At 34.8% G+C, this 72089-nt stretch overlaps 5 protein-coding genes and 1 pseudogene across 6 annotated transcripts in view; 1 reads left to right on the top strand and 5 right to left on the bottom strand.

Annotated features, from left to right (window-relative positions):
- Positions 1-35932: 35932 nt before the first annotated feature.
- Positions 35933-37011, bottom strand: LOC143584274 (thioredoxin H2-like). The gene is made up of 3 exons (XM_077066361.1): positions 36855-37011; positions 36288-36410; positions 35933-36193 (listed from the first exon to the last, which is right to left on the bottom strand). Exons 1-3 carry the CDS (start codon positions 36966-36968, stop codon positions 36062-36064), a joined length of 369 nt encoding a protein of 122 aa, XP_076922476.1. The 5' UTR covers positions 36969-37011; the 3' UTR covers positions 35933-36061.
- Positions 37012-38891: 1880 nt separating this feature from the next.
- On the bottom strand, positions 38892-42102 carry LOC143584273 (protein PTST homolog 2, chloroplastic-like). Its single transcript, XM_077066360.1, has 8 exons — positions 41562-42102; positions 41054-41146; positions 40167-40330; positions 39784-39958; positions 39592-39723; positions 39356-39500; positions 39197-39265; positions 38892-39061 (listed from the first exon to the last, which is right to left on the bottom strand). Exons 1-8 carry the CDS (start codon positions 41912-41914, stop codon positions 38957-38959), a joined length of 1236 nt encoding a protein of 411 aa, XP_076922475.1. The 5' UTR covers positions 41915-42102; the 3' UTR covers positions 38892-38956.
- A 4721-nt stretch (positions 42103-46823) lies between these two features.
- LOC143584272 (protein NRT1/ PTR FAMILY 4.6-like) lies at positions 46824-50742 on the top strand (annotated as a pseudogene). Its single transcript, XR_013144337.1, has 5 exons — positions 46824-46941; positions 47061-47278; positions 47705-48208; positions 49193-49661; positions 50189-50742. The product of XR_013144337.1 is annotated as a protein NRT1/ PTR FAMILY 4.6-like (transcript).
- A 9101-nt stretch (positions 50743-59843) lies between these two features.
- LOC143584280 (putative disease resistance protein RGA3) lies at positions 59844-60548 on the bottom strand. The gene has a single exon (XM_077066366.1). The coding sequence runs from the start codon at positions 60546-60548 to the stop codon at positions 59844-59846; it is 705 nt and encodes a 234-aa protein (XP_076922481.1).
- A 200-nt stretch (positions 60549-60748) lies between these two features.
- On the bottom strand, positions 60749-61975 carry LOC143584279 (putative disease resistance RPP13-like protein 1). The gene has a single exon (XM_077066365.1). The coding sequence runs from the start codon at positions 61973-61975 to the stop codon at positions 60749-60751; it is 1227 nt and encodes a 408-aa protein (XP_076922480.1).
- Positions 61976-71876: 9901 nt separating this feature from the next.
- The window catches only part of LOC143584278 (zinc finger protein ZAT9-like), a 1107-nt gene continuing 894 nt past the window's right edge, over positions 71877-72089 (bottom strand). Inside the window, exon 1 of the mRNA XM_077066364.1 lies at positions 71877-72089. This exon is cut by the window's right edge and continues 894 nt beyond it. Coding sequence (XP_076922479.1) covers positions 71877-72089 — 213 coding nt within the window.

Below are 72089 nucleotides of genomic sequence, written 5' to 3'. Positions count from 1 at the left end.
GTCTAATCAAAATAATCTAATCAGCATTATTCCTTATATATGTTATAACTTATAACAACTCTAGCAAGTAAGCACTTGTCTTATTAAATTGTGATGTTCTTGACTCTTGTGACAGTGAGCTAAGCCGTCACGAGCTACTCAAGAATGGTTTATGAAAAAACTCGATCTTAAAAGTAAACTCGCTTAATATACGAGGCCTAGCTTCACTTATCAAGTTCGAGCTGGCTGTCATTTACATATTTTTTTTAATAATTGTTAGTTAATACTGTAATAATTATCAATTAATTACTAATATACGAGGCAAGCTGGCTGTCATTTACTCATTTACATATTTTTTTAATAATTATATTAGTTAATACTGTAATAATTATTAATTAATTACTACTATATTATATATGAGCTGAGCTCGATCTAGCCAAAGCTAAATCGAGCCCGAGTATAAAAGTAAGCTCGTTTAATAAACGAGCCTTTCATTTATATAATCTTTTAATATATATTAATAATTATTAATTAATATATATATATATATTGTTATAAAAAAATAACTAAACAATATATATTAATTTTATATATCAAAATTGAAAAATAATTATAAAATCTATAAAAATTATTTAACAAATAGTAAACAAGTCTAGCCCGAACTTGAAAATTTACTCATGAACTGAGCTTCAGTTTTGAAAGTGAAGCTCCAAACAAGCCAAGTTGAGCTCGAGTTTGAAAATGTAAGAAGTTAAACGAGCCGAGATCAAGCCTAGTCAAGCTCGGCTCGTTTGCACGAGTTGTCACTCACATAATTCTTCTAGCTAGTGTTTTTAAAGCCTAATAAGTTACAAGTGTTAGAAGTCACCTATTTGGATACGTGTCAGTTTATTGTTGACTTGATGTCTTAACGAATATATCTGACTTTGACTCTCTGTCTTTGTATGCAAAGTAGATCTGCATTTCATGAACAAACAAAGTGTTGAGATAATTATGATCATTTTATGAACAAGTAAAGTAAAAAGATAACAAACAAACAAACATACAAACCAGATCTAGATCGTAGAATATAGTGACCATGGATGATTATAGAGATAACAAACCACTATCTATTTAATTTAGAGAATGAGTTTGGTGATTTAGATTTATGGTCCTGTTGTAGTGGTTAGTGATGTTATTTAAAGGGTGTTATGGCAAGAGTGTGAAAATAATAATGTTGGTGAGAGAATGTATTATTGATGTTCAAAGTGGTACCGTGGTTTTGGTAGTAGTGTAGTGGTTTCAAAATTCATTACATGAAGTGTACATGTGTGGTTTCAGTAAAGTCATATGCAAAGATTATCCTATGTTTTTGTTTATTTTTTACATATGTTTAAAGATTATTATCCTATGTTTTTCGTTTTTTTCTTTTCACATATGTTTCATGGCATGTTATAGTAAACAACTTAAAATTTTTGGTATGTTAAGTATTAATTATAGGTTACCTACTCAAGACCATTGTAAATTAGGCCATCTGCAGTAGGCGATAAATTTAAGGGTTTGGGGACGACAAGGAGGCTACAACACCGCACCCGGGATACAAATGGACGAATTTTTTTTTTGGGTGGGGGGGGACTGCTTCTCGCCCTTTCTTCCTTTTCCTTCCTTTTCCATTATACCGCCCGTGTAATACACGAGTTCCTAACCTAGTAAATTATATATAAATAAAAGGCCAATGGACAAGTTATTCAAGAACTACACATGCACTTAGTTTAATTATTGACTCATAGTATGCAGAGAAGTTTCCTAAAGTAGAAAGCCAGTCAAAAGCATCTTATAGTGAATAGTAACTATTAAACAATATGACATTGGTCCCCAATTCCTTGGCAGGATTGATTATGTAAATTAACACTTTAACCCCCTTAAACCTTAATAATTTACATTTGGTCTCTAAATTGATTAGTTTATACATAAAAGGCATGAAATAAACTATATATGTATATAGATTTGTAAAACTATATAATCTTGGCGGTATCCTACTGTCCAACCAGCACTAAGCGACTTTTGCAACATTGACTTTTTAAACATGTTACTTTACGTAAACTATAAGGACTATATATGTAATTAACTCTTATTTAAATAAAAGAGTTACATAATTAAAAAAAACAACAAAATAAAGAGAAGATAAACAAATGAAAAAATAGATGGATTATTTAAAAAAATATATTTAATTTAATCCATAAATATACATTACACTTGTGAGTGGTTTTCAAAGAAAATGATTGGTCTTACAAAAAGATTTATGGTGGTCCATTTCCACTTTTAAAACAATTTAGTTTCACCTGACCAAAAGATATGTCAAAATCAAACCAATTCTTTAAAGAGACCAAGTGATGTCAAAGTAATCAATTAATGCATGTGGTCCGTTTGCAACGTGTCGTCATATCAAGCATGGTTATATTGAAGTAATAAAAAACCTTTCAAAATATTAATAATAGACCATTTCGTTGTTTCTATGATCATCGGTTACACTTTCAAATTGAAACTCAAAGGTTAAGTGGTTAAGTAAATTTTTCGGTGATGTTTTTGTCACAAAATCGATAATGTATGCTTTGAAAATTAGAATAATTTTCTCGCTTGACCCGAATTTCGTCTTTAACATCAAAGTATAATTCAAGCTTAGAACTTAACCAGTCGACATATTAATCCTACATTGACCCGGTGTTGGCCTCGGTTTGAACCCATGCATGAATTCTCCTGTTTGGTTTAACCACTCGATAACCATTTCACGTGGTGACCAAAGCAATTCGATGTCTATACCGAGCAATGAATCTAGCAACAATTAGAGCTACAAAGTTCTCATTCTTCATAACATGACTAAGAATCTACTCATAAAGTTTATAGGAATTTTTATTTCTGATTTAACCTGACAAATAACAAGGTAGACACTCTCAAATTCTTAAACTAGTACAAATATTTGTGCTCATTTAAATAACCCGGCTTTCCCTTTTTTATCAAGATATAGTCTTTCTATGATCGATTTACTTTCTAGTGAGCGAGGCTTATTTACAGCAATGGCATGTTACACATGTGGGTAATCCCAACAGATTATCGACGGTTTCTTTATTTACCTTTTTTCCCTATCATATTTTCTTTCCACTAGTTACCGCCGGCAACTATCGACAAATTACATCTACCAAAATTATCTATTTATCTGTCGGTAATACTCATCTGTGTAGTCTTGAATACAAATGATGTTCAATCAAACTACCAAAAAAAAGAATATAACTTATAATACTGCTAATTAAAGACTCTATAAATAGATCTTATTGTGTGTATATGTTGTTTGGTCTAACGGTATTGCATTATTAAATGTTACCAAACTACTCATGAGTCATGGCCATCTTTCAAATATGAGACTCTCTCTTTTCTTTTCTTTTTTCTCACATTTACTTTTTTCATTTTGTACTTTTCAATCAATTTTGTATAAATTTACTTTATACATTTGATGGATCTGTGAATAAGCATGTGGTCTTTTACAACCATAACATCTTACTCATGACCATCTTAATGACCTGCTTTCATCATTAAGTTTTGCTTTCCATTAACTTTGTTATGTTATGGTTGTGCTAAATATCTTTGTCAATTGTCACATAGGTCTCACATGTTATTCTTGTTTGATTATTTTAGGGAACTATAAATGTATAAATACGGTGGAGTGGGAATTAAATTTTGTATCTACATATTCCACCTCTACGACCTTCTCCAAGAATTGCTATTGTTCGTTTCAACCATCGACTAGTTGTAATTGTAGTTGCAGCTCTTGGATCACAACTTTGGATTTTGGTCTTGTTTGTGTGTTTTAAGACTTGTTTTCAAGTGTTAAGACTAGAATGGTTTGGCTTATTTCATAAATTTGGTGACATGGCAGCTGGAGTTACTATCTATCTATTCTAATAAAAGACTACAACTTTTTCCACTTGTCAAGCTCATAGCCCTCCTCATATTTTTTCAATAAATTTCTATATATGGTCCTTATCTTTTATGTTATTTCAATATATGAATTCAAGTTTATGCTTATTAAATGTAAATACTGACTAATTCATTCATTAATTACATTATTGATGAAATAAGAAAAATATCAAAATTAAAGTTGCAGATCTCTTAAAATAAAATTTGAAAGTCACAAGTAATTACAAATTTAAAAAAAAATAATAAAGGTGTCTTATTGTCGAAAAATTTGGATTTGTATGGTGAACTACAAATTGTTTTTAACCAGGGATTCAAACAGAATTACATAATTTTTTATATAAGATTTGTTTCAAATTTGGATTTAAAATTTTCTCATATGCATTTGTACTCATGAAATATGTATTTTCTTAATTTGCTACAAACATGGAGAATACATATGATATATATCTTGGTGTTTAGCATTAAATTACTGAAGTTGAATGGTATAATTATAATCTATATGTATAATGATTTACTCTATGAACTATCTCTCATCTACTTATGACTTTTTTGTGTAATATAAAGGGTTTTAGCAATAAAAAGGATCAATATTTAGTTTTCAATATTTTCTTTCATAACTCAGACCAAAATGCTTCAGAAACATATGTTTTATGACTTGATTTATGCTTTTTCTATACATTCAAATATATTTAATTTAATATGTCTTGTAAGATAAATTACTTAATTAAAAGCATTTTATATTTTAAACAAAAAAATTTGTTTTAATTCCATTCCATTATTTTCATTTTCCAAAAATCATTTATGATATTGAAACTTAGAATATCGTTTACATCAGTTATTTACACAATTCTTATATTATGTTAACTTATTATTTTTATTTTTATACAAATACAACGAATTGAGGTTATGTTAGTGTTACATGTTGGTTAGTACATAATTAGAGTGCTTATGATGGTTTAAATTCAAAATAATAAAAAATAAACAATCGATTAATTATATGTGGAATGAGAACAATCGACTTGGACTAAATCCTGATAACGCCAGCGACTAATGCTTAGCTTTTAATACCTAAAAATATATATGATTTAAAAACTAAAAGTTTATTTTTGTTGACCCGAAACCTAAAATTCTGAACCAAGAACCAACCCGAATTACTTCGGTTCAGGTTCGGGTTAGTATTTTCTTGAGTTTGAGTTTCTCAGATCGGGTTAGTTTGGGTTTGGGTACAGGTTTTCTTGGGTTGAGTTTCAGGTCACGGGTAAAAGTGACAGTTCTACTTCCAACTATTATATATAAGAATCACTACCTTCGTTTTATGCAACTTTAAATCTTCTAAATTCTTCTAACTCGGAATAATCATTATTATTTGAACACGGTTATAAGATTAGTATGTATTTGTCATTTTCCTGGCAATTACATTCATATGAAATGAAACAAATCATTTTGTTATATTTTAATTTTTGGTTTTTATGTTGCTTGATTATATAAATTTTAATTGTAAAATATAAAATCAATTAAAAATTTTTCATACACAGAATATTAATGACAACAAATTTATCATGATCAATCAATTTCAAATTCTAAAGATTCTAAGGATGATTATAACATTAAAGTGTAGGTAATATGATTTTTGGGATAATCATGTTTTTTTGGATAAACATGAGCAGATGTTCTCAAATGACATCATATTAATTGATTAAAAGTTATGATAATTTATGTGTATGAATAATTTTTTTAATAATTTCATGGATATATTATTATTTATCTAGAGTTGGTATGTATTTGGAGAACCATTTTTGTCACACGGACAGCTATACGTGGCTATATCAAGAGTTATAAGTAGACCTATATGTTAAAACATGGTCTAAAGATTTTGATTTGATAAACAATGCATACTTAATAATACAATCACAAATGTAGTGTAAAGGGAAGTTTTTACTTATTTGTAACATATTTTTGTAATCTTAGTTATCCAATTTCTGTAATGTTAATGTTAATAGTAAATGTATTAACAATATATAATTAATTTGTTGAATGCATTTCACTTAATGGTTAAAGTTTAAATTTTTCATCAATTACTCGTGTAATACACGGGCCTCAAACTAGTATGGATATAATAAAAACAATGAACATCGTATAAATAGAACTAATAACCTTCTTTATTTAAGTGAATTTAGAAGTAAGATACAATTTATATTGTAAACATGTAACAATAGACATGGTTTTATTTTCATTACCAAAATGATTTGATGTCACATGCCTTAATTTAATCGAAATGAAACAAGTTCTGAAAATTGTCCGGTGGGAATTTCAGGTTGATTATTTATTCATACAAATCATTCCTTTTATTATTAATTTTCTAATATTAAGTTGAAGATATATATTGTAAACTCAATTTGATGTTACACATAAACACCATTATTAACCATCATCTCATTTGCATCTTTGTTTATATAGGACTAGCATGGTTGGAAACACCCGCAACAACCGTTTTCATCGATCAACAATTTCCAGAAACACCGGGTAACACACTTAAAGAAATGAACGAGTAAAAATGGATTGTTCGACAAAATGAGTTCGAGTTAAATGGGCTACTCTCTCAAGGACAAGTCTAGCGGCTTCATATCATTTTTACGTTGATATATGATGTATGCGTTAGATGTTTAAAAGTTTAAGCATAATCTTAGTCCGCCCCAATAAAAGCCGAAGACCCACCCGAGAAACTTGACTCTAGACCTTACCCTATGTAATTTGGTTGAGCATTGTTTCCGTAATTATACATTTTTCGGTTTAATGAGTGGAATAGATCGTTTACCTACCTTATATGAAACTAAATTAGATTAAGTTTTATTGCTATATAAACCTTTGGGATTAACCCCACTAAATTTCAGTACACTTTCTTAAGATATGAACCCTGAAACTTCTTTTCTTTATTTTGAAGCTTACGAACCTTGATTTCAAAATTGTATATGTCGGTTATAATTATGCAAGAGAGACAGTTATTCTAATGAGTAAAAATTGAAAGACTAATAGGAAAACCGAAGATTTACATTACCTATTGGCGTAATACTTACCACTATGCAGCTATGCTACGAAAACAATATGATTGATGGAAACTATTTATTATATGGTTTTCATTTAACATATGTAGGAACTATATTACACAACCGCATTGCACCTAGCATCCAGGAATAAAAACACGACATTTACTATAGACGTTGACCAATATAGGTTTCTCAAATTTATTCTTGTAGACACAATAACAATACGGTTTTATGTGACCACAACATATTGGGGATGGTGTTGCATATTGATCATGAACAGGACAATCTTGTCTGAGGTTGTAGCAACCATGTACTTGATGTATGCTGATTGTTAGGAATGTTGTCATCACAATAGTGATCATTAGAAAGCCAGAAAACTTCATTATACTGCAAAAAGAGATTAAAAAAATTAGGAATATGAGTGGTTGTAAAATATATTCTAGTATTTATAGGCATTACATAAATCAAATTAACAACTTTTATTTAACACGAAAGGAGGCATTATGACATTCTATATTACAACACAAAATATTCTTTGTATCATACTACAACGTTATGTTTGTAATATTGTGATGTACATATCATATCATATCATAGCATATCATATTATAATCATTTCGTATTTAACACATAACAATGCCTTATCATATCACATTATCATCATTTCGTGTTGTATCGTGTTGTGTCGTATCTTATCGTATCATATTATACCGTGTCGTATCACACAGTGTCGTAACATACTGTGTCATCTCGTGTCGTGTCATATCATCCCATGCCATGCCACACTTGTTGTCCTACACCGTTTTGAACAATTGTTTTTTTTTTGTGGTACTTGGCTTTATTTTATTCGCATATTGGTTTTAAATAATTAAAACTATCACCTTTTGGTCGTTTTCAGTCATAACTAACGAAATGGCTGGTGACGGCCAATTTAAATTCAAAAGCAGAATTTTGTTAAAATTATCATGATTAAAGCTTATGGTTAAGTTAATAATAAAGATATACTTTTGAACATCCTTAGTCCTTGGATCGTTATTTATTCTTGCCAACCTTATTCTACATGTAAGATAAGTGTACGCTTGCCTATTTCGTGTGTGGTTTAGTCTTAGTAAAGATTATTTTATAAATTTAAAACTAAATCTCGTGTGAAAAACAATCAACATCTTATATAGTTTTTCACACACGTCATTGCCTATTAGCATAATGGGAAACTTTGAACGCACATTGCCTATTAGCATAATACTTGCCACTATATATGCTACGAAAACAATAAGATGGAATTGTGTGGTTTTTATGTAACATATGAAAGAACTATTATAGAACTGTAGTACACGCAGGAATATACTTACGACATTTACTATAGATGTTGAAAATTACATCTTTGCCATATTCTTTCTTGTAGTCACAGTAACAATTTGGAAGTATATCATCACAACATGCTGGAGATGGTGTTGCTTTTGCATCACCAACAGGACAATCTGGTCTCAGGTCTATGCAACCTTGTACTTGACGTACTCTGATTGTTGCAAATGTCATCATTACGATGGTGATAACGAGAAAACTAAAAAACTTCATCATACTATAGAAAGAGAGAAGAAATTAGGAATACGAGTGTTTGTAAAATATATTCTAGTATTTATAGACATTACATAATTCAAATAAGTGACTTTTATTTAACACAAAAGGAGGCCTTATTACATTATTTGCCTATATAACTTTATGTTCAACCAAATTGTATTAAAACATAAAAGATTCTTTATAATATATTACAACTTTATGTGTATTACATTATGTTATAGTGTGTTGTATAAATTTTATGATGTTATGCCATATCATGTCGTGTCACATCATACCATATCGTAACATATCATATCATAGCGTATTATATTTGTAACATATCATATCATAGCGTATTATATTGTAACTTATCATAACATAACATATCATATCGTATCATATTGGTGCATATCTATGTGAACACAACTTAATAGACAGGTCATTAAGTTTATCATGTAATCAGGTCATTTAGTTAATCATGTACTCATTATTTATGTTTATGTATAACTTTTGTATTTGGCAGATTTGATGGGCCAACAGACTTGCCAAGTGAACCTAGTAAGTCCGCTTGACAAGACCCACATGAACATGTTTGTCAATATAAGACATGTTTGTGTAGGGTATTTGGTAATTGGTAAGACAATAATAAGCCACCATAACATCCAAAAATTTTTCTGTATATATTTAGAGAGAGAAAGTAGGATGAGAGAGAGCTGAGTGTGTGTTTTAGGTGGTGTATGGAATGGAATGGAAATGAAAGGATTAATGGGTGGATTATGGATTATATAATATGGGTCATGGGCTTGAGCCCATGGTCCATCTTCCCCCTTTCTAATCCACGTCTTTTACCCATATTACTTAACCCAACACACGCCCGACTCGTAATAACTCCTACTTTATCTTATTATTTTCCCACTAACCCGAGTAAACTTTCTTACCAACAATAAATAATATATATAATATTATTTTAGAAATTTCGGGATGTTACAATTAAGTTAAAAACTTAAATCACAATTACAAACTTAAGCTCAACTCGAAAGCGCTCAGCAAACGCCGTAGCATTCGAGATTACTTAGCTACCATCAATATACACACGATTACCCTCTCTCGGACATAACTTAGGTCCGGCCCATCGTGGCTGAGGCATATAACCAGGTGTGGCGCGTTGTGCCCACCGTCTAACCACATATGTAAGGATCTAAACAAACGTACAAGACAGCCTGAGGGGCAGTGATTACTTTTGTTCATAATGTTTTAGAGATACGTAATCTCATGAATCAATTTACTTTGACTCGATTGAACACGTTATAAAAGTTTGGGACGCATTCACCTTTGAAATGATTAGCTTCACTCACTGATCGAATTGTCTTTGCATTTCGGACCTATAGTACGAGTATAATCTTTCGTTATTACTAGATCAATAATCTAACTTTAGACCTTTAGTCTGTTTTTGTATAATTTTTACCTCGATTATATTTTCTTATTCGAACCTTTAGTTCCAAACATTTTTTTCTTTTATTTAAAGATATTCAAACCTTTAGTGTAAATTATCATCTATATTCCTATAGTATGTTTCTTCTTATTGAATAAGCGTATGCTTTATTTCTTTACTTTATTATTTAAAATCTTTTAAATAATATTTTATTATTAACAAAGATTTATATATATATATATATATATACATCTTTGGTCATATAACTATGGTCTTAGCCTTTTAATATTATATTAATATTATATTACCTTGTTGGGCTTAAAATTTTATAGACTCTCGGGCAACACCTCTATGCTTGCACGTTTATCGAGAAATCTTGGTTAACACTTTCTTACACGCAAATCAATGCACGCCGGTCTCGTTCTTCATTGGCACGCACTTCGAGATAACGTCAGGATTGGGCATGGATTTCGATATACGAACGTCAGGTCGGTGGCAGGCAAAACGAGGCAGTGAGAAAGTGTATTTTAGAAAGAGAGTGAGGTGAGTATGAACAAATGAGAGGGTTGGTCGCCCTATTTATAGACTGATCCCGGTAACGCATTGCGATACTGGTGGTGCCACGAGGGTACACGTGGCGGGGCACGTGTCACTGCTGCCAGGCCTTGTCATCGCTATACGAGATGACGAGTGAGCTTTTCGGGATAGCGTATCGCGATACCTTTATTTTCTTGGTTTTTGTGACAAACCATCGCTATACGCGATGGGTGGTCTCTTGATCCATCGCGTATCGCTATTGGTCAAGAATACAGAGTTTCAATTTTGGTCCTTGTAGTTTGAATACTTGTTATTTTGATCCGAAATTTTCGTGATGTTACATCCTCCCCACCTTGGAATGAATCTTGTCCACGGGATTCGCTTTCTTGAATAAGTGGGGTACTTTTTCTACATTTCGGATTCTAACTCCTAAGTGTATTCAGGGCCAATTCGAGAGTCCCATTTTACTTTGACCAATTTTAGATTACGCCGCTTAAGTTTCTTTATTTTAAAATCTTCAATTTGTAAGGGTCATTCTATGAATTTGAGGTTTTCATTTATTTCGACATCTTTTAGGGGCATTGATAATAATTTGTTGGCTAGACATGTACGCAGATTAGAGACGTGGAATACATCGTGTATACCTTTCATTTCCTTGGGTAGTCGCAGACGATAAGCGACATTACCGATTCGCTCGAGTACTTCGAATGGTCCAACAAACTGTGGACTTAACTTTCCTTTCTTACCGAAGCAAACAACACCCTTCCAAGGATAAACCTTCAATAAAACTCTATCGCCTACATTGAATTCTAACGGCTTACGACGGATATCAGCGTAACTCTTTTGTCGGTCTCGCGCTGTCTTAAGTCGTTCTCGAATTTGCAACACCTTATCGGTGGTTTCTTAAACTATCTCGGGTCCAGATAATTAATTATCTCCATTTTCAGACCAGCATACCGGCGTTCTACATTTGGGCCGTATAACGCTTCGAACGGTGCTGCTTGAATACTTTTGTGATAACTATTGTTATAATTCCATTAGGGGAAGATGGTCATCCCTACTTCCGCCTAAGTCAATGACACAAGCGTGGAGCATACCTTTAAGCTTTTGAATTGTTTTTTTTACTTTGCCCATCAGTTTGAGGATGATAAGCAGTGCTAAGATTTAATTGGGTCCAAACGCTTGTTGGAAAGTTTTCCAGAAATGAGACGTAAAGCGACTGTCTCGATCAGAGATGATAGACAAAGGCACTCCATGCAACGCAAAGATGCTGTTTACATAGATACGTGCTAATCTATCCATGGAATAGGTGTCGTTGATAGGTAAAAAATGTGTGAATTTTGTCAACCTATTAACTATAACCCAGATTGCATTATGCTGACGAGTGGTTTTCTGGAGTTTCGTGATGAAGTCCATGGTTATAATTTCCCACTTCCAAACGGGAAGTTCGGGTTGCTGAAGCAATCCCGAAGGCTTTTGATGATCGGCTTTGACCTTCAAGCACGTCAAACATTTTGCAACATGCAAAGCGATGTCCTTTTTCATTCCATTACACCAGTAGTTTGGTTTTAGATTTTGGTACATTTTATCACTACCGGGGTGCATCATGTACTTGGACTTGTGAGCTTCGCTCATGATCTTTTCTCGTAATTCTCCAACGATTGGTACCCAAATCCTGTTTTCAATTCTAAATATACCATCATCGCCTGTGACTAACGAGTTAATGGTGCCGTTATGTTTTTTTGTCGGAGATCTTGTTTTGTTTGATCGCTTGAAGTTGGGCTGATTTGATTTGCTCGACTAGTTCTACTTGGAGTTCTAATCGTAATGCTCGAACTCTTTTGGATTTTTCATGTTCCTTACGACTTAAGGCGTCAGCCACGACGTTGGCTTTACCTTCATGATAAACGATTTCACAGTCGTAATAATTCAAAGTTTCCATCCATCTGCGTTGTCTCATGTTAAGCTCTTTTTGTTCGAAGATGTGTTTCAAACTTTTGTGATCAGTGTACACAATGAATTTAACTCCATAGAGATAGTGCCTCCATAACTTTAAGGCAAATATTATGGCACCTAACTCTAGATCATGAGTTGTGTAGTTCTTTTCGTGTACCTTAAGTTGTCGAGAGGTGTAAGTGATTACTTTCTTTTGTTGAATTAGTACGCATCCCAAACCGGAATGGTACACGTCGCTAAAGACAATGAAATCCTCGGTACCTTTTGGCAAGGCCAATATAGGTGCATTGGTGAGTTTTTGTTTAAGAAAAGCGAACGCTTTTTGTTGTTTGGTTCCCCATTCATACTTGATATTTTTATGGGTTAACGAGGTTAGAGGAACGGCTATTCGAGAGAAATTTTCAACGAATCTTCGATAGTAGCCGGCCAAACCTAAGAAAATTCGGATCTCGGTTGGATATTTTGGAATCTCCCATTTTCAGATGGCTTCTATCTTTGCAGGATCTACTTGAATTCCATTCATGTTTATGACGTGACCAATAAATTGCACGTCGTGAAGCCAAAATTCGTAATTCGAGAACATGGCGTAAAACTTCTCGTTTCTAAGTAATTCAAGAAAGATTCTAAGATGTAATTCATGATTTTCCTTTGACTTAGAGTAAATAAGTATATCGTCGATGAAAACAATAACAAATTTATCTAAGTAAGGTTTACAGATTCGGTTCATTAACTACCATCCCATGCAATCATACCACATACATATAGGCTTTCAGTCGGCTCCTCACCTCACCACCGCACCCAAACATCAATGCCACATATATGTAATTCTTGGTCGGAAACAAGAACCACTATTTCAAACTCTCAAACCGGGGATGGCGGAGGCAATATCGTGAGTTTGAAATAACGGTTCTTGTTTCCGACCAAGAAGTGCATATATGTGGCATTGATGATTGGGTGCGGTGGTGAGGTGAGGAGCCGACGTCGGGTGCGGTAGTGTCGGGTTTCCGGGACATGGGTTTGGTTGGTGATGAGGTTTTGGTTTGAGAGTATCGATATGGTGGTGGTGGTGTCCGGTAGCATTAGGTGGCGGAGGAAATGGTGGGAGTTTGATGAAGAAAATGATGAATATGATTTATTTTAAAAAGACGAAATTCATTTGAAATTCATATCTGGAGATGAATTTCAAAAAACTCAAAAATCAACTTTTTTGAAAACTCATGTTGGTTACAGGTTGAAACATCACGTTAAAGATGGTTTTCATCAGGTTAGATTTGATGTGAAAACAAACGTTTTAGACGGATTTGAGATAAAAAAAAGTCGTGTTGTAGGTGGGTAGGCTTGACAAATGGCAGCTTGTGATTGGTGCACAAAAATCATGGGGAAATTCCCAATGTCACGTAGAAGATGGATTTGAAGGGCTATTTTGAGAATTTGAAATCTCACGGGCCATTTTGAGAATTCTCTCACCTAGCAAGGGCTATTTTGGGAATTTTCTCTTTTTTATCGTGTTTTCATTTTACGTTATTATTTTATTTTATTTTATTTTAAATATCAAGATTTTTATTATTTTAACTAGTTATTTCTTTGTTACTTTATGTAATTTAGGGTTTAATTAATATATTACTATTTATTATTATTCTTTTTGTCGTACCCTTTCCGTACCCGTATCTTAGATTTTTGAGTTTTGCCGTTTCCCGTACCCGTATCGTCCCCCTACCTCGGCCCTGTACCCGTTCCGGTGCTACATAGGTCACCATTCCAAGTATCAAGCCAAAGCATCGTGTTCCGTCCGTCATTAAGTGAAAAAAATGTTGTAGGAACTAATATGTATATAAATAATGTTAAGAGATAATAGTAATTGATCTAATAAGTTCAAGATGGTGTATAGTTAGTAAAAATGGTATAGAAGGGGATACGTTTAGCAACACCTAATAACTCACGTCAATCACTTCGTTGCCGGTTATCACTGACGCGCAATGGGTCCCATGGACGGTTATGTCTCTAGGAGAACTCGTAACACTAAACGTACGAGCATCAATTAGCTTCCTGCATATTGACAACAATATTTTATACATTGTTAATATCCAAATTACATTGAAGACCATAACCAATGATCAAACTTGAGTAATGATTCAACTTAATGATCAGTCTTTGTTACTTAAGAATGATTATTACATTATTGGATTATATTACGTAGGGTAACGTATTATTCAGTTTGGATATTTAGGATTTTTAAATTTTAGGTGATGATTTGAATTGTCATGCATCTAATTCGTTCTTGTTTTTACTGTGTCTTAGGGTCCGAACTCAGACCTTCGTTTCATCCGGAAGGAGAGTTTGCATATGGATCTGGACTGATTGTTCCTTTAGATGCCACAATACCAGGTCTTGTGTACGAATCTTCAACTGATGATTATCTTAGAATTTGGTACACCACATCTCGGACTCTAGGACGTGCTATCCAGACAAATACAAGTTGCCCAATGGCGTTGATGCCTAAAGATATAAATTATCCATCAATGATGATCCAGCTAGACAATAAAAATGGATTCAGCGTATCTTTTTATAGGACTGTCACAAATGTGGGCCATACCAACTCGACGTATGTTTCATATATTGAAAGAGACCACTCAGGCCTGGATATCAGGGTGGAGCCCAGCACTTTGAATTTCATGGCATTGAAACAGAATAGGGAGTTCGTGGTAACTGTTAGCGGAAAAGGAATGAGTCCATCAAGTCTGAAACATGTGTCATTGGTGTGGACAGACGGTGTCCACAGAGTACGAAGCCCTGTTGTCGTTCACACAATGGGAACATCCGATGGAACAAGAAAAATAAATCCATCAAGATTTTACGTCGCATCTGCAATCCTTATGATAAGTAGTATTGTGTATTTAGACCAAGAAGTTTATGCCGAGGACCAAGCATTAATCTGGCCAAGATATATGACTACAGGATATGGCTTTTAGACCACCAGGGGCATTTTTGTCATTTCAGAATGCTCAGAATAGAAAGAATTAGTCAAAGTCAACGTTTGGGGTCAAAGTCAACCGTGTTCTCAAAGTCAACGTTTGGGCCAAAGTCAACTGAATTAGTCAAAGTCAACGTTTGGGGGGTCAAAGTGAGGCTTTCAGGCATTGGGGTGACTGGATCAGAAATCAACTCCATGGCGAGAAATATTCACGATCAAGTGGGCTCTCTTCCGACTACTTTTCTTGGTTTGCCTATCGGGGCTAATATGGGCCTCACAAAAAATTGGAATCATGTGTCTTTTGAACAACTTCTGTAGGGGGCGAATGAACTGACTAAAGCGCGGGTAGGCGGATTTTGTGTTTGATTATGTTTACATCCATTTGGTTCGTATAGAAGCGTTGCAATGCTCAGATTTTCAACAACAGGCTGAAATCTATATAGTTAGTTGTGGAGGATATTATGACAAATCTTTTTGGTTGAATCGTGTTTATGTGAATAATATTGTCTTTTTCAATAATAAAAATATGTTATTGGGTCCTGCCTAGGGTTGGTCTAGAATGGAGGATTGACTTATAGAATTCAAGGCACAAGAATTATGGACATCATATACTACTTTTTTAGGCCTAATTTGATTTTGTTGTATAGAATATTAGTTACTTGTGTCTTGATAGTTTGTTTTTTTTAGAAAATGTTTAGATGCTAAACCCAATTGGTCAGCCCGAACATCAAAGTAACAAAAATGAGGAACGACATAAACGTAAAATTTATGGTACCAGTATTCAATATCGCCAAATTTGTAGTCGGTAAAGTTTACAATACGAAAGAAATACCATATTTACTCATTCCTCTTATCCCTACATATTGAAAGCATTAAGGTAATTACCTATTTACCCATTTCTCTTATCACTACTTATTGAAGCTAAGCTAGTTATCCAAGGGTGATTAGATAAGTCCATAACTTGAAAGTAATTTCTTCTTTAGAGAGCATAAACATTCATGTTCATTCTATGATTTCTTCACAAAACAATCCCTTCTTCATCTTTCACAAACTGGAATTTGGGTTATTTGGGGCACCATTTTCTTTTTGTTATTTTATTAAAAATTTTCCACTAGTTGGATCTTTTTGAGTGAGAGTTCATGAAAACTGAAATCCGAAATAACCTAATAAGTAAATTTTCCTAGTTTGTGGTCCCTAACATTTTTTACACATTTAGAATCACAATAAACATACAAAACCGGTAAATAAAAATTAGTCTTGAACATAAATTCAAAGTTCAAACTTCAAACAATAGTAAACATACAAAACTGCAAAATACTACACAATCCGAACTTTTTTAAATTCCATATCCGAATCCAATTCGAATCAGATCGGTACGGTTTTCGGATTTCAGTTTTCATGAACTCCCCTAATAATTTCCTTTCATTCTACTATATAGTGACTTGGGGTCACAGTTGAACATAACAACTAATAACTATCTACTACCTTAGTATTAAGTTGTTATGAGAACAACCTAGATATCAAAAGTTAACAAACTTACTTGTTGCAGACAAAATCAATACCACCTTCACATTCCCCTTTCCAGGTTGTATGAACCAGACCAAATCCCTCGTCATTAAAACCTTCTGACTCTGGCCATATACCAGTGTCAATGACACCTACTATGATGTCACTCTCCACACCGGTGTGTCGCTCAACTCCTCTCGGTAGTCCCACGAGGTTCCAAGAATTCGTCGTTTGTAGTTGCAACTTCTGACTAGGAAAAACTGATACAACCCCGTCAATCCCTGTTAAGATAGTGTTCAACCAATACGGATTAGTATTATTGATTCATATGTAATGCAAAAACTCATATCAAAGTATGCCTTAAATACAGAATAATCATGTATGAAAACCTGTATTCCTAAATGATACTCAAGACTCTGAACTTACTCATTAACTTTTGCGTTTCTTCTTCCGAAAGATAAGCTGCAAACCCATTGAAGCTTCTTGTGTAGCTTCGTACCAATGCTTGGTTCGCAAAACTGTTTTGATTTTAATTTTAAAAATAAGTATGTATAGTTTTATTTCTAAAAGAAAACTTAAAAGTAAAGACTTATAAGATATACCTAGGGTGTACCACTTCTTTAATAATTTCCATGTGATGCAGTGTTGGTGAATATTCTCCTTTAGGGAGAGATCCCATATGTGCAATATAAACCTGTAACAATTAACATCAATGAAATGAGAACATAAATAAATTAATATTTTGAGTAAAATTTGGAGTCTAACTAGTTTTGAAAATTTATATACATATGTGTTTGTGTGTTATATTGTGGTATATTCTGGTCATTTAAATAAGACAAGGGTGGACTTGAATGAAAAAAAAGGAATAACAATGTATAGGTAGCACTCGAGTTACCTTCCGTTCTTGATTGTGGGAGGAGACCGATGAAATGAATAAGCAAATCGTCAGAAAGATACGCAACATCTCCATTTGCATCCAAACTATAAGACCCAAATACAAGTTGTTAATCTCAAAACGGAATGAAATGAAATTTCAGATTGCAAAACAATAGTACAGTTCATAATTCAAGATTAGAGTGTATAAAACAAGTTATATTTTCAAAGAGCATATAGTCAAACCATTGTTATAAATACTTCAAAAAGAAAAACATGTTTCACAACTTCTATTTGTAAAATTTAGTAGTAGATCATGAAATTAAATTTGAAGGTTTTGATAGATCAAAACATGCTCCTAATCAATTTTATGAAAAATTAATACTATAAGCATTTCATGGTAGAAAAACCTCTAATTACCAAACTATTGAGTAGTTTAAAGACAGCTACTGAGCAAGTGAGCAAAAAAACTAATTATCAATTGTACTTATTAATTAATGTGATATAAACATGAGTACTACTTTGATCTATTTTAATTATAGTTTAAAATCTCATTACTAATTAGTTTTATGAAAAATACTATAACTCTCTTGGTAGAAAAACCTCTAATTACCAAACTATTGAGTAGTTTAAAGACATCTACTGAGCAAGTGGGCAAATAAAGTAATTAACAGTTGTATATATTAATGTGATATAAACATGAGTACTACTTTCATCAATATTAATATATAGTTTAAAATCTCATTACTAATTAGGTTTTATCAAACAACATTTAATAATCTTTAAAACAGTACACAAACTTTAGAAATTTATGTGTTAATGTCTAATGAGTAGTTAAGTGGCTTTAAAAAAAAGTAGACAAATGTTAACATATTGAATACCTATATAGAATACCTCAATCTATGCAGCTTTCAACCGTCCCTTGTATTCAATATCTTCTCTAAATACGGATATGGTAATAAATGTAATCAAATCTGCAACAAAGATAAGAAAAAAATGAGATGGCTGCCTGGATCAAGCTTCAAATAATATGTTCAAAGGTGAGGGTTTCATAGATGTTTCAAAAATATCAAGATACATTTATGAATTATTAGTGTATAGTTTTATTTAATTTAGAAGTTAAGTTAAAGATGCATACAGATTACTAAAACGGTTCGACAGTACCATGCCAACAGATTTTACCTGTTAGCTGACCTCAGCCAGTTTTGACCCTTTAATTAATCGACCCCGTTAATTCAGTTTTTACTTGTTATTCAGTACTACAATCAGCTTTCACCCGTTAACTGACCCAACCAGTTTTGGCCTGTTAAACTAGAGGCTTAGGGTCAGGTCAGATGGGTGGGACTACTATTTAAAAGATTCCAACCAGTTTTGTCATGAGCATAGACAAAATAATGTTAAAAAAGACCTAGGTTGTAGAACTATTTGAAAGATCCCAGTGAAAAAGGAGTATTTAATACGTGACATGTATTTTTTTAAACAGATAGCTTATGTAACAGTTTGTTGTAATATGCAAAAAAAAAAAAAAAAAAATCTTTATTGCTAAAAACAAACAAAAAGGACAATATTGCCAGAATTAGATCTTATTCAACTTAACAAAAAGAAATCAAATAAATGAAACAAACATACCCTTTTTAGCATTTTGAAGATCAAAATAGTTAGGGTTTTCAAAAATCCAAAATAAGGTTGAAACTTAATACTAACACTTAAACTGCCAGTAGATGTCACATGTAGAGTACAGTGGACTTAGTTGACACAACTTCACAGTTGTGTATACATATGTATAATCACTTTTGACAGTAAGAATGCAAGATAGAAACATATATATATCTCACTAGATGATTTATCACCTTTTTTTTATAAAAAAATACTCCATTAAAATAGTTTCAAGCTGATTTCATTAAAAAAAAAAACTCTTAAACTTTTATAAATTAACAAGAAAATAAACATGATCAATATATATGAAGCTAGAAAAGCCTAAATCAAGCTGTACTTACAAGAAAAACCAAGAATCTGCTACCCAGATACAGATTATCACCACTGTGAGTTCAATAATTACTGATGAAGGATTCCCAAAGCAAAAGCTTTATGTGTTGGTAAAGAGAGAGAAATGGTTGCAGTTGCATGTGTTGACGGAAGAAGTGTGCATGGTTTTTTATAGAAATGAAAAGAGAGAACAAATTGCCAATAGGTCCTTCAATAATTCATCTATTACATCTTGCTTTCAAAGTAGTTAATATAACCAAATTAAGTTTCCATAATACTCACTCGAGGTTTAGCTAAATAACATCTTGATCAGAATTCTAATATTAGTTAACGGCTTCTAACAATATCGTTTAATAAAATGGTACGCTTATAAATAATAGTAAAAATAAAATTAGCTAAGATGGCCATGTGTTTCAGTACTAATTATGTAACAAAGTAATACCATATACCAAACAATATATATAATAAGACCAATGCCATACTTGAAAGATGGTCATGCTTAATTGTATTGTAAGTTATAAGTTTATTTAACTAATTAATTTGTTTCATGTAATTCTTTTATTATTGTTGATATATATATGTACTAATTCAATCTTACTACTTATGATCAACATGGGAAAATGTGACATATTATGCATATAAAATTATGAATATTCACTTTTGGTTAACAATCCAATGAATACACCATAGACCATTTGTTCATTTCAGTTACCTCTTATGGTTGTGTTGTGGTCCATGTATTAAGTCATGTGTTTTAAAAAAGAAAAAAACAATATTTATTAGTCATCAAATTAACAAATTAAAGAGTTCATCAAATGATCCATTAAGTTGCAATCTCTTTTTGGTTGTATGATATATTTGTTTTGGTTGTATGATATATTTTGTAGCCGTTTGACTGTTTTGGGAGTAATTTGCCCAACACATTTCAGCAGGAACACAAATAATTTGTTGAACCTCAAAAAATTCAGCAAAAAAAATTAAATCAAAGTAAATGTGCAACACGTAAGCAACAACACATTAAAACGTCTTCGCAACTTTATATTAAAAACAAAACCTCTATCGTGGCGGATTCAACTGAGCATTAATGCTCATCATTTAAAAAAGAATGTGTGTGAAAGATTAAAATTTTGCAAGAAACATATATACATTTTCAAGAACATGTTTAGTTATATGCATTTATATACTTGAGGAATATTTTAGATTTTAAGATTCAGTTAGCATGAGAATTGTTACAATGTGTTAATGTTTAAAATAAATCCCTGTGTTTTCACAACCGAACGATTATTGATTCGATTGTCCTACCAGTTCATTGGTCATAACGAATTTAATAACCGTATGTATGTATGTATGTATGTATGTATGTATAGGGGTTCAAGTTGGTATTTTTTGGCTTGCGTTTAAAGTTACACGTGACAAACATTTGGATTGGTTTGATTTAGTTTGAAAGTCCCTTTGCAATAACTTCCTTCCACAAAGTTCACTTTTCTTTTCTTGGTAGGTGATCCACATGGTTCTTTATGGTTTTTTTTAGAGAATGCAACTTTCACTAAACTGGCAAGCTAGCAGAAGCTTGAGCCAAGAAAAAATTGTTTCTTTTTTAGGAAAGGGCAACTTTCATTTTCTGTTTTCTAATTTTTATCTCAGTTTTTACGTATTTGTATGAAGTCCCTTCTCTATCAACTCGACGCCTGAGAACATGCCTCATAATTTGTTTAGAAATTTGGTAAACATCTTACTTAAATTATGTATTTATGTTTTATTATATTGCATACTTAATGTTTATAGCTTCTTTATTGTTGAGTTTTTAGGTTATTTATAATATAAGTTTTTAGATTATTTATAATATAAGTTTTTAGGTTATTTAACTTATAATATAAATATTTTATTTAAGACAAAGCGTCATTTTTATATTACATTAAAATAAAGTAACTTAACCTCTTTAAATAATGTATTCAGTTTAGTTGATGAACTTAAATAGAAATTTTGAATTTCTATTTGATGGTTGAAGTTCTTATCTATATGTAGTATTATCTAATCTTTTACTAACCAAATCATGGTACTTGGCATAATAGTATCGTTATTATTAATAAAGTGTACCAATAAACTATCATGATTGTTATTTCCCTTTAAAAGTTTTGCCCATTGTAAAAGTTGTTATGTAACTAATGAGTGGGCATTGATGAAGATGATTTGAACAAAATGGAAATAGAGAAATGGAAGAAATTTTAATAACAATCGACGGTCGGTATCAAAAACTTGAAAGAGTTTATGTAGATTTAATTTTGCGAACCTCCCACTCACTGGTTAAGAGCTTTCCCATTTTGGTTTTAATATATTCCGTCTTTCAAAATGAAAAAAAAAATAATGAATGGGTATCTTTTTGCATTATTTTTTTTTAAACTTCTTTCATTATATAGAAACATAGATATTACATCAACATAACAGGTAGGCGGGAAACAAGCTGCGCCTCCACCCCTTTCTGAATTGCAAACACTAACCTGCTAAAGACATACCCCTGCCCCTTTGGAGTCGACATATTGCTATGCACAACCCGTTGGACCCTGGTTAGGAAACGGATAGTAGCCGGTGCCAATGAGCCAAAGGTATCAAAAGCCAGAGGGACAAAACATTCTGGTTCTCTTCGCAGGCTTTAGCATGTTTCTCCACCTTCTTCGTTTCAACCCTTTTCATTGCTTGCCCAGCTACAAACCCATTATCCCTCAAACCAGCTAAGGGAGATACCCCTGTGAGGTCAACACAAGCGTGTTTTCCCCCGGCCCAACCAAAGACGAGCAAATCTGCCGGTCGTAGAGTGGATCTTCCTTCCGTGGGGTCTGTAAGGAAGTTTACGGGGGCTTACTTTTTATCTGATATCCCAGCTCGCCTTAAGATGTCACAAAGGACGTCCCGCACCCAATCATGTCGGTATTTGAACCCAGGCATCTCCTTGTAATGTAACGCATGCTCTCCGAATTTATCCAGGCAAGTCTTACGGCAGATCGGACATGTTTCGTCTTCTGGGTACATTGGGACCATCAAACGGTACTTAAGAATGGCCCTATACTCGACCGCAGACATGCTTTGGCCCAAGCCATCAATCGAGATAACGGTCAGAAAATCTTGGGCATGAGGACCTTGTAAGCATTCAATAACCGCCTTCTGTCGGGGGGGCAATCCAAAAACTTCTCCCAGGCTCTGAGCGATTTTGCCAAAAAGGAATTCGCCAAAGTTTTTTGAGGCTTTGGTGGGGCGGTGTCCTTATTAGAGAAACCGCCAATGTCAAAGTCTGGGAGAGCGCCATTTAGGCGTTCCAGGGCCTGCACGTAATCTGAGTCCAGGTCGACAACTCCGCTATTCCTTAAGATGTGATTCTGTAGCTTCCAAGACTGAGCCCTCGACGCTACAAAAGCGTAAACCCCAACATCATGAGCCGAAAGAAGGCCTAAACCCCCCAAGCGCATCGGTAAAGATGCAAGTCGCCACTGAATATCACCAAAGAACGGGCCTCCACATACAACTATGTCTTCGATGGCTTCTCGAAGCCCCTTATCAAAACAGGATACCGCATCATCTATCATATGGGGGTGGCATGTTCGTAACCCAAAAAGCAACTTAGAAACCCCCATTGTAACATCCTAAAATTTTAATGATGAATAAAGGAAGTTATGTTTAGTGATTTCGCGTAATTAATTAATATCGGGTAAGGAGCGGGTCTTGAACTTGGATTAATTGAGAGGGGTTAAATGAGAATGGGATTTCAGGGATATAAATAACCCCAAAATCCCAAAATATCTTCATTTTTCACCAAGCTCCCTAACACTCCAAAAACACACACATACCACACTAACTTCGCCGCCGGACCGAAGGCAGATCCGGGCAGATCCGGCAGACCCGAGTGAGAGAGAGCGATTAGTGGTGATAAGCAAGTAAACGAGATCCAAACAAGCCCAAAAAGGTATGATTCTTGATCTTTGAAGTTTAAAGATCCAAGCTTTTTAGTGTATAAATGACCAAAAATGGTCGGGTAGCGTAGTGGGTGATATTGAACCATATCAAGGGTGTTAAAATCGCTCGAAATGCCGATCAGAAACTAAAACAGCGGCTGCCTGGGCAACTTCGCCTTCATCTGGGCAACTTCGCCTTCAAAGTGACGAACTTCGCCTGCAAGCTAAGTTCGCCTGATGAACTTCGCCTGCAAGCTAAGTTCGCCTGATGGCAACTTCGCTGTAAAGTTAAGTTCGCCTAACTGGTAACTTCGCCTGAGACCAAGTTCGCCTGAAGCCAAGTTCGCCTGATGGCAACTTCGCTGTAAAGCTAAGTTCGCCTAGCTGGTAACTTCGCCTAAAGCTAAGTTCGCCTAAGGTTAACTTCGCCTAAAGTCAAGTTCGATTAGAAAATAAATTAAAAATCTAATGAAAAATGTGTTAAGACAGTTAATGGAAATAAAATTTTTCCAAGCTGACCTGGCAGCTCGACCCCAGCCAGGGGCGCTGCCCCTTGGACCCTGCTAGGGGCTGCCGCCCCTAGACCCCGCTGCCAGGGGCGCTGCCCCCGGACCCCCGTTCGTTGTGGGTAGTAATTAAGACTAGAAAGATGTTATAAGTAGTGATAGTTAAATTGATATGTATACTTGTTATACAGTCAGCCGTGCACAACTGAAGAAAGTGATTACGATCAACGGAGAACGTAACCGTGTTCAGGTGAGTTTCTAGCCCCATTTATGTGTTACGTTTTCGGGGCTGTGTGCATACTCAATATGTTTGTTAATACCCTTATCCTAAGAGATAAGTGTATGCCTTATGTGGATAATGTGAAATGTATGAATGATTGCTTGATAGTACGTGAACGATCTTCGGATATTGCACGTACTGTCAGGTTGTAACGCTATGTATAAGGTAAGTATGTTATGTATGTTTATGTGTATGAACATGATAGAGATAATAGAAGAAAGAAATGATAATGTATGGTTACGAAAAGGGTACCGAGCCCTACTAATACTCGAGGTATGATGTATGGTTGTATGGTAACGAAGAGGGAATCGAACCCTTCTAATATTCGAAAACTAGGGACCAGACCCTTATAATATCTGTGATGATAGGGACCAGACCCTTATAATATCTGTGATGTTAGGGAATCGAACCCTTCTAATATTCGAAAACTAGGGACCAGACCCTTATAATATCTGTGATAATAGGGACCAGACCCTTATAATATATGTGATGTTAGGGAATCGAACCCTTCTAATATTCGAAAACTAGGGACTAGACCCTTATAATATCTGTGAGGTTATAGGGCGAAAGGCTCTTTAAAAAGTATGATTATGTATGTAAGGAAAGCATGAAGGTAAAAATGAACGTATGATTATGAATGTAAAGAAAGTATGAAAGTAAAAATGAAAGTAAAAGCACTTAGGTGTATATGAAAGAAAGTTAAGAGATTAAGTATGAGGCGTAAGAATGTATTGTATGATTATGTGATTAACTAGAACTCACTCAGCGTAGCTGACTTTTAGTATGCACGCAGGTGAGTAGGATGAGGCAGCTCGCTTGAGGAGACACATGGCACTGAACAAGAATCTGGCATCTGAAGACTTATGATGTTTTAATTTAATGCTATAATGTTGAAAGACAAAGGATGTTTTGAGACAAGTTATGAATTATGTAAAGTTTTATGAAAGTTTTATATTCCGCGTAAATGTTTTAATTAACTCTGATATTTAGAACTGTGTTTATGAGTAAATCCAACACGAAAGTAGGGCTACCGGTAACGGGGCCTTACACCCATGCAAGACCTAAGCAGGAGGAGTTCGATCTGGGGATCCCTAAGGCAAGGTAAGAGTTTCATAAGATCAACCGCACGAGATGCTCTCCGCCTCGCCAACTCCTTAATAAAGTAGGGATCTCGACTAACAGCCCCTCCAAGGAGCTTTACCCCTCTCTCTGGTCTACCAATCCCACTAGGGAAAAGCCCATTTTTGACTTTCACTCCATTACAAGCTGGCCAAAAAACCTCGGTTTTCTTAATATTAAGTTGCAGCCCCAATGATGGCCCTTCCGAGCTGATAATGTCTAGGGCTTTAGCGACTTCGTTGGCACCACCAATAATAGTCCCATCATCCAAGTACCAAGCATGAAATAGGAGGTTACAGTCATTTTGTACCCGGAGAACAAGAGGGTGTAATGCTAAGGCGAAGAGGATGGGCCCAAGGGGGTCTCCCTGCTGAACCCCAGTAGTAGCCCCTATACAGTCATCACCAACGTACAACCTATCCGGCTGGGCATAAAGGAACCGGACCCATAGATAGATAGACGGGCAATGATGATGAACCTCCCAGAGAAGGGCTGTGCGGTCGACCATATTGAAGGCGTTGGAGAAGTCCACGGTAAGCATAGCTAAAGAACCGTCCGCGTGAAAGGAGCTAAGAAACCGGTTCGCGCTGTGAAGCACCGCCTCTGCCCCATTAGGGGTCGCTACCCCAAACTGAAAGTCCCCTAAATACTGAGTCATTTCCTTCCCAACCATCTTCATAGCCACTTTAGAAACCAACCTACGCCAGATAGCCCCCACAGCAATTGGCCGAATTCCATTATCCGGCTTTAATAAAGGGGTAAGGGGGGCGAAGCAATAAACTCAGCGAGCACCTTGGGGCACAGACCACCTAGCCATAACTTGACGACTTCAGTGATGGCTGAGAGCAGACCCATGGAAGTCACTGATCCCTCACCACTAAGAGCGTCCAACAAGTGTTGCGCCCGCATCCCGTCTCTCCCGCATGAGGTTCCTTTAGGAAATGATCGGATACATTGAAGCACACAGTCCCCATCCACAGAGAGAGTAGGCAGGGCGACAGAGCTAGAAGGCAAGGACGGAGGCGGCACCACTGGGTGTTTATCAATGAGGGCTTTCATGGTTGAATCTCCAAGATGGGCAACCCCACTTGAGCATAATACCTTGACTGCAGCTGTGAAATGACCATCCCTGACTTTCCTGAGACATTGTTTAATATTAAAGCTGTTTTCAGAACCCTCCTCCCCTCCCACCTCTCTTTTAGAAAAAGTGTTTCCCCCCACGTTATCAAAGAGAGAAAGAACCAAGTCAGCAAAACCAGATCCATCTTTCCACACCGCAAGTGCTTGCTGAATGCTACTACATTTCAAAGACTTTCGATTCCCTGACCTGCGTTCCTGCCTAGTGGAAGGTTTCACCACCCTTAAAGTATAACGCAACAACAATAGTAATTTGACCCAATTCTCAATCGAGCCTGGTGAATCCACTACCTTGCGTAAAGCGCATGCCAAAGTCTGAGCAAATGTCAAACGAAAACTTGGGGGGGATGCTCTTAACCGTTTGAATGGGAAGGGAGAAAACCCGTTCCAAAAGGGATACATCCCCAACCACTCCTACAGATGAACCTGTGTCCCTATCCACAGACACTCGATTAGGTTTCTGGATCCCAACGATGAATTCTCCAGCATCTCCAGAATCCACAGAAAAAGAATAGACACCATCAGCATGTTTGCACCCCCTGCTAAGGGCATGCAACGTCATGCACCCCCCACATAACCTTTTATCCCCCGCCCGAAGGGCTTCCCCAACATCTATAAAAAGGTCCAAATCCTTGGATATAGCGTATTTTAAAAGGTTCTTCCGAGTATCCGTTTTAAAATGGGTACTTTGCATGTGCTCAAGTAGGCGGAAAACCCCCGAGGACCCAGGTCTACCATCCTTACACTCGTGGAAACGCTTAAAGGGGCATGGCCTTAAACCGTAAGTGGAGCTAGGACCAAGCCCTCCTGTATTAACGTTTCGAATTCTTTTTTATGGTAGCCATGTACACACGAGAACAGAAAACAAACAAATCACAAAAGACACCGGACCCCTAAAGACCCCGACTCGAGTTGAGTTAGAGCAAGAATCAAAGACCAAACCCCTCACACTCAAAGGAGGGGAGCAACTACGGGTTGCTCACCCCATCTAGCACCCCACACTCGAGATGCATTATTTAATATATATTATGTATTTTATACATCTCATGCTATCTTTTATGTATTGTCATTAGTCAAAAAGGTGACTGTGATGATGTAGAAGTTGGCATTGAAAATTGAAATACTAAGTTGTAATGATTTTTATGATTTCCATAAGTGGTACTTGACAGTGACCAACTCATTGATAACTTGATAGTGTAAATTGTTTTGTTAATATACAGATAAAACCACTTTTCAATTTGGCTTTAATAAATGGATGTGTTCAACACAATACTAGAAAACAAGTAATTTTTTCATAAAAATTTCCTACAACAAGTAGTTTTAACATATGTTCAATAAAAAAATAAGCTTCAACTTTGCTTACAATATTATCTTATAAACATTAGGTTAAGTCAAAAGAGTTTTTGTAGGAAAGTTATAGAAAGTTTACAATAACATGTTTTTGTAGCAATTTTGTAAGAAAAGTTGTTGAAAAATGGTTGAAAACAATTTAAGCATGTGTTTTACCAACGTAACTTTTTGTTGAAAAACTGTAAGAAACTGAATTTTCAACAAATTTTCTACGAATTCAGTTGTAGAAAAGCATCTTTTTTTTCCTAGTAATGAATTATATTTCACATCATTTTTCAAGAAGTTTTTATTATTAGGCAACTTGTGCTTTATCATATAGATTTTGAGTAATTTAATCACAAGAACAATGACAGGAGTATCAAAGGCGTGCGATCGAGGAAATAGTTATTCAAGAACCCGTAATTGCTATTGTTCGTTAACCATCGACAGCAAAAAAGGTTGAATTGGAAAACCCGGTTTACCGATCTATATATTCATTTGGTTTCTTAACTGTTAGGGTTTATTGTTGATAGTCTAATTGGAGGGTTTTTTTTTCCTTCTTTGTTTTTTTATTCATGCCAAATCCACATTGGCCACATACATGACATTATTTTTTTTTTTTTGAAACAAATTAAGACTCAACCCTTTTGACATCCAAAGTCAAAGTGCGTTATGTGCATCAATTTATATAGTTAGAATTCTTCACTCGTAGCGGTTTTATGGCTCTATTTGTTAGACATTAACCCCTTACACGTTAAAATCTAGGGTAAGGGTTAGTTGTGTAAATAAGTAATAATATGTTTACTACAAAGAAATATTTGGCCAATGTAAACTAATTCCACATTCAAATGCTTGTATTTAACCGCTCATACAAATGAAATAGTTTCGGTTATTGTCCAAAACCAAACCGAACAATGCATACGCTTACTTCAAGATATTGTATGTGGGAGAGACATTAACTTTTTTAGGTTGTTGACATGGCTTGATTGATTCTTCTATGTTGTTGATAGGGTGCATCTTTATTTATATTTTTCATAAGTATGATCGAATCAATACAAGCATTAAAGTGTGGAAATGAAATTATCAAGAAAATTAACCAATGAAGTAAGAAATACCAAAGGTATGGACCATGTGGATTGATTGGCGTGCAAAGTTGTTTTTTTATGCATTTAAGATTCTGTGTCATATGTTTCGGAAAAGTTCACTACATTGTCATATTGTGATGTTTATATCTCCTCACAAACCAACTATTAGGTTATCACCAAATAACACCATAACTTTAACTTACCATGTAACTATCACAAACGAACCTTTGACTATTGTTGACTGTATTATAACAGTGTTCCTCCTCTATCGACCACCCTTGACCATGATCACATACATTCATACAACATTTATTGAGTATCAAACGGATAGATTTCGAGTATTTTAAGAGAGAAGAAACAGACTATAAACTTAAAAAAGGTAGTTGAAAATGACCAAATTTCAAAGTTAATTAAACCATTTTTTTCAAATCATATTCCACGTCACTTATCACATTATAAACCACAGAAAATTAAATCTTTGTGATGTTGAGGAGCCATGATTATTACCTTAAATTTTTATTTTTAATCATGTTATTGTTTGTGTGGATGATAATAGATAGATGTTATCTATGGTGTTAAGGTGAATCTTTGACCCAAGTCGTCAGTTTTCATAGTAACCTTATACAAAAGAAGTACCACATCAATACATACATACTTATATCTTATAAAATGGGAGGACCATAGAGTTTAGTACAAAACAATAGTTAACATCAAATTTTGTAACCTAAAATCGTTTTACAATAATATATCAAAAAAGACATTTAAGGATGGCGTTTGAAAAATTACTTTTATGTGATCCATGAGAGAGAGCCCTATTAGTGATCACCCGGTAAAGTCTGTTTGCAAGAAAACATATTAGTATATTACCTACGAACGTATCACTGACGGATTGTCGCCATCACAATTTCATGTGTTTGTTGCATTGATGCTCATTCGCTTGTGATTCACAATTTCGTTTCTTTTTCGTTAGTGATTCAAGATTCAGTTTTTGTTTAAGGATCAAGTGAATGACCAAAACACATTAAACTTGAAACATATATTACAAGTAACCTAAAAACTGGTTCCACATGGATATTATGGTTATCTTTAACATATATATATTACAAGTAATCAAATTAAGGATGTTACGGTTGTCTTTGTTAGCGGATGTTGTTGATGAGTGGAGTTTTCTTTAGTCTTTAGAAGCCAATGGATTCGTTGATTGATGATACTTTGGATCTTTGTTCAAGGGTTAACTAATTTCTATAAAATGTTAACGGTTTCAATTATAGTTTCGGGATCCAATAAAAATACTTTTTAACATGAAAACGATAAGAACTAATTTGTTGTTATTATTAGGTTTATTTTTATAAGTGTTTGTTGTTATTTTTTGTTCATATTTGCTGATTTTCAATTACGAGACGTTATAAGTATTTGTTTATTTACATTTTGTTGTTGTTATTAGATTATTTTTTTCTTTTGCTATTATAAGTATTTGACGTTATTATTTTTTGCTAATTTTCATTCTTGTTATTATTAGAGTTTTTTCTTTGTTATTATAAAACATTGTTTATTTAAATTAGTATTGTAGCTAGTATTATTTCATACGTTCTTCTTTTTTTGTAGATTAATATTGTTTTCTACGTTTTGATGTTAAGATTATTTTATGCATTAACTCCCCTTCAATTTTCTACGTCTAATCTTATTAATTGTTTAGCCTTTTATTTATAGTTAGAATCTACTATTATAATAAACAAAAATGTTGGTTGAACCACAAACCCCTTAGTTGGCCTAATATTTTGACAAGTGGCACACTCATGTAATTTCTAATTAAATTTATTATTTAAAATACAATTTTAATTAACATTTAAAACATTCTTTATTAGCCTTATCAATCATCACATCAATATTAAATTTACACATTATACTTACCTACATAAATTATTTAAAATAATAATTTAATTAAGATTTAAAACATTCACTATTTATATTAAATTAAATTTACACATTATACTTACATGCATGAATTAGATACTTTAATTACTATCTATTTATTTGATTTGATTTAATTTTTGTTATTGTAATTGAGCTATCAAGAACTCCCTTATTGGATATTTCGAACGATATGTCGCATTTACCATTCTATTTTGTAATTAAGTATAATTCTATTAATATTCATATTTTTCCCTTTGCTTCATATTTGTTTACAGTTGTTAATAAAATTGCTGCTGATAAACGAAAAGCCCGGAAACTACTATTATAATAAACAAAAATGTTTGTTGAACCACAAACCCCTTAGTTGGCCTAAGGGGTTTGATAATGAAGTATCAAATAGAAAGATATAATGTGGGTATGTATGTAATATTACCTTCATCTTTCACCGGTGGTGCTAGATATATGATGCAAAATTATCTAGATGCAATGACACTATGTAAGTGGTTTAGGTATCCAGACTTTTTCATAACCATCACATGCAATCCAAAATGGCCATAAATTAAACGTTCTCTTAAAGATACCAAGATCGATCCCGAAGACAGGCCTGATATCTTATCTAGAATATTTTAAAATGAAGCTTGATTCAATTATTAAGGACCTAAAAGAAAAAAAAACTATTTTTTAGAGTTTTAGCAGGTATGTTTCATTTAATTTAATTATGTGATATTTATACAATAAATATTACAATTTTAGATATTGTTTATTTTAGTGTATAGTAACCATATAACCGTTTACAATATGTACAAAACTAATGTTGTATTCTTTATTTACGATTATAGTGGAACTGGTAAACCTTTTTGTGGAAGACACTTTTGACTTCAATAAGATCCAAAGGAGAAATAGTTTTGAATGTTGCTTCAAACGACATTGCATCTTTATTATTGTCGAGAGGAAGAACAACACATTCAAGGCTTGGAATTTCTATAAATCTTACTGAGGTTTCATCTTGTGGAATTAAAAAAACACTAATGCTGGCCATTTATTAAAGAAAACAAAGTTATTTATATGGGACGAGGCACCTGTGACTTATAAACATGTGTTTGAAGCTTTGGACAGAACCTTGAGAGACATGTTGGGTCAAAATGGTAGCATGAATTGTGAAAGGCCATTTGGTGGAAAAGTTGTCGTTTTTGGTGGTGATTTTAGACAAACGCTTCTTATTGTTCAAGGCGGCACGAGTCACGACATTGTTAATGCATCTTTGTGTTCATCCTACCTTTGGGGTATTTGCAAACTACTTAAACTAACAAAAAACATGAGGTTAACCGTTGGAAGTGACAAATCTAAAATACAAGAAAAAAAGAGTTCGCTAATTGGCTTTTGGATCTAGGAGAGGGAAAATTTGGTGGTCAAAATGATGGTGACGCGACTTTTGATATTCATGACAATCTTCTTATTAAGGATACCAGTGATCCTATTTCACAATTAATTAACTTTGTATATCCTTGTATCCTCTGAGACTAAAATCCAGATTTCTTTAATGAAGGAGCCTTACTCACCAACAAATGAGGTCGTTGAGGAAGTTAACGATCGTTTGTTGTCCATGTTTCCAGGAGAAGAGAAAGAATACCTTAGCTCTGATAGTATATGTCCAGATGAAAATGTTCGTGACACGCTTCAAGAAAATATGTACTCTCCTGATGTTTTAAATGGATTAAAAATTTCTGGAATGACAAATCACAAGTTAGACTAAAAGCTGGAGTACCGATCATGCTACTTACAAATGTTTACGGAAAAAATGGTCTATGTAATGAAACAAGACTACAGGTAAAGAGACTTTATAATCGTGTTATTAAAGTTGTCATATCTGGAACCAATATTGGTGACCACACTTATATTTCAAGAACAAGTCTTATACCAACAGATAAAAAAATTCCGTTCAGATTTCAAAAGAGGCAGTTTCCGGTTGCTGTTTGTTTTGCAATGGCAATCAATAAAAGCCAAAGTCAATCACTTTCTAGGGTTGGTTTATTTCTTAAACAACCAGTTTTCGTCCATAACCAGTTATATGTTGCGCTGTCTAGAGTTAAAACAAGAGGACTCAAAGTACTCATTTTTGATGAAGATGGTCAAGTTTAAAAAAAAAAGATTACGAACATTGTATATAAAGAGATTTTTAGAGAGCTTTGTCATGTAATTCTATTTGTCTTTATTGTAATTTATTAGATTTTTAAGTGCATCTTTAAGATTCATTGACTTTTTTATAATATAATTTATCCAACCCGTGTATCACACGGGTACCTAAACTAGTTGTTTTATACCACGAAATGATTCAATTCGAAAACCACTCACCAACATTTATCAAATACCCCTTTTAATCCTTTGAAGTTTGATATGGTTGAAAGATGATCAATGAGCAATTCAACAAATGAAAAAGGGTATCCAGTTGTTTAAATATATATTGTTTAATCTAACTATGTTGCATTATTAAATGTTACCGAACTAACACATGACAACGTATAAAATGCGAGTTCTAAGTTTTTTTTTTGTACACATACTTTTCCATTTTGTACTTTACTTTATCTATTTGGTGGGTGTAATTTGTGATTTTGTAACTTTATGAACAATTATTAAGCAAAGAATCAAGAAACACTGTAATGAAAAAAACACCTAAATTAAAGAAAAGAACAGAAGTGGAAGCGATAAATGTTAGACTAAACTAGGAAAGTGATGCATTATGAGTCATGTAGCTAGCTAATAATAATTGGTTCGAAGCAAACACACAATACACACAAGGTAACTAAAAGAGGACATTGAAATGGACATATGGTCTATGGTACTGCATGCATTGGATTGTTAACCAATGTCATCATCATGCATTAAATTTGTGAACATATCATTTCTTAAATATTTGTGAATCACCCTTTAAACAAATAGTGAAAAACTGATAATTTTATATGCATAATGAGTCACACTTTCCTCTATTGATCATAATTTGTTGGATTGAATAAGTACATAAATATCAGTACACAACACTTTTTAAATAATGAAAAAGAATTTATAAAATCTCTTATTAAATACGAAAACTGAAAAAAAAAATTCAACTATAATGTATCTTAATAAATAATAAAAAAAAGGTTGTAGGTGTTTTTTAATAATAAACCTGCCTATTTTTACATTTTGTTCTTTCGTTTGTGATGATAATTCAACCATAATGTATCTTTCATTCGGTAATTCATATCCGTTATTTATAAATTCTAAGTATACGTATCGATCTCTGTATATACTTTGTACAATTTTACGATTACTTTCACTTCCGTTTTTATGTCTAATTTGTAGTCCATTTAATTTGATGGTTAATTTAATTTGATGGTTAATTTAATGGTGTGTCATTTAAATAGTTTAAATAAATGTGATAGACAATTGCATAGTTAAATAAAAGGTTTGAAATGGTAGATATATACTCGCTTTTGGTTAGACATTTGGCTAGGCGAGCTTGGCTTGGCATCCCGCTTTAAACGGTTATTTGCGTTAGAGAAATACAAGACATGCCTCATTTCGGATAGGAGATTAGATGATAGATGGTTTTGGGATTGGCGTAGAGTCCCGAGAGGAGGCGTTGAACAATCGCAACTTGATGATCTCTTGAACCTTCTCATTGACGTTCATATTTCGGATAAAGATGATGGTTGGATTTTGTCTCTAAATAATAACAGAGAATTTTCTGTTAAGGATCTTAGAAAGGATATTGATACCCTTCCTTCTAGTTCTTCAAACTTGCCCTCTACTCGATGGAATTCTTTTGTTCCAAAAAAAGTGAATATTATGGCTTGGAGGTTGCTTCGGGACCGATTTGCCCACTAATTGGAATCTCAGTCGTCGTGCATTCGATATTCAATCTATCTTTTGTCCCTCTTGTAGTATGAAGGTTGAGGACAACGATCATGTTTTTCGTTCGTGTGATGTCGTTTCTAGGGGTGGAGGACATCGATTTCTTGGTGGTGGCACGAACTAAAACATTGATGGAGTTGTTTGATGGTGCGAGGATTAACGCTAAGAAGAAAAGGCTTATTGAGGCGGTTGTTTTCTCAACATGGCACATCCATCTTTCAACCATCCAAGCTAAAGAATGGAGAGATTTTTGACTCTATTTTATATTATTTGTAATTTTGGTATGCTCATAGGAGCCATAAAATTATATTTTCTTGGAGCGAGTGGTTAAAAACCCCTCTCCTCTTGATATAAGTTGTTTATTTTGTTTTCCGCTTTCAGCCGAATTCAACGTCTCTTAATATAATCTCTGTCGTTCAAAAGAAAATCACATAGTTAGCTTTTATATTAAAAGTATTCTAAGTAATGTTTAATCAACCAAATAAAAAAAGGTTTGTAGAAGGTCATTGAGTTGGTATTAGACTATTAGCAATTTAAGAATTATAATATATAATACATGTTATTAGTTGTAATACGTTTGTAAATTAATTAAAACCGTATATATGAATACCCAATTTCTGGAATCCGGTTTATGATATTATCGGGTACAAATCGGGTCCGGGTATCAGTTTTTGTACTAAAATGCATATCATATCCGTACCCTACGGGTAAGGTCGGGTACAAATTCGGGTAGTAAAAACCCGAATCTGAATTGTTGAATTAAGGTAACGATTTGGTTTTCACCAAAAGGCTAGTTTAGTAATTTGCCACTTTCAATAACTAACCGTTGACAATGGACGTGTATTATGAGAAGGCTAATTTGTGCATAGTGAATAAAGATACTTAAGGAGTATATGTTAAATATATATGTTTTTTAACTTATGATGAGCATAATATTATTCTCAACTCATAATTTATAGAATACATCGACTCGCAATACAACAAACGTACTTGTTACATATACTTTATTCAAGGTACAATCGTGTTGTGTTGTGTAACCCACTTATAAGTTATAACTGGTTTTATTAATATCTGTATTTCTCGATCATCCTATGAAGCTCGTCTTTCTTCACCCCAACCATCCTGTCGCGTTCTTTTCCCCTTTTGACCAGTACGAACGTTGGCATCGCCTTCACGTCAAAATCATTAGCCACATCCTGTTTTATATTATTCAAAGTTAGAAGAAAAAAGTTAATTAAAACTTGTTCCGACTCTAACATGTTACAAAATCACTAGAGATGAATAATTTACGGGTAACTCATCGATGTCAATCTTGATGAAGTCAACGTCTGAAAACTCAACGGCTAAGTCATGAACCGCAGGTTCAATGAATTTACAAGGTCCACACCAAGCTGCCGAGAAATCAATCACCATCTATGGATTCAATAGTATCAGGTAAAAGTTAGTAAAACCGAAAACACTAGTAAATTGTTGGAAGAACTGTTTTTCTTGTTTGTATATATCTAAGGGGGATGTTTATATGTGTGTTAGAAAGTGATTAAGTTGTTCGTTTTTTTATATTCGAATCAAATAACATGATTCTTATAACAGGATCTTCGACTTGAATTGTTCTGACATCAAGGGGATGACGTAGTGGTAAGCACTTGATTCTATTTACGTAAGGTGTCAGGACTCAGATGACAAATCCATCATCCACCAATTTTGTCTTTAACTCCTTAAAGGTCATATGTCGTGTATGTGTTTAACATGATCCTGTTGATTAACAGGGCACTAGTGGGATCCTACTTGTTTTCTTGAGACGGGTTTTCATAGTAAAAAAAGTTGTGAATCATAATAATCAGATAACCAGTTTCTTACCAATTTGTTGGATGTTTTCGAGTTCTGATACTGTGTGTTCCACTTATCTAACGAATGAACTGAAAGGACATCTCCATTACCCGATCTTTGTTGTGATGAAACTTGAGCTCCCATCTTCTAGTATTGAGTTCTTGTAGACAAGTTATAAATCTAGATATGCATATATATGGATATATATAGTAATTGAAACTTCATTTCAAAGTGGGAAGACAACTTTTTTTTATTGATGCTAACATGGTATTGGATTCTTGTTCCAATGAATTTAAACCCTTGGTTTTTTTAACTATGAATAGTATTATAAGGCATAAAGCTATTCATGATATACTCTTATTTAAACATGCTACATATATGATGATGACTTGTTTCATCGAGTCGAATAAGATTCTGTTTATAGTTGCATAAGTAAAATGATAATATTAATAACGGCAAACTTTACATATGTTCAAAACTTGAGCAAAGAGCTTTAACTATAATAAAAATAAAGAATTTCTGCTCGTAATATATTTTCTGATGTACATGTAAGTCCAAAATATCAAAAATATAAAACTCGTCCGTGTACAAACATGTCATTTTGAACTTTGTTTAGTGTTACTACGTTATGCCGAATAGTAGCACTTGACTTATAAGAAGCTCATATCTTCCCACAGGTCGTCCTGACTTGCAAGACGCTTGTATGTATCGTTTTCACTAAAAGACCATCCTGGCTTACTGATAATTATGTAATATTTTACGAAGAAGCTTATATCGTTCTCCTTGAAGGTCGTCATGACTTCAAAAGAAGTTCATACATGGAAAATTAAGCTACTAATAAATACTTTAAAAATCACATAACTAATATAGCATAGATTAAGTTTAATAATATTTATCTTGAATTAAACTTAAGCTCTTGTGTTAATAACAAACTTTCACTCTAACAATATTTCACTAAGTTTGTATAAGATACTAGTGTTATCAGCATATGATCCTAGTCGATTATTCTAGCTCGACATTTAAATATGTGTGATCAAGTATCTTGTTTCGAACGTTTAAGGGTATTAATCGTGCTTAGAATAACCAAAACATGTATTTACCATACCAGTGGCAATCGCATCTTTTGCGCATTAGTTGGATTATGCAATCTTAAAGTAGAAAGATTCATATTTGATGCCTCATTTAAGATTTCATCAAAACTTTTCGGCTGAGAGTTGACGTTATAATACTTATATATTCGCTTTCGAAAATGACGAAACAAACCTTACAGCTTCACCGAGTCGGCTGGAGCCTGGATATAACTTCATGATATTTTTTAAATGATAAAGATGAGTCATAAATATAATAATACATAAACATAACTGCATAATTTTAGATTAAAAAGATAATAAACACGTTAAATAATGGTTTAACGTTAATGTACTGTTAAACGAAACACGCCTAATTTACGAATTTTAAACGTCCGATTCCTTTTCGGGGGACCAATGTTCATCAACCTGTTAACGACATCCTTAATACTCTCTTATTAACGGAATATGTACCATATATTGTTTCGGGGCCTATGTACCATAAGTTGTTTCGGGACCAGGAACATCGAATTCGTCTGAAAACTTTTCGCAATTCTAAGAATATTTAAGGATGTGTTCACTTGAAAAGAAATCAAACGTATTCAATTAAGTTTTTCCTTTAAAAATGTTTAACAGCTTTTACTTCGTACGGACACGACTCGTATTTATTCATTTCAAAAACATCACCCTCCCCCCCCCCCCCCCCCCCCACCCACCCACCCACCCAAGACACGTATAAACATGTTAATCGGGTTGGATTGATGACGTGTAAAAAATGGCTTGAACAGGTTAGGTGGTCAAGGTTAAACAAGTCAACCCAAACACGATAGATTTATTAAACGGGTTTACCAACCTGAAACCTAATTATCTTCGTTTCATATCCGTATTTCGGATCGTGTCAAAAATTGTCACCCATTACATTACATTTGATCAAGGATAATAAAAATATTAAAATGTTTAAAACAATGATTTTATATTTTTATGGACCAATGAGCTATAACTAGTTTGTGTGTGTATCAAAATTGCAGAAACACTAATGTTTACAAAACTCTAATCATGATCCATTTATGTCCATTCAGGAATGATAAGCAAATTATTCTCGTACCAGTTATTCTTGACCGTAGGCCGTAGAGGATCGAGTTTCCAAACACCATCAACGAGAAATTTATACTACAAAACACAAAAAATTATATATTAGTTTCATTTAAAAGCGTATACTTATAATATTTAAATAAATACGTGTGGTGTTCGTTTTTCACTTTTTAAAATGTTAAAACTTATAAATCGACCCATTAAATGTTTTACCTCGTATCTTCCAGGATACAACTTCAAAGACAGATAGAATACGCCTGCTTCTGATTTTTTCATCTTTCTCTGCATTACAACATAACTAACTATCACTTATAATGTTATAAAGAAACAATTAGTTAATAAAGTTGCATGCTTTTTGATCAAGAAAAGAACCTGAGTGGTCCAACCGTCAACCGATCCAACTAATAAAACTTCGGATGCTGAATCGTGCCACATTATGCAAATATTATGAAGTTGTAAACTTTTACAGCCGCCATCGGTTTTCGTTTGTTTCTTCTTAACTAACTTTTGTGCATCACTGAAATATGCAAACGGAACTATAAGTACTAAATTACATTATGTCTCACATCGCTTAATAAAACTATAAAAAAGACGTTTACGATTCTTACATAATTGATGATGACATTTTGCCTTCTAATACTGCTAGCTTTGCGCATACTGATTTCAACCTGTCTTTGACATTAATATCCTCATTTTCATGTAACTCGCGTGTATCAGGAAGCCGTTGCAGCTGACCAGAACTTTTATGATCCTAGTTAAGATTTCACAATATGATCAGAATATTATTGTTTTTGAAATACAAAATATTAAAGATATCATGCTTTATAGGATTTACATTTGTTTTATCAACTTTTGTGAGCCTCAATAAGCGAAAAGATGAAGAAAGCTCGCGTTCCATTTGCTGAAGTCGGGATTTTATATCGTTTGAATCTGTATCTTCATGCCTATTTGACTTTTCAACAATAGCTGTTGAATCTGAAACAAATATTAATACAAAAATATACATTAATAACCATTAAAAGGGTACTATCAGAATTGACCGAATTGGTGAAACGAGGTGAAAATCGTTCGAACCGTAATTATATTGTTGTTGTAAATTGTTATCATATTTAATGGTTTAATTAACTGTTAGAAAAACTAAAAAATGGATAATAAAGAAAATTTCTATGACTCAGTGACTTACCCACATCAAGTGACCCGTAAACACTTTGACCATCATTGACTTTGCTAAAATCGTATATACGATGTCCATCTTCTTGCATGCTAGTGCCAAAAGACGAACTTCTAATGTTTTCCAATCTATAAAGTGCACCTTCAATCCATGCATCTTCATGAATTACTGTTTCTCTGATCCAAAAATTACTCATAAATAAGATTTAATTATTAACAAGTGATAGCCAAAATTTAAGGGTGTGCATGAAATCGAAAAGCCCGATCCGAAACCGAAAAAATCTAAGCCAAATTATGGCCAATAATCATAAAAGAAAATCAGGGATTGACATGTATTAACTCAAATATCTCATCAATGTGCTTCATTTTTTATTTTTATGTTAAGTAATTTATGTGAATCTAATAACTATGTAACCCAAATATTTTAGCCTAAACTTAAAATAATTAATTAATTAATAATTAATAAGATTATTAGGCCCAAGTTGATTATTTTGGGCCAATTTATTTTCGGCTCAGAATGTTCAAATTCAGCTGGCAAAACCGAACCGAACCAAAACCGAAACTGAACGTGGTTTCAAGAAATTATAAGTTTTAGCCCAAAACCGATTCAAACAGAACCATGCACGCCCCTAAGCCAAATTGTGGCAAATATCAAAAAAGAAAATCAAGGATTAACTTGTTTTAACTCAAAATTTATCTCATCAATGTGCCTCGTTTTTTATTGTTTATGTTAAGTAACTTATAGGAATTTTAATAAATACGTAACTCAACTATTTTAGCCTAAATTTATACGCAGCAGTTTTCAAAATTGCAAAAATCGAAGTTTTGGTTTTTGGTTCGGGTTTAGCCCAAAACAGACCCAAACCGAAATGTGCACACCCCTAAATATACGGCACTTACACTGATCTACCGGAAGATGAAGCACATTGATCAGACGAACTACAAGAAGTCAAAGAAGGGTCAAATCTTGAATTCACATCCCTGACATCATCAAATTCAAAAAATTTCAGATTTATCCCAAAACCGACCCAAACAGAACCGTGCACACCCCTGAGCCACAATTTAGCAAATATAATAAAATAAAAATCAGGGATTGACTTGATTTAGCTCAAATATCTCATCAATGCGCCTCATTTTTATTATGTTAAGTAACTTATAGGAATTTTAATAAATACGTAACTCAGATATTTTAGCCTAAATTTATACGAACGGTTTTCAAACATTAAAAAACTGATGTTTCGGTTTTTGGTTCGGTTTTAGCCCAGAACCGACCCAAACCAAACCGTGCACACCCCTAAATATAAGGCGCACTTACACTGATCTACCGGAAGATGAAGCACATTGATGAGACGAACTACACGAATCCAAAGAAAGTTCATATCTTGAATTCACATCATCAAACTCCATATCATCATCATCCCAACCCAGAGTCATCCAACCGCCTTTCTCGATAATAGCATCCACCAAATCACCTCTACCAGCCTCCAACAACTCCTTTTTACTCGGAAAACAATTCGGGTTTCTCGAACCCTCCATAAACTCCATAACCTCACCCTCTAAATCACTTTCCGATGACTCTTTACACAAAATCCAACTTCTTGTTCTTATTTTCTTGAAACCTTTAATCCCAAAGAACCAATCTTTTTTCACAAACCCAGTTAATATTCTTGCACTGGGATTCAAATTGGGTGTTGGGTGAATGTATGAAGCAAAATGTGGGATCAAATTATTAACATTTGATGAAAAAGTTGTCAGCGGCATTTCATCGAACAGTTGGTGTGCAGAAGCTGTGAATTGGGGGTTTGGGGTTTAAGAAGATGTGGGTTTGATTGTGATTGTGTGAAGAGATTGATGGGTTGTTGAAGCAACGAACAATGTGTAGTAATTGGGTGGAGTAAAGATGTTGTGTTTGTATATTCCGATTTTGGCTCCATTTCTTCTTGTGTTAAATGGTGGTTGTGATTTTTAGGTTTTAGGGTGGTGGTGGTTATTATTATTATTATTAATCATATTATATTTATATATAAAATTAAGGACCGATGTCAACATATTGGTTCACCTCAGTTTTTATATGTTTTCGTTTTTTTAGCTCTTGTACCGTAACGAAAGTAATGAAAACCGACTAAATTCGTGTCGAGTTACCACCTCAATGCTCTGGACTGATAGCGCCTGGGTTTACTGACCAACTAAACGTCGAATATTTATTTTTTTATATGTTAACTTGACCAATTTATTGGACTTGGGTGTCGCTAAGTGCCGATTAGGCCACTTGGCGACGCCTTATTAATCTTTGCATTTATGACAATGCTCGTGTTTTACTAAAGCCCGAGTTTACCGACCGACGTCACCCCATTGGTCCACCTCAATTTTTATATGTTTCCGTTTTTTAGCTTTGGTACCATAACGAAAGTAATGAAAACTGAGTGAATTCATGTCAATGCACGGAACCGACAGCGCCCGGGTTTACCGACCAAATAAACATCTTATTTTTTATTTTTTTATATGTTAACTTGATAATTTATTTTTTGGTTTTATCAGGTTATACCAACGGTGACTATAGTATAGCGATCATAACCGATAATGTCCAAATTCGCATCAACTCATCGTTGTCACACTCGGGTTTCGACGCTGGAAGTTTTACCATCTGCCATGCCGCAACGCGGAGGGTAAATCACTAGTTTATATATTAAACGGTAAACCCGGTTTACGAGGCTCATTTATGCTCGGGTCCAGGAAAGCTGGGCCAGCTTGGGATACAAACGAGTGCTCGAAACGAGCCGAGCTAGTGCCTTAAGAATAGCTAGCTCGTTTATTAATCAAGTCATAGCTCAAACCTTGTATGGGAATCTTATTTAGGTTCGTTGAGTTTTAACAAGCCTTTTGTACTTTTAAGTTTACCTTTTTCGGACTTTTATGTATTAGTTTCACATTCAACAACCAAGTGTGGGGTTGAAAAAACAATTTATGAGCCGTGCTCGAGCTCTAGTAAGTCAAAACGAGTCAAGCTTAAGCCTAGTCAAACGGTTATATATCAAATTTATCAAATAATCGATCCATCTTCGAGTTCTACTATCATTGTATCATCATGTCGTTCAAGAGAAAATTGTGCCATCATCGTACACCAATTGTCCTACCAAACTTTCCACCAACCACAACATAACTTCAGCAAATGCTAACCAATATTTCTGTAACATGTGTTAGCATTTACTTGACATTGGGCGTAAATTTGGCTTGTACTTTTGTCACTAGCCAATAATATCATGACATGTGTTTGCACTGAACTGTTGATGGGACGTTGAGAGCAAACATGAGTAAGATTTACGTCAATCATAGACGACAAATAATGATACATGTATACGCGTATCCTATCACGTTCAAGTAAAAGATTAAAAAATAACTATGAGAGTGGGGACATGCTTTGTTTCTCTTGAATGATAGTAGACTAGGGCCGTTCACGAACTGAACTGAACGCAGATATGTTCATACTTGGTTTGGTTTGAAAGCGAGACGAACCGAGCAGATTGAATTTAAAGAAACGAGCGATATCTTTATGCTTGAACTTGGTTTGGTTTTGAAACCGAGCGGCTTGGTTCGGTTTGGTTTTGCTTGATTTTGTACAAAGTTTCCAATTTTAAATTTCTAAAACTTCAAAATATCATTAATTCAAGACTTTTAACTCAAAATTATCTAAACTTTCACCTTTAAAATGTATAAAACTCAAAGTTAACAACAAAACATATATAAAACGGGCGACTATGGTTTAATATTGGACTTTGAATTCAACACAAAAGAGGGAAATTTTAAAACTTTAAAAAAAGTAGTATACTTTTATATATATACATATTTATATATAAAACTAATAAATAAAAAATAATTCGAGCAAAACGAACCGAACCAAACCGAGCGAGGCTTTGCTCGTGCTTGGATTGTTTTAAAACCAAACCGAGCCGAACGACTCACTTCCAAACCGAGCCTAAATTGAACGAGCAATTTTCGAGCGAACGACGAACGAGCGACGAGCAGTTTGGACAGCCCTATAGTAAACACAATTTTTGTTTGTACTTGTTTAATAAAAAATATAAGGGATTTGTGTAATTGACAAATGAGTCTTTCTATTTGGATAGAGCAAAAGGGACCATTTTGTTGGCAAACAAGAAGAAACCAAAAGAAATAAAATGGCCATTTTGTTTTTTTTTTTCTACATTTTGTCGAATATTTTAAAAATAAGATAACAAGTGGAAAAATATTTCTATTTTGGTCATAAGGAAGAAACAAAGACAAAAAAACATGTGACCTAAATTTGTCTTGAGTTATCTTTTATTTGTTTTAAATATCTAACCAATTTTAAAGGATAAAAGACTAAATATTTTAAAAATAAAAATTAGTGTATATTCTAGTTGTTCTAATAAACAGATTTATGACGGTGGTCTTTTATCATTGAGTCACCCCATATGAAGTAAATATAAAATTTTCTATTTATTGATCGTTAAAAAAATATATAAACAAATTCTTGTGATAAGTTTTTTAAAACCCACTTGCGCCCCTTCCAACTTATGCATGTTACGTACAACATACTATAACATGGGGTGTTCAACTTATGTATATCATTGCAAAGTTACATGTACTTAAATAATAAGACAAAGTGTCGTGGTGACACCCATCTCCATGTCACCATGTTGAGGGCGTCAAACACCGTTACACTTAAATGAAAGGGGTGCCACCCCCATACTCGCCATTCCACTAGCACCAGTTAAACAAACATATGCCCAACTAATACAAGCATTTGGTTAACCAACCCATCTCTATTACACAAGTTTGATGGGGTAGTTAGTTAATGTCTTTAGTGTCTACATGATAATGACGTGATGACACATAATCTAAGTATATGCAAATTAACGCCCCTCAACCTAAATTCGTTAATGTAAATGTGTCATGCTATGACGGCTTAGCCCTTACTACACTTAAACCTTTGTCTTCATGAATCTTTGGTTTTTTAAAATCGATCTCAGGGCTTTATATTTTAATTTTTTAGTGCTGAAAACCTTAATTTCTATTTAATTTGTTGGTGAACAAGAAGAACATGAACATTTATGAAACATTTACATATATGTGAGTCAGTGAGTGGCAGTTTTTATATAATTCACTAGTGAACTAAGATGAACGTGAACACCTATATAACATTTACATATAGGTAGACTTAGAAAAAATATTAAATCAATCTATAAAAATTGATGTAAAACAAAACAAACAAGTATGAAAACATAGTTACATATATGTAATAACATAATTACATATAACTAATAACAAATAACAAAATTATTGATTTTGTATTAATAAAAACCCTAAACCTTAACAAAAAAACAAAATCAGCAATTCTAAAAAAAATCACTTATTGTATTCTTCGTGTTGATGATTTCTTCGCTCATGGTAAATAACGTACTCAAGCTAATCTCGAGAACGTGTGAAGAGAGTAAACCATCAAATCAGTTAGAATGTTTAATATGAGAAGTTAGTAAATATACTTTTTATAATAAAATTCCACCTTTACTTTGTATTCGCAAATATACACAACCTCACATTTGTTAAGGGTGACACCATATCGCAAGACCAATAGACCATCTGTTTATCTACGAGTGTTGAATGTAACAATGCATTCGTGAAATAGGATGAAATCTTATCAAGAACAAAAAAGAGTTATAACCAAGGAAAGATGAGATAAGGTTAAAAAATATTTCGTCTTAAATCATAGATTCATTAAAAACACAAAATGCAAGCACTTTAATGATTGTGAGTTTAATAAATCATTTAATGATTAAATATATTGAGTATTTTTTATGCAACATTTATTGATATTTATTTAATGTTTTGAGAAATTTGACAACACAGCATTTAATGATTTATTTGATTTTGAGTTTTAACATTTCGTATTTGTTTCTATTTACATAAATTGATTTGTAACTATTTTAATTTTTATTTTTTTAACAATGAACCAGATACATAAATCATAAATATAAATTAAAAGACATTTGACCCACTAACATCTTGTTGTGTAATAAGCGTTCCCTCTTTTTTAATTAAGGATATAAATGTATTTTCTTAGTTTTTAATTAAGTTAAAACATTATCCGGTTCATTTACTACTTCACGCTAAGTATTTTTTATTTTATTAAAATTTTACATATACTATAAAACATACTTAGAATGATTTTATAATATAATGAAAGATATATATTTTGACTATGCTCTAGAAAAGAAGTTGTTCATTTTCTTAATATATTCATGTTTTATGTGTTTCTTGTAGTTTTTAAACATACTATATATGTGTGTAGTGTGTCTATATATGCACTAAGGTGTAACATGTAAGTTGTAAGGATAAACATGCCATAAATGATTGTGATATCATTTTTCCAAGAAAATTTAATTTCATCTGCCAACATAATATTCACACACATGTAAGATTTTAGAAATTCTAACTTATCCACTATCCACTATATATATGTCACATATGTTTTGAGATTTTTATATTTCTGAACTCTTTTTTAACTGACTCATTGAACTCCACACTCAAAGGAGAAGATGGTATGCTTGTCTAGCTGTCTTGCCATTGTTCTTGTTTTTTTTTATATAATGTGTATATTGTTTTGCCTTCTTTACTAATAAATTTCGCTCGAATGTTCGTGAAGGAAATAGAGCATGAAGTGAACGGGTGGGAAGGTTATGTAGATACCCGGTTTAAGCATGCACGAAAAGGTCACCATGGCGGTATGAGGGCCGCTTTATTCGTCTTGGGTATGGTCTTAATATTATTATTATTATTATTATTATTATTAATTTTAAATTTATTTTTTATATATTTGGGAAAATTTATTGAAAATTTTTTGTTGCATTTTATCATTTTATGTATGTAGTTGTTGAAGTGTTGGAGAATTTGGCTTTTTTAGCAAATGCTAGCAATTTGGTGTTATATTTGTCAAAATATATGAACCTTCCTTTATCAAGATCAGCAAATGATGTTACAAATTTTATGGGCACTGCTTTCTTGCTAGCACTCCTTGGTGGCTTTTTATCAGATGCTTACTTTACTAGCTACTATATTTACCTCATGAGTGCTGGCATTGAGCTTTTGGTAATTTTTCTTACTTTTTACTTTTTTACTTTTTATTAATGAATAATCAAAATCATTTAATTATGATATTAAAAGTATTTACATTGGGTTAAAAGTTAATTTGGGTTGTGTTTTATTTCAAGATCGTTAATTTAGCTAAAAAAGAAACGGTTCAAAAGGGTCGAAAAGAGACGAAAGGATATTTCATATGACCCCCTAAACTGTTTTATTTATTTATTCAAAAGGGTCGAAAATAGACTGAAGGATATTTCATACGACCCTAAACTGTTTTATTTATTTAACTATAATCAGATCATTTCATTTTTAATAAGTTTATAAAATGAAAAATAAGTTTTTGCGCGTCAACCAGACCAATCCAACCCAATTCCGACTCTCAAAAAGCTATACTTTGCTTATATATATTTTTTTAATGTATAATGAAAACAGGGTTTGATCATACTCACTTTCCAAGCTCGTGCGCCTTACCTCAAACCCGAACCATGTAACAAATCAAAAACAACCATTTGTGAAGAAATTCACGGTGGAAAAGCCGCAATGTTGTTCATAGGTTTGTACCTTGTGGCTTTTGGTATCGGGGGTATAAAAGGTTCGCTACCAGTAATAGGAGCCGAACAATTTGATGAAGATAGCCCGAAAGGAAGGAAACAAAGATCGACTTTCTTTAACTATTTTGTATTTTGTTTGGCGACGGGTGGTCTAATCGCGGTCACGTTCGTGTTATGGGTTGAAGATAATGTAGGTTGGCAATGGGGATTTGGGGTTTCCACCATTGCTATATTTTTGTCAATCATAATCTTTAGTTTGGGTTCATGTTTTTATAGATGCAAGATTCCACAAGGAAGTCCTCTTACAACAATGTTTAAGGTATGTGCTCCACTTATACACATGTTGGTAAATAAGTCAAAGCAAGTGTGTTATTAAACAAGTCTTGTCTTGTTTGAGGTTGGGGGGGCCCACATCCATTTTTAAATTATTTAGTTAGTTAAAATGTTATTTATGACTAGAGTGCCTAAACCGGTTTAAAACTCAAAACCAGTTTGGGTTGAGACTGGTTTGGTTTGGTTATAGAAGTCAAAACTAGTATATGATGGCCTGATGGGTTTCAGTTCGGGTTGAAACTGATTTCTTGATCAAGTTACGATCGTTTCGGTTCGGTAGTTGCCCGGTTTAGCCAGTTTCAGTTCGATTAACTGGTTTGGAACCGGTTTTAGTGGAGAAAATTACAAACCGGTTCGAACATATGGTTTTAATCAATTTCAAACCGGTTTCTACATGATCGATTTCAAACCGTTTGATTTCGGTTTGATTTTTGGATCGGTCTGGTTAACTGGTTTATTTGTCCACCTCTATTTATGACTATAAAAATAATATTATTATACTAGTAATTTAAATCTTTTAATAAAAAAAACTATTTGGTAGGTGCATGTATGCTTTGAAAATACAAGCCATCTTAATTTGTAAACATTTTTTTGTCTACTTTCAAAATGATATAAATAAATAATATGGTATTTATGAGCACGAAAACAATATTATTATAACAATATAATATTAATCTTTGAATCAACATAAAATTTAGAAGATTTTATGCTTTAAAAGTAAAACTTTGGATAATGTTTTAACCTTTAAATAATGAATCCAATTGTTACCATTAATAGGATAATGGATTTAAAAGTTGTAAACTTTATACTGAATAATAATTATGTTAGCATATGAAGCTAACTAATTTACAAAGGTAACATGAGAACATGTTACAAAATGTGTTCGGGTGAATACATAAGTTTTTGGTACGGGTAAAAACGGGCCATATTGACCCGCAAACACTTAATGGCTCTTTTTTTTAATTTTAAAAATATTAACTTATATATGTTACAAAAAACTTATATTATTAACATTTTATTAAACAGGTTCTACTAGCAGCAACTAAATGTTTCCAAGACTGAATCCAAACAAATGCATACCATCACCAACCCGACCCAAAGCCCGTACCCGCTTCTACCAACATATACCGAAGAGCAACAACAAACAAACGAAAACACACCCGAAACACCGAACCTATCCAAAACCCATGGGTTTCTAAACCGTGCAATAAAAAACAAACCCGCTTTCAAATCACTAAAATGCTCGGTTCAAGAAGTAGAAGATGTCAAAGTCATGTTACAAATACTACCTATATTTGCTAGCACCATCATACTCAACTGTTGTTTAGCCCAATTAACGACTTTTTCAGTCCAACAAGCGGCCACAATGAACACGAATATCGGGTCATTCGTACTCCCACCCGCGTCACTACCCGTTTTCCCCATTATCTTCATGATTATCTTGGCCCCAATGTACAATCATATCATAATCCCTTTGGCTAGAAAATTGACCAAATCTGAAACAGGTATGTTAACCGAGTTTATTATCTATTGTATTCATTATTGTTTAATGTTTAATTTATGTTTAGGGGTGTACTTGGGGTCGGTTTTGGGCTCAAACGGGACCAAAGCCGAAAACTTGGTTATTGAGCTTTTAAAAACTGTTTGGTTTTGGGTTTTTAGTTAGCAATTTGGGCTTGAATTTTTTTAGTCAAAAAATAATTGGCCCAAAATAAGTAGTTTGGGCCTAAATCGATTTTTTTTTGTTAATTAATTATTTATTAATTTATTATTATACACCTGGATTGCACTATTTATTAAATTCTTGTATAATACTTGGCATTCATAATAAAAACTGAAAATGTATAATTCAGTTCGGTTTCGGTTTTTCCAGTTTAAATTACAAGCAAAGTCGAAATCGAACTGAGAATTCGGTTTTTAAGAAGACATATAACCAAACCGTCGGTTTTTGCTTAATTTCAGTTATTTCAGCTTCGTTATAATTTTTCTATGTATAAAGAGATCTGATTTTCAATTATTCAACTCTTTCAAGGTATTTCTCATCTCCAACGGATCGGGCTCGGCCTATGCTTCTCGATTTTAGCCATGGCAACTGCGGCCCTAGTTGAGGTCAAACGCAAGAAAGTGGCACACAACTACGGGCCCGGCCCAGGCCCAGGCCCATTGCCCATTTCATTCCTATGGAAAGCATTTCAATATTTGTTTCTTGGATCCGCGGATCTTTTTGTGTTGGCGGGTTTAATGGAGTTTTCGTTTAGTGAAGCTCCGGTTAAAATGAGGTCGTTAGCAACCTCATTTTCGTTTGCTTCTTTGGCAATGGGCTATTACCTTAGCAGTGTGATTGTCTCGGTTGTTAACGGTGTCACGGGCCGTGGGGCCCACCACCCGTGGTTGTCCGGTGAGAGTTTGAATCATTATAAGCTAGAGAGGTTTTATTGGTTAATGTTTGGTTTGAGTTTGTTGAATTTTTGTAATTATTTGTTTTGGGTCAAACGTTATAAGTATAGGGTGATGATGGGCTGTAATTAAATTGTATCAAGTTATGGTTGTTGTAAAGAGTTTGTTCACCAAACTTTAATATTAATATTATTAATGTTTTAAAAACCTGTTTTTAACTTTAATTGATTAGGTTAAAAAACGGTACAGCCGTTTAAACCGGGATGCATACGGAGATTCAACCAGGTTAAAATATTTACCCTATGATATACATCACACATGAACCAAACATTACACGTAAACAATGATTGAGTTAAATAGAAAGTTGTATTAATTAGTCAATTATACAATATATAAAAAAACCAACCATGGATATGTATAGGATACGAAGTTGGTTGATTAACAACTTGTTTACTGTGCTTACTCATTTCAGTTTTATTTTATATAGGTTAAAAGTCATTTAAAAAATATGGGCCTAAAAAAAGTATCAAAATTCTCTTGGGCTTAAACCGGTTTTTTTAAAAAGACGACGATTCGATGTTTTAGCATACCGCCCAAAAATATATGGATCTAAATACCGGCTGCCTTACCGAAACCTGGTATAACCGACCGATTCGTACTGTTTTTTTAAAACATTGCTTATTATAGCTTTAATGTCTACTAAGTAATAATATCATTAAAGGGGATGTAGCTTAGACGGTAGAGTGCTCGCTTAGCATGCGAGAGGTACAAGGATCGATACCCCGCATCTTGATTTTTTTAAAAGTCATTATTTTCGTTACGAAAATTGTAAGTCCTACTAGTCAGTCGTAAGCTAGTTATTTATTACAATATATTTTACTAAACAAACATGATTTTAAAACGGTCGGATTCTACTTTAATTCTACATTACTAACCGTGCAGCGCTCGACCTAACAGGGAGAGACACCATTTTACATAGCTGGATACCGCTAAGCCAAATGCACTTTTTTCATTGAATAAACAAATGTGAATAACCGTATAGGGTCGAGATCCCGTATTAAAGTCGAGTTTTTAATAAGTTGATCTCGAGTAACTTAAAGTGCAACTCGACTCCTTCACTTCTACTAAAAACGATTAAAAAGTAATGTGTTCTCGGCTTCCTAGCATCGATTGTTGACCAAATTTGAGAACTAATCTGAAAGTCCATAACACTTATAATTAGCAATGTGCAGTGTGTGCTTGTATCGATACAGAAGTAGTCACGCATCTTCCAACTCGAGTTTTTTTTTTTTTTAATAATGCTCGTTAAATGAACATTTTGTCAAGACACTAGGTTCTGTTTACCTAAAGTTTAAATGATATATATTTAGTTTTCGGTATTTGTATACTTTAAAATTTTATACTACGCTGCTCGAGTTCAAGACGGTGTTGCAGACGAAGCGGTTGGTCAAATTTTTCATGATATCAAAACTTGTTAATGAAATTGTTGTTTGGATAATTTTATAAAAATTTGACTGCAGGACTTGATGAATTCCATAGCATAAAGTCAACCCCTCTAGCCGAAAATTTTACTTTATATAGTTGTATGAAATAAACTTAACTTGTAACAGAAACTGTAAAATGAGAATTCACAGCAGAACACATCAACGAACTGAAACGCTACAGGACCAACCTGCTGGACTTTATCTTGACCCATTTGACCAGTTTCGCTTTAATTTTTTTTATTTTGACACGTTTAAATTTAATTCACTGCCTGAATCTCTTAGTTCACTATGTTTTGACCCGTTTCATTTTAATACACCATATTTTGACCCGTTTGACTATATTTTGACCCATTTAACCAGTTTCACTTTAAGTTTCTATTTTGACACATTTAATTGCTCCCTCCGTCCCATAACAAGTGTCATGGTTTGAAAAACACAAATTTTAAGAAACTTTGAATTATTGCACTTTTTGCTTAACAAATGACTTTAATGCCCTTTACATATATAAGAAGACAAAATTTAAAAAGTTTCAATGATTGTATTTGTGTAAGGGTAAACTTGGAAATTAGTTAATAAATTTTAAAAGTGGACATTTGCATGGGACAAACCAAAATGGAAATGTAGACACTTTCAAAGGGACGGAGGGAGTATTATTCACTGCCTGAACCAGATAATTCACTATGTTTTGACCCGTTTCATTTTAATACACCGCATATTGACCCGTTTGAGTACGATGATGATGATGATGATGATGATGATGTTGACCCGTTTGACTGTATTTTGACCCATTTGACCAGTTTCACTTTAAGTTCCTGTTTTGACCAGTTTAACTTTAATTCACTGCCTAAACCGCTTAATTCACCATGTTTTGACCCGTTTCGTTTTAATACACCATATTTTGACCCGTTTATATATCAATTTATTATATTTTGATATGTTTCGGTTTAACTCACTATGTTTTAACCCGTTTCAATTTTATACACCATATTTTGGCCCGCTTCATTTTTAAACACCATATTTTGACCAGCTTCGTTTCGGTTAACTATACTTTGACCCATTTAACTTCAGTTAACTATCTTTTGACCCGTTTATATATCAGCTCACTATACTTTGACCCGTTTCGTCTGATTCGTAAAATTTTAATTCACTATCTGAACCGTTTAATATGAATTCACTGTGTTTTGACACGTTTCATTTTAGTTCACTATACTTTGCCCCGTTTATGTATCAGTTAACTCTATTTTGACTGGTTTTGTTTTAATACGTATATTAGTGTTTATTTCATGAAATATAAGCAGGCCTAGTTAAATTCTGTATTCGAAGTTTGGAGTCGAGTTCTTTGTTTAAATTAACTATGGTTTAGGCTTGCCTTGATACGAGTTTTAACAACTCGATCACGATAAACTTAAAGTGTTACAGATAAACTATATATAACATTCCACTTAAAGTTACATAACCAGGAACTTACACAACAGATCATACACAATGTATAAACATAGACTAATATATGTATATAAGTCGTGTTTCATATTGCTGTATAAATGTATATAAATTGTGCTTTGACCAGTTTAATTTTAGTTCACTGCCTAAACCGCTTAATTCACCATGTTTTGACCTGTTTCGTTTTAATTCACCATATTTTGACCTGTTTAGTTTCACTTCATTATATTTTGACCCGTTTACATATCAATTCGTTATATTTTGACCCGTAGAATTTTTTTACACTATTTGAATTGCTTAATACTTATCACTATGTTTTGACCCATCTCATTTTAATATACCATATTTTGACCCGTTTATATATCTATTCACTATATTTTGGCCCATTTCGTTTTAACTCACTATATTTTGACCCGTTTCACTTTTTGCTCCTATATTTTAATTTACCATACTTTGACCCGCTTTATATTAATAGTTAATACAACATATTTTGACCTGTTTAGTTTCAATTCATTATATTTTGACACGTTTATATATGAATTAACTATGTTTTTAAATATAAGTATTTATCAAAGGTTCTAAATTATATGAAACATTCCACTTAAAGTTACATGACCAGGAACAGGAAAATATAAACTTACATCACATAATATTTTTCTAAACGAACATGGAAACAAATCCAGATGCAAAGCATTCTAGGTACACATATTGTAACTGAAAACGAGAAGACACGAAGACTGAAACTGAAAACAAGAATGTAAAAAGTTGTCAACTTTTAGTTTTACCTGAAGATAACCCCTTTGAAGCTTTGCTTGTCATGTGGAAGATTCTGTCAACGATGAAACCGTACCCTGTGAAAATCAAGATGTGCAGAAGATACGTCATGCATAGAAAATCACAAATAATGCATTTATGAACAACGCGGTAATCACAAAGTACCCAAGCATGCCATGGTCACGGCCACACATGTAGAGAAGATGCCTTTTGTGTCACCACACTCTTTTGCAAACTTGAAAGTGAAAGGAGTAGTCTTTCTGGCAGATCTTTAAGCTCAGGGCATGATCCAATACATAGATGTTCAAGGCATTTGAGATTTTGCAGGCCCTCTGAAACTGATTTCAACTTCTTAAATCCGCGGATTTCTAAAGAACTAGAGACGGTGGAAGAAGAAAACCAGTTTTTGGAAATGAAACCGCATCTGAGTATTCACCCAGAAATTGGGATTCTTCAAATCTCCTATTGAAAGGGATTTTAAGTTGGGAGGCCAATTAACAGAATAATCCAGATTTGGGCAATAAACAATCTCCACTTCTTTCAATGACTGGCAAAATCGCATGAGGAAACGAGTTCAAATTCTTGCAACATATTAGCTTCAGGTATTCCAAGCAACAAAACGTAACCTTCTTCTGGAATGGATACTATGTTTTTATCACAACAATCTATTGTTAAACTTGTCAGATGATTTAGGTATCCTTTATCCAACAACCTCAAATTGAGCATACTCTCAATCTTAAGAGATTCAAGTGACACCAAGAAGTTGTCTTTAAGGCAACATGGATCCACAACATTCAATGGTAGGCAACATGGATCCACAACATCACAACAATCAACGAGAGGCCGTCCGTTGTTGAGAAGGTCACAGATGCAAGTGAAGGGCAATACCTTATTACCAACCGTAAATTTTGGTACCAACTGTTTGTTCGTTTTCAATTGAATCACCCAAGAAAAGTGTACAGAGAAAAAAATAAATATGCAAAGCTACACTATAATCATCCTAGAATTGTGCTCTCTGAACATGGAAGGAGATAAATATATAAAAATAAGAGATAAGACTAACTAATAGTCAATGTCCAGGAGGTAAAATAGGCGGCAATTTACACTCCCCCTCAAGTTGGAGCGTGTAGGTTCCGAACGCCCAACTTGCCAAGAAGAAAGATCAATTGTTGCGAACCCAAAGCCTTGGTGAATAAATCGGCGATCTGTAGTTTAGTGTCAATACTTTTTGGTTGTATTTCTTTTGACTCAACCCGTTCTCTAACAAAGAAACAATCCATCTCTACATGCTTTGTACGCTCATGATAGACCGGGTTGTTGGCAATGTGTCTAGTGGCTTGATTGTCACAAAAAAGTGGTGTCGGTTGACTTTGATGTAGGCCAAGTTCGCTTAGTAACCAACGCATCCATAACACTTCACTCACCGTGGTCGCCATGGCACGATATTCTGCCTCAGCCGAGGAACGAGAAACCACAGATTGTTTCTTGGATTTCCATGAAACGGGTGCACCCCCTAAGAGAAGCAAATAACCTGTTCTTGACCTTCTTGAATATGGACATCCAAGCCAATCCGAATCACTGTATGCCATGAGGTCCGATCCACCTTCTTTTGGTAACAAGATTCCTTGTCCTGGAGTGCCTTTTAAGTACCTTAGAATTCTTGTGACTGCTTCCATGTGACTTTGTCGCGGGTCGGATACGAATTGACTTAACACATTTACGGAGTAGACAATGTCTGGTCGGGTGGCTTGCAAATAAAGAAGCCTCCCTACGAGCCGTCTGTATTGGATAGCATCCACTCTTGGCTCTTCATCATCTTTTCCCGACTTCAAGTTTTGTTCCATAGGAAATGCACTCGGCCGAGAACCTAGGACCCCACAATCTTCTAGTATGTCAAGCGTGTATTTGCGTTGGCTTAGAACTAAGCCTTCTTTTGTCCGCGCCACTTCAATCCCTAGAAAGTATTTCAGATTTCCAAGGTCTTTGATGCTAAATCTCTTATCAAGGTAGTCTTTCGTCTCATTGATCTTTGGTGGATTGTTTCCCACAACAATAACATCGTCGACATATATAAGGGCTGCTACAAAGATGGCTCCTTCTTTGTAAATGAAAAGAGAATGGTCAGCCTTGGATTGCTTGAAGCAGAGCACTAAGAGGGCCGAAGTGAATTTTTGGTACCAGTTTCGAGAAGCTTGTTTAAGACCGTATAGTGATTTTCTCAATCTGCAAACTTTGTTTTCCTTTCCTTTATCGAAACCTTGTGGGATATTCATGTATACCTCTTCATTGAGATCTCCGTGTAGAAATGCGTTGTTCACGTCTAGCTGATGGATAAGCCAATCTTTCTTGACTGCCACAACTAGGAGGGCACGAACTGTAACAAGTTTGGCGAGGGAGCAAAGGTGTCATGAAAGTCTACTCCTTCCAATTGCGTGAATCCTTTAGCTACGAGCCTCGCCTTGTACCTTTCCACTTCTCCATTGGGTTTAAATTTCACTTTATAAACCCATTTAGAGTCTATGGCCCGCTTTCCCTCTGGTAAGGTTTCGAGAGTCCATGTTCCATTTTCTTCTAGCGCTCGTATTTCTTTCTACATGGCCTTTCTCCAATTTTCATCCTGTACAGCTTGTTTGAAAAACTTTGGCTCATCAATCTAGCCGATGGCCGCCAAGAATGCTTTATGAGAGTTAGAAAATTGTTTATAAGAAATAAAATTTGCTATGCTATATACCGTTGAAGGTTCTTGACCGGCAGTAGGTAATGCATTATCGATGGATGGTGGGAGATCAACAACGAAATCGTCTAGTCGTTTTGGGCGGGTTTGATTTCTTTGTTGTCTTATTGGTTCAGGCTCCTCATGGATTATCTCTTCCATCATTTCGGCTTGAAGATTTTGTTGGGCATTAGGTCCACTATTAATAGTAGACTCATGTGCTCTGTCTTTATTTTCATTTTCAGTTTGGTGGCTTTGTTGTGTGGGAAGTTCATTGGTAATAGGAGGCCCATTTTCATTTTGATCAGGCTCATGTTCTTTTTCATGTTGGGATGTGTTACTTTAGTACAATGTTTCTGTCCCACCTTCATGTGATTCGCCCACGTTTGGACTTCCAGTTTGGCTTGTTATCTCACTGGTTCCATCAGTAGGTGTATAATACCAAGGGGGAAAACTAAATAGTTTGTTATTTTCTTCTTTGTCAATAGGCTTAGAGTTACCATAGGAAAATATAGTTTCAGCAAAGATTACATTCCTTGACACCACTATTTTATCATGAACCGTGTCATATAGTTTGTACCCTTTCGTTCCCGGTGGGTAACCCAAGAATACTCCCAGTTTCCCCCTTAATTCGAATTTATCTCTCTTGGTGTCGGTATTTAGGAAGTAGGTGAGACATCCAAAAAACCTTCATGTGCTCATAATCGGGTTTTCGTTCGTATAGGATCTCGAACGGGGTCTTGTTGTCAGTGGTCTTCGAAGGAAGGCGATTGATTATATAGGTCGCGGTCATGACACACTCGCCCCAAAATCTTTTTGGCAGATTTGCCTCAAATCTAAGGGCTCGTGCGGTCTCGAGTAGGTGCCTGTGCTTGCGCTCCACAACACCATTTTGTTGTGGCGTGTGGGGGCAAGTCGTTTCAACAATCATTCCTTGTTCGGCTTAAAAATCATTCATTCGATTTGAAATAAATTCTTCCCCGTTATCACAACGAATTTTCTTAATTAACTTTCCAAATTGGATCTTAACCATTTTGTGAAATCTTATTATCCGGTCACCTGCTTCAAACTTATGTTTCAAAAGGAAAACCCAAATGGATCGACTATAGTCGTCCACGATTGTTAAAAAATAGCTAGCCCCCGTAAGCGACGGATGTCTATACCTCCCCCATATGTCACAATGAATTAATTCAAAGCATTCCTTGCTTTTAATAGAGTTAATTTGGAAGGGTGATCGGGTATGCTTAGCCTTAGCACACGAGTCACAATCCACGGTTTTAAAAGAAATGTTCTTAACAAAATCAAAGTGAGAGAGTTTGTTACTAGATGTATGGCCTAGTCTTTTGTGCCATATGTCGGTGGTGGACATCATTGCCTTCCTTTTATTATCTACCATCTCGATCTGATATAACCCGTGCTTGCATTTACCCACTCCAATCACTTCCTTGGAACGCAAGTCTTGCATGTAACAAAACTCGGGGGAAAATGTTATGGAGCATTGTTGCTCTCTTGACAGACGGCTTACCGATAATAGATTGCATCTAAATTTCGGTACATGCAAGACTCCTTTAATAGTAGTTCCATTTGGCAAATGACAGTTTCCTCTACCCTCGACGGGTACGGAATCACCATTCGGTATCATAACAGGAGACTCATGAATGGATATTCTTTTACCTTCTAGCCATTTGGCTTTGCGTGTTATATGCTTGGTACAACCCGAATCAATTATCCAATCATCACTTTGATTAATCTTTCCTGCCATGTTGGCTTCTTGTGAAAGCTCATCCGTGTTATGCCCATCAAAACCGCAGAGATCACAACTTCCTCTCCGTTCAGTTTGGTTGTCTTCGGAAGCATGAATATAGAATGGCGAATTGGTGCCGACATAGGTTTCTTCCTTTTTCTTTCCATCGGCCATGATTACAGATCAGAGTACAGCGATATGTATATTTTTTCTTTGGGTTTGTTTATTGAGCGGTTTAGGATCTTCGCTCTGATACCATGTAAATTTTGGTACCAACTGTTTGTTCGTTTTCAATTGAATCACCCAAGAAAAGTGTACAGAGAAAAAATAAATATGCAAAGCTACACAATAATCATCCTAGAATTGTGCTCTCTAAACATGAAAAGAGATAAATATATAAAAATAAGAGATAAGACTAAATAATAGTCAATGTCCAGGAGGTAAAATAGGCGGCAATTTACAGTCTCAACGTTACTTGGACAATTGTAACTCTCTAGGGTCTTACAATTTGATATTCTCACATGTACAAGAGATTCCATGCTCGTTGCCTTTTCAATCCCGAGTGATACCAAATTGGGACACAAATATACATCCAGCGCCCATAAACTCCTAAGAAACTCTTCTGATTCCCACAAGTGTGTAAGTTCATCACAAGATGCAATAGAGAGAGAGTCAATTTCCCGAAGAGGCCATAATGTTTCTCCATATAGCTGAGCAAGTCCTTTAATTCTATCTATATGCAAGAAATCAATTGATGAAGACACACTGACCATGCTTCTTAACACTACTAAAGAGCATTCTGATATATGTATATCCTGAAGTGATGGTATTGGCTTGATTCTCACCACATCTAACTTCGGGCAATTTACTAGTTCTATTTTACCAAGACAAGGAAATGCTTTAGCTTTGTCGTCACTATCACATAACCATTCCTTCCAATCGAGCATACGCTAGAAACTCAACTTTTTAAGCGATGGAAACGCAACACCATTGTAAGACAAAGACGGTGCAAGGAACTCTGAATCCAACCTCTCTAACCCATGCATGCCTTCAACAAGCAAATCTTCAAGTAAGGGCAGATATCCAAGTGTTGGAAAGCGTGTACAACGTTCACAACCACTCAATGTAACATGCGTTAAACAAACAAACGAGGAATCCCAACCCAACCAGGAAACTTTATTCCCCCATAGTAGTCGATCGTCAAGCTTGTCAACTTCTGAAAAGTTCTTAACCCTTCAAGTACTTCATACTCGGTTGCTTTATTTCTTGAACCATCAAACACTTCACTCCATTGCAGATGCAAATCACGCACTCCTTTCTTTTCTACTAATTTCCCCTCTTTTGCCTGTAACGCATTTTTCACTTTGTGCAGGTTATTAATGGAAAAATGACCTTGAAGATGCATTAGGTCCTTAAGAAGAGAAATGTTGTACTCATCATTTTCTCCAATAACAACTTTGGTTAGTGTGTGTAGACCCTTTAACTCACTAATTCCTAATGGCATCTTTTTCAATAATGGAGTGCGAGTGAGGTCGAGATGTCGTAGGTTTATTAACTTTGAAATGCTATCTGGCAAGCTAGATAGGTAATAACACTCATACAACAACAAGCTTTGTAGATTCTGAAGGTCACAGACTTGTTCGGGTAAACACGCGATCGGAGTGTTGGAGATATTTAGGTACCTCGGATGCTTAAACCTACCAATGGACTCGGGTACCTCTGTAATGTTATAACCAGCTAGGCTTAGCACCCTTAGGAATTTTAGTTGGGGGAACAGTTCTAAAATAGCCTTTTTTGGTACATTTAGGTTTTTAAATTCAGGTAACCCTGTAGCTTCCATGGGTAGGAAGGTTCTCAAGTGTCTAGTATTAAGTAGCTCCTTGAACTTATGTATGGTTCATATTGTTTTTGAATAAAAGAAACATGATGTGCTTTCTCAAAAGCTCCATTCCTTTGGTAGCTGTCTATCTTGCCATCCACCTTTAAAAAGAACTCACCCGCAACACTTGTTGCCAAGTCATGGACCAGGTCATGCATCGTTTATCGTGAGATGTCGTCGGTGGAACGCTGAAAGAATGACCTCGACACTAGTTCTGCAAAATACTCGCCACCTAAAACCTCCATTGGTTTGTCTTCATCCAGGTTACACAAATATCCTTCCTCCATCCACAACAAGACTAATTCGTCCTTTTCAAACATGTAGTCCTTTGGGAATAAGCAGCAATACTTGAAGACTCGCTTCAAATCCGCTGGGAGGTCGTAGTAACTCAGCTTTAGAGCAGGAATAACCTCATTGTTATCATCAAATTTCCATATTTCGCTATTCAAGAGTTCCTCCCAGTCTTCATGATTGGATTTTGTTCTAAATACCCTCCCAAGCGCTCTCAAAGCCAAAGGCAACCGATCGCATTTCTTGATGATATCCTTACCTTGCAATTGAAGGGCTTGGTTCCAATCGAAGTTTTGTTGCCATGACGCGTGTTCAACAAATAAAGATAGAGCGTCTTCATCTGACAAAAGCTCGAGAGGGTAAGCGTGAATGGAGTTCATTGCTGAAGCAACCTTGGCATTCTGTGTTGTCACCAGAAATCTACTTGCAGAAGATCCTACGGAAAAAGGGCGTTTGAGGGTTCTCCACTTTTTGTCGTCTTCATTCCAGATATCGTCTAGAACAACCAGAAACTTCTTATTTGAAAGTTTTCTTTCAAGGGCCAATTGAAGAAGATTTAGAGTACTAATATCTCCATCTTCTGGCTCTTTTCCACCCACGGCTAGATAAACGGCTTTACTGATTCCATATACATCAAAATCATCCGAAACATAAATCCATGCCATGATCTCAAAATGACTCTGCACTTGTTCATTGTTGTACAGAAGTTGGGCAAGAGTAGTTTTGCCAATCCCGCCCATACCAACAATGGACACGACCTTGAACGTTTGAGTCTGACTGCTTGAAGATTCACTGCCCAACAACTCCACCAACAACGCCTCTTTATCGCCTTCCCGGCCTACAATTTTCTCATCAGTCTTTGAAGTTTCCTCAAACCTTCTAGTAACATTACGTGGCCTTTCGACCAACCCCAGAAGCTGCGTACGCTTATACAGGTCATCCAATTTCTGTGTAACCTTTTTTAGCTTAGAACCCATCTTGAGAGCATACTTAGTGGAATGAACTTTGGACGGAACGTACTTCAATACCCTGCTGCTGCTGGTGCCTGCATAAGACAGCTCGCGTCGCTTAGCTTCGATAGCCAAAACGTCGACCATGTCTTCCAATTCATAAGTTAAATGTTGGAGTTGGTTCTGTTGGGTTCCAGTGGTAATCAGTCAACGGTTTAACAATTAAACCCGGTTTTAATTATAAAGATTTCATAATTATTAATCACATTAATAACAGAATACGCAGCGGAATACAAAACGAGTAATCACCAATATTAGGAACCGTACAGGATACGGTTACATACCATACGAGTACGATACGAAACAACCAAAGAAACATAAATCTAAACCGACAATATTTAAGTTTACCTCGGTTAATGAATAACCGGTTGAGACACCGAGAGTTAACGAGCGACGCTAGGTGACGAAACAAGATAACCCGGTTGTGGTGGTGGTGTTCAAAAACAGCAGCGGCTGAGCGGGATGATGATGACTGTCGGCTTTGGTTCCTTTGGTGGCTGAGTTCATATGCCGTATAATAATAATAATAATCATATCGGCAGTCACGAGATGATATATATATATATATATATATATACACACTGAAGGGAGGCTCCAATTAACTTGGAGTGTGCTCCACGTTTATTCTATTTTAGGATTAATATATTATTTAGGTTAATATATAATTATATTACTAATACTAAACATCAATCGGGCCCAAAGTCCAACTCGTTTCAACTCTTGTTTAAAGCCTGAACCAGTTTATTTATCTAATAAATAAACTTAAAGATATTATTTATATTTAGTATAAATAATAATCAGTATAGTCATTCGTCGATACCGGTTAACTAATTAAGCGGATTTTATGCTCGTTACCCAAGGTGTAACTCTCACGGGTCACAACCCGGTTGGCCATGTTACTTACCCGAACCGGTCCATAATTCCAACAGTCTCCCACTTGGACGGATTCGGTTAAGTTTTTCTCAACGCTGACAGCCAGCGGTGCTCTAGCTACACATAGCTGCCCCCAACAGGTTATGGCATTTTAAATTCATTAACCAAAAAAATCTTGGAATACACTATTGCAAGATAATGAACTTATAGTAATCGTTGTCATCTATCATTTCCATATAAGACACCAATTGAACAATGAGACACGGATCAGATCAATCTCATATGGCGTTCAATCATTATCGTTTTTGTTCTCGAGTCAAAGTGGTCCAATCAAACACACAGTAAGTTTGGGTGAGGCCTCACACTTTACCAGTTTGAATCAACGGAGGCGCCAAGATGTCTAACTGTTACATATCATGTAAGAGTACAGAATCCCATCTTGATTACATACAACTCCCACTGAACTTCAGAATATTCCCAACCAATGCCTTTATGACTGGCAGTTACGCGACAACGTTTGACACTGATCAAAGAATACCTTTAGTAAACGAAAGTTCTAATATGTATCTCAGGTCTAAGGATACTAAATAAGCATACCAATATCAAATGCATCTTATGACTAAGATCCATGAAGATGATTTGATGCGAGTTACATCCAACGTAATTCATAATGAGGTTTGTGAGTTTGGAAGTCAACCCTTTGAGTCCAAAGTCAGAATAGTCTTAATTCAGAATCGCTCCCACGAGTCTGACCGACTACGGATAATTTAGAATACAATATTCATGGATTAAACATATTAAAATGAACACAGTTATAATATTCAACGTTTGCATTTAACTATTAAATCAAAAGTGAACTCAAAAGTATAGCAGTTTAAATGTCCATACATCCAAATACTAAATCAAAACAAATTACTAGCTAATCTAAGACCGATAGCATCCCTGTGTTGGTCATGCTTGTCCTGAGTCATCGGCTTAGTGAACGGGTCTGCTAGGTTTTAATCTGTGTCTACTTTGCTTATTGTGATGTCACCTCATTCCAGTATCTCCCGTATGAGGTGGAACTTCCTTAGAATGTGCTTGGCTCTGTGATGAGATCTGGGCTCTTTGGCCTGAGCAATAGCACCTGTGTTATCACAGAACACCTCGATTGGTTTGCGAATACTCGGAACCACATCGAGATCGGTGATGAACTTCTTCATCCAAGCAGCCTCTTTAGCAGCATCCGACGCAGCTATATATTCGGATTCGGTGGTAGAATCCGCCACTACACTCTACTTGGAGCTCTCCCAATAAATAGCTCCTCCATTTAGAGTGAAAACGAAACCTGACTGTGAGCGAGAATCATCTCGGTCAGTCTGGAAGCTAGCATCAGTGTAACACCTTACAGTGAGCTCCTCTTCCAATCCCCCAAACACCAAGAACATATCTTTGGTCCTATTCAAGTACCTCAGAATATTCTTTACAGCAGTCCAATGGGCCATGCCAGGACTCTGTTGAAAACGACTGGTCATGCTCAAGGCATACGAGACGTCTGGTCTAGTACATAGTATAGCATACATGATAGAACCAACCGCTGAAGCATATGGAATTGCTTGCATATGCTTAGATTCAATGTCCGTTACCGGAGATTGCGATTTGCTCAACACGATTCCTTTAGTCATTGGAACAGCTCCTTTCTTGGAGTTTTCCATTGAGAAGCGTGCCATTACTTTGTCTATGTAAGTACTTTGACTTAGCCCTAGAATCCGCTTAGATCTATCTCTATAGATCTTTATTCCCAGAATATATGCGGCTTCTCCAAGATCTTTCATTTCAAAACAAGATTCCAACCAGTGCTTAACTTCCTTAAGCATAGGAATGTTGTTTCCAATGATCAGTATATCATCCACATACAAGATGAGGAATGATATAGTGCTCCCACTAGCCTTTCTGTAAACACAAGGCTCATCTTCATTTTTGACAAAACCAAACTCTTTGATTTTCTCATCAAAGTGAAGATTCCAGCTTCGAGATGCTTGCTTAAGTCCATAAATGGACTTATTCAATTTGCAAACCTTATTAGGATATTTTAGATCGATAAAACCTTCAGGCTGAACCATATAGACATCTTCAGAAAGATGTCCATTAAGGAAAGCAGTTTTTACATCCATTTGCCATATCTCATAGTCATAATATGCAGCAATGGCAAGTAATATCCTTATTGACTTAGTCATAGCAACGGGCGAGAAGGTTTCATAATAGTCAACACCTAAAGTTTGAGTAAAACCTTTCGCGACTAGCCGTGCCTTATAGGTTTGTACATTTCCATGCATGTCGGTTTTTCTCTTGAAAATCCATTTGCTCCCTACTGCCCGACAATCGGGGGTAGCTCAATCAAGTTCCAAACTTGGTTATCCTGCATGGATTGCATCTCGGCGTTCATGGCATCTTGCCATTTCTCGGATTCCGGATCCAAGATAGCAGATTTGTAGTCAGTAGGCTCTTCGCCAGACTCGGCTACTAATAAGACTTCGGGACCAACTAGATGCCATAAGTATCTAGAATTTGGTACGGGAGTCCTACTACTTCTTCGAACGCTCATGTTCACGTCTGATGTATCAGCAACAACTTGTTGATCAGACGCTCCAACTTCCTCAGCGGTTGTTTGTGGTTCTTGAATTTCTTCAAGATCGACAATGTTATCTCCAGTTCCTCGATTGAGAAATTTATTCTCAAGGAAGTGGCCTTTCCTCTTGATAGAAATCGTATTTGTATCAGGATGAAAGAAGTAATAACCACTTTGGTTATAGTATCCGACGAAAACAACTTTTACGCCACGGGGATCAAATTTGTCATCAGACTCACTTGAGATGTAAGCATCACATCCCCATACTCTAAGGTAAGACAATTTGGGCTTCTTTCCCTTATGCCATATCTCATATGGGGCTTTGTCTATTTTCTTAGTTGGAGCTAGATTGACAATGCGGGCAGCGGTCATAAGGGCGTAACCCCAAAAGGAGTGAGGCAAGTTAGTTCTACATGTCATCGATCGAACCATGTTTAGCATAGTTCAATTTCTCCTCTCGCTCACGCCATTATGTTGGGGTGTGCCAGGTGGAGTGAGTTGTGATACAATTCCATGCTCTTTTAGATGAGTGATGAACTCTGAGCTGAGATACTCTCCACCTAGATCTGATCGAAGCATTTTAATGGTTTTACCAAGTTGTTTTTCCACTTCGTTTTGAAACTCTTTGAACCTTTCAAAAGTTTCGTGCTTGTGTTTCATAATCTATACATAAGCGTATCGACTATAATCGTCGATAAAGGAAACGAAGTATCTTTCATGGTTTCTATTCATGATTCTGAAAGGTCCACATACATCAGAATGTATGAGTCCTAAATATCACTTGCTCGTTCACTTTTGGCGAGTTTGCCAGCTAAGCAAGATTCGCAATCATCAAACGAGTCTGATCCTGTGGATTCAATAATCCTTTCAGATTGGAGTCTTTTAACTTTTGCCTTGCTTATGTGGCCAAGTCGGCAATGCCATAGAAAAGTATCATTGATGCTAGTCTTGATACGTTTTGAAAGATGATATACGTTATTATATGGTTGAACATCAATCTCATAAATACCATTTCGAGGTTTAGCCTCAAAATAAAAGATATCATTTAAGTAAGCAGAAATGGCCATGCCATTAAAAATGTACTTAAAACCTTGTTCAAGCAACAATGAAAATGAAATGATGTTTCTGGTCAAACCAGGAGCATACAAACAATTATTCTAAGGAAAAATTAGGCAGATGGACAAGTAAAATGAAAAACTCCAGTTGCCAGAACTGGTACTCTCTTCCCATCTCCAACGATGAGTTCCATGCTGCCTTTATTCAGTTTCTTCCACTTCTCAGGCTCTTGCAAGACATTAACAATGTGGAAACCACATCCGGTATCAAATACCCATGTGTTGCTAGAGACAGTGAAAAGTTCAATAACGTATATGGAAATACCTCGAGAAGTTCCTTCACCATTGGCCTTCTTCTTTGCTATCTCAGCTAGATGCTCAGGGCAGTTACGCATCCAGTGCCCCCATCTTGTTGCACTTGTAGCACTGGCGCTCCTCAGGAGACAACGGCGCCTTTGCAACTTTCTTGTTAGTGTTGGTGGCAGATTTGGCAGCAACAGTAACTTTCTTCTTGCCTTTTCCCTTATAATTCTGATTCTTGGGTTTAGGCTTCTTTACACCAGCAGATCGGATCATCAGAACTTGATTGGTCCTAGAAGGAATGTTCATCTCAGCCGTTTTGAGCATGTTGTGCAGCTCCGACACTGTCTTTACCCAGCCGTTCATGTTGAAATTCATTACGAACTAGTCGTAAGAACTGGGGAGATAGTTGAGGATGAAATCAGCTGCCATCTCATCGGGCAGGGGATAATCAAGTTTCTTAAGCTGATCGGTGTGCCCCTTCATCTTAAGAACATGTGCACTGACGGGAGACCCTTCTGCCATCTTACAACTAATGAGTAGTTTCATGGTATCGAACCGTTCCTGACGGGCTTGTTTCTGGAACATGCCTTTGAGTTGTTCCAACATCTCATAGGCACCAAAGTCTTCTAAGTCCTTAGCGAGCTCAGAAGTCATGGTGGCTAGTATAATATAGGAGACATGAGCCGAGTCATCCCTATGCTTGTCAAGAGCTTTTCGAGCAGCGGCTGTTTTGTTTTCAGGCTCGGCTGGAACAGGTCCATCGAGAATATACAGGCGTTTTGCCATGGTGAGAACAAGTCTCAAGTTGCGGTTCCATTCGATGAAGTTGATACCGTTCAGTTTTCCCTTCTCAAGGATAGACTTAAGTGCGTAGGGTGAGTTTTCGTTTGATGACATCTGATTAATAAAGCAAAAGTAAATTTAATTAGTATTTTCGACGTTGTAATCCTATTATTAATGACCCAATTAACATTAATAAAATAGGGATTTGAGAATCTGGCTTCCAGTTAGTAATGGCAGCTGTATCACACAACATTAGTAAGTGGTCAGGCAGATTGACAACGATTGCCAACTGTGAATAGAGCACAACTCTCAGTTATGAGGCCTATTAAGACAACAATTGCCTAAGTAGATACGTTTAGCCTCATCTATGCCCACCTTAGTCTTCAGACAGCTGTAGCACTTAACAGAAGAGTAAAGTAATAGTCGCCCTAGTACAGACACGTGTGAAAGGGTCAGATGTGTCAACGAAACCCTTTCACCTTAAAGGGATAGGCTAGAAAACAAGTGCGGTGTTATAGCTCCAAACACTCGAAATTTCGCAGTATGCCACAAGTGTGGCTTATAGTAGGATGACATTAACTATTGATTTTAAAATTGGGATTAATTTTAGAATTTACCGAATAGAGTAAAAGTCCAGTTTTACTGTATTAATCGCGACAACTTGATGAACCCTTTCATCTCTCAGGACACTCAGTTTTAAATAACTTATTAAAACTAAGTTTGTCGCGATATGACTAACCAATTTTAAGTTAATAGTTAAACTATTAAGTTATAAGGTTTTGGAAAATCAAATTTAGTTTAATTTTGCAAAAACTCAATTGGTTAATGAAAATTTATTTTAATATATTTGGTATTAGGTTGGTGGTATTATAACCTACTATAATCAAGCAAGCAACCACAATAGCAAACAAGAATATGTAAATCTTAAATGGCCAAAAGGTGATTGGTCTTGCTAGAGCCTATTAGCAAGACCAATCGGGTCAAGGGGTCACAACACAAACAACCACAAGGATGGACTCCGGGTGCATCCGGTCATCTTAGCTAACTCCCACTGACTTCAAGAACTCCATGAGCTTGTCCTCGGTTTTCCTGTGGGTCTTCTTCATTACAATATTAAAAATACATATAATGAAAAACCAAACCCTATCTATTACAATTTTGAATCATCAAAGTGGCCAAAAACCATAAAGTAAAACCGAAAAATAAAATACAACTTTGAACCATCCATATGGCCAAAATCAAACAACCAATCAAACAAGGTCGGGCCAGATTTACATATTCAACAAAAAAATAAAATTGAGCAATATTTTGGTCAAATAAAATAAATAAAAATTGACCAAACCAAGATTGCTCAAAAAACATATCTAGATCAAAAACTTCAACTAGCTTGAAGTTTATGATGTATATCCGGTGAAAAGACCGGATTCGACTCGTATGTTGTAACCAAGGCTCTGATACCACTGTTGGGTTCCAGTGGTGATCAGTCAACAGTTTAACAATTAAACCCGGTTTTAATTATAAAGATTTCATAATTATTAATCACATTAATAACAGAATACGCAGCGGAATACAAAACGAGTAATCACCAATATTAGGAACCGTACAGGATCCGGTTACATACAATACGAGTACGATACGAAACAACCAAAGAAACATAAATCTAAACCGACAATATTTAAGTTTACCTCAGTTAATGAATAACCGGTTGAGACACCGAGAGTTAACGAGCGACGCTAGGTGACGAAACAAGATAACCCGGTTGCGGAGGTGGTGTTCAAAAACAGCAACGGCTGAGCGGGATGATGATGACTGTCGGCTTTGGTTCCTTTGGTGGCTGAGTTCATATGCCGTATAATAATAATAATAATCATATCGGCAGTCACGAGATGATATATATATATATATATATATATATATATATATATATATATATATACTGAATGGAGGCTCCAATTAACTTGGAGTGTGCTCCACGTTTATTCTATTTTAGGATTAATATATTATTTAGGTTAATATATAATTATATTACTAATACTAAACATCAATCGGGCCCAAAGTCCAACTCGTTTCAACTCTTGTTTAAAGCCTGAACCAGTTTATTTATCTAATAAATAAACTTAAAGATATTATTTATATATAGTATAAATAATAATCAGTATAGTCATTCGTCGATACCGGTTAACTAATTAAGCGGATTTTATGCTCGTTACCCAAGGTGTAACTCTCACGGGTCACAACCCGGTTGGCCATGTTACTTACCCGAACCGGTCCATAATTCCAACAGGTTCAACCACACTTGAACTGATTTTTCTCATAACTCCTTCTCGCCCGCATCTAAAAGTAAAGCTTCGATTTGGGTCAAAGCGCTTTGCAGCTTCTGGAGCTCAGGCACAACGAAAGTTAGAGCCACGTCTTTCAAGTTATACGACGCCAGACTTATAAGCAAGTCTTTTATGGCGGAGAAAGCAGCAGCTTCACCGGCAGCCATTGTTGTGTTCAATTAGGTAGGATCTGTAAGAAAGAATTAAAAAAGAGTAAGTATATTATAAGCCTGCAGTAATATGCATCTTGCCTTAAGCTTAAGTTTTACTCATCCCAAATGCAACAGTTGTATTAACAATATTATGTAATGAAAATAAGATAGCATATGTTCATGATCTAAAACTGTTACCAAAAGATACACTCAATAACATCCTCATTAATTATTTAAGTAACTACAAATTAAATTATTAGTATTTATTACACAGCCGGTCACTAATCACAACATATACATTGATATACATCAATGGCAGAGATCATTGATGTAATAGTTTTAACAACTTAATAAACAGAAGCGATTAGTTAATCGGCCATGATCATGCATATATAGCCTAAGTTAGCTAGGTTAGGGTATATCAACAATATTATTTTACCCAAACAAATCAGCTCAAAAAGGCAAGAAACTAATCATCATCATCATCATCATCATCATCAATAATAATAATAATAATAATAATAATAATAATATGTATGTAATCGATCATGTGACAAAGCAAATCAAAGAATAAAGAAACAAATGAAGTACCTAGCTAGCTTTGATCACAAACCAAACAATATTAAGTAGTAAACTATTTATATACATTATGTATTGGTTTAACAAACACATCCGCTAATTAGATAATCAACCTAAGTAGTAAACTATTGCATAAATAATACTAAAAAGCTAGGTTAGGAAATGATATGTGTGACAACAAAACAAAGCAAATAATGATCAACAATTAATATATATTACATGTGCAAACTAGTTAAATATTATACCTTTGATCACAAACAAACAAACTAGTTAAGGATTTGATCAGATGGAAGTAACTAGCTTTAAGCAATGTAACAGTGATGGAGATATGAGATTTTGTGTTGTGTGTGTTTGAAGATGATGATGATGAATATTATTATTATTATTATTGATATCTTGACCTAATCATTCTGATTTCTGTACGGAGTGATTTGAAGAAGAAGTTGCTTGGAAGGTGAGTGAGGTGAAAGTGAAATTTGTGTGACAAATATGTGGATTAGTTGCCAAGGAACTATGTATTCAACTCAAAAGTATGTATAGTATTATTAGTATGTATGTATGTATTAATTCAACTCATCATCAAACTATGTATTAAACTAAGTATGTATAGCATGTATTAATTGCTTATATGTACGTACGTATGTTGGTCAACTCAAACTCACTCTTCCTTCTTCCTTTTTTTCCTTTTATTATTATTGTTATTATTATTATTATTATTCCGACTTTTTTTAAATTATGATATAATAAATCTATAATGTTATAAAAGTAGAGTACTCATCGTAATCAAGTAATCGCTACAAGGGGTTAATCTCAGCCAAAATCAAATCTGGTCGGTCAACTTGGGTCGATTTTGACTTAAAAAAATAAAACATAATTCGTATTTCTGTAATATTAAAGAATGAATATCATTATTTTAATTAATGATTAGCGGGTTTTAGAATAATTTAGTATTTATAAATGTATTTCTCTTATTTAACTTATAATCATCTACTTTATATTTACCATGTTTGATAATCATCTCTTTAGTCAGTCACCTATAATCCGCCTAGTAACTTTCGTAACCTTGTAATCGATAGAGGTTTTTTCCCTTCTAATTAGGGATATCAATCAATAAGCTAGTTCATTAAGTTTCTATCAATTCTTATTGTATCTTATCTTAATAATAATAATAATAATAATATATTCAAATAAAGTTAGGCTTTCCAATCTCAGCAATTCACCATCAACTTTACCAAGAACAAAATTCAACACAAAAGCTAACAGTTTATGAACTAAACAAACATCACTAAAACAACTACTAATTAACTACTAAAACTAACCCATGTTTGAGTTATATGAAGAAGAAGCATACCCATTCCCATTAACTCCATTAACACTTGCATATTGATCATCATCTTCTTCTTCCATCATCATCATTGGAGGCATCTCATTCAGATCAAAATCAAGAACTTTTCGGCCGCTTTCGGCGGATGTAATCTGACTAGACAAAGCTTGTGCACTTTCACTAGCTATCACCCCACCCCAGTG

Source organism: Bidens hawaiensis, unplaced genomic scaffold (genome assembly GCF_021521415.1).
Source record: "Bidens hawaiensis isolate Kalapana, Puna unplaced genomic scaffold, B.hawaiensis_p1.1 tig00032901_1, whole genome shotgun sequence".
Classification (NCBI taxonomy): Eukaryota; Viridiplantae; Streptophyta; class Magnoliopsida; order Asterales; family Asteraceae; genus Bidens; species Bidens hawaiensis.
The sequence above is the reverse complement of the archived record's forward strand: the minus strand, read 5'-3'. Positions and strand labels throughout refer to the sequence as shown.

Coding starts and splice junctions, on each gene's coding strand:
- LOC143584273 (XM_077066360.1), bottom strand. CDS start 41,914: ATGCCGCTGACAACTTTTTCATCAAATGTTAATAATTTGATCCCACAT. Junction 40,331..41,053: donor TCATCTTCCGGTAGATCAGT/GTAAGTGCCGTA, acceptor TTTTTGGATCAG/AGAAACAGTAATTCATGAAG. Junction 39,501..39,591: donor AAAATGTCATCATCAATTAT/GTAAGAATCGTA, acceptor TGCATATTTCAG/TGATGCACAAAAGTTAGTTA.
- LOC143584279 (XM_077066365.1), bottom strand. CDS start 61,975: ATGGTCGACGTTTTGGCTATCGAAGCTAAGCGACGCGAGCTGTCTTAT.
- LOC143584280 (XM_077066366.1), bottom strand. CDS start 60,548: ATGGAAGCTACAGGGTTACCTGAATTTAAAAACCTAAATGTACCAAAA.
- LOC143584274 (XM_077066361.1), bottom strand. CDS start 36,968: ATGGGAGCTCAAGTTTCATCACAACAAAGATCGGGTAATGGAGATGTC. Junction 36,411..36,854: donor CGAAAACATCCAACAAATTG/GTAAGAAACTGG, acceptor TTGAATCCATAG/ATGGTGATTGATTTCTCGGC. Junction 36,194..36,287: donor TTGACATCGATGAGTTACCC/GTAAATTATTCA, acceptor AATATAAAACAG/GATGTGGCTAATGATTTTGA.